The sequence below is a fragment of the Schistocerca gregaria genome, chromosome 7 (genome assembly GCF_023897955.1).
Source record: "Schistocerca gregaria isolate iqSchGreg1 chromosome 7, iqSchGreg1.2, whole genome shotgun sequence".
Taxonomy (NCBI): Eukaryota; Metazoa; Arthropoda; class Insecta; order Orthoptera; family Acrididae; genus Schistocerca; species Schistocerca gregaria.
In genome coordinates, this window is record NC_064926.1 from 531,322,282 (window position 1) to 531,394,370 (window position 72,089).

The following is a 72,089-nucleotide window of genomic DNA, read 5'->3' on the forward strand; positions in this document are numbered from 1 at the left end:
GTATTTTTTGCCAGTACCACCGCTAGGTTTCTCAGTTGAGAATCCACGACGTGAAGAGCCCGGGAGAAGTCGTCTCACAGATTCTCTGTTGGGTTTACATGCGGGGAGTAACGCAACCAAGTAAGTATGATGAACTCATCCTGGTGCTCTTCGAACCACGCACGTACATTTCGAGCTGTGTGGTACTTTGCATTGTCCTGCTGGTAGATGCCGTCGTGTCGAGGAACAACAAATTGCGTGTAGCGGCTTGGGGGGGGGGGGCATGGTCCCCAAAGGATAGAAGGATACTTACGTCGCTCCATTGTGCCTTCCAGAATGACGAGATAACACAGCGAGTGCCCTCCGGACTGGACCCTTCCGACGATTGATGTGGGTTGTTTACATTCAGACGTTTCATGCCACACCCACCTCTGACGTCTGTCCAATGGAGCACAAATCGTGACTTATCAGAGAAGGCCACCTGTCGCCAGTCAGTGGACGTCCCTTTGCGTTGTTGTCATGCAAATTCCAACCTTCGTCACCGATGAGCAGCAGCCACCATAGGTGCATGAACTGGGCGCCTTCTGCGGGGTTCATAATCAGTTGAACGGTCGTTGGGAAGACTCTCTTGGTAGCCCCTTCATTCATCTGGGTGATTAGTGACTGAACACTTGGACGTCTATTCACCTGTACAAATCGGAACCGTCTTTCACCCGTGTCATCTATGGCCAATGGTGCACCACAGTTGCCTCGCTGCCGGTTTTGAATAGCGCCAGTCTGACATGCATGGTATACTTCAAACAAAACGGCACGCGAACAGTTTACAAATTTAGCCGTTTCGGAAATGTTTACCGAAATCCAGTGAGCACACCCTTTTGGACACCTTTGAATGTTTATTGCACGCTGACGTCAGACATAGGCGGCGGTCGCAATAATGCGCCTGGACAGTGTATTTTATGATTCCCAGAAGTGTGCTGTTCCACCACAACAGCAAATGCGTCTGGAAAGTTGGACAGTTGTGGTAAGGTCTTATGGGACCAAACTGCTGAGGTCACCTGTTCCTAAGCCTACACTCTACTTATTCTAACTTTAACTAACTTACGCTAAGGTCAAAACATACACCCATTCCCATGCCCAAGGGAGGACTCTAACCTCCGACGGGGGAAGCCGCACGAACCGTATCAAGGCGTCTAAATCGAGCGGCTATCCCGCACGCCAACTGCGTCTGTTACTAGACAGTACGTCGTTAGCTTCACTTACATGTTCTTTCTACGGTTTCAGTCATTGTCGTGATATTCAATTATCGATGTTCTCGGTGCGGTGCTGTTTAAACAGACACCCAATAAAATCGGCTATTCGTTGGCTTTGACAGAATCAAACTCACTTCAAACTCATATTTTTCTACATTAATATGCCACAGGGTTATTTCCCAGGTAACGGAACTGTGTACTTTCCGTCATTCATATAGTTTTAGCTTTCTCCTCTCCTTTAAACGTCTACACGAAAGCAAACATCTATTACAGGTCATTAAAGATGCTTCATAAATAGCAATAAGCGAAACATTTATGGCACAATACAAACAGCATTTTATTTATTGGCATTAATTACATGAACCACATCTCCAATAACCTAAATATTGTTTTGTAACTTCTCATCTCTCCCTGTGGAGACGGGTAACATACAATATGGTTGGTTCAGATGGCTCTGAGCTCTATGGGACTTAACATCTGAAGTCACCAGTCCCCTAGAACTGAGAACTACTTAAACCTAATTAACCTAAGGACATCACACACATCCATGCCTGAGTCAAGATTCGAAACTTCGACCGTAGCGGTGGAGTCGTGCCACACTGAAGCGCCTAGAGCCCCTCGGCCATAGCGGCCGGCAACACAATATGTACAAGAACCAAGAGGGAATAATAGGAGTCGATGACCAAGGATGAAGTACTCGGATTATAAAGGGTGTAAGACAGAGATGTAATCTTTCACCCATACTGTTCAATCTGCACATCCAAGAAGCGATGTTGGAAATAAAAGGAAGGTTCAGGACTGGAATTAAAATTCAATATGAAAGGATGTCAATGACACTATTGTCTATTGTAATTGCTATCCTGAGTGAAAATGAAGAACAATTACATGATCTGTTGAACGGAACGAACAACCTAATGAGTACAAATTATGGACTGAGAGTAAATCGAAGATAGAGAAACGTAATGAGAAGTGGCAGAAATGAGAACAGCGAGAAACCTAACATCAGGATTGATGGTCACAAATTAGATGAAATAAGAAATTCTGCTACCTAGGCCGTAAACAAACCAAAGACGTACGAATCAAGGAGGACGTCAAAATAAGACTAAAAATGGCAAAAAGGGTATTGCCGTCCAAGAGAAGTCTACTAGTAACAAATATTGGACAACATTTGAGTAAGAAATTTCTGAGAATGCACGTCTGGAGTGAAACATGGACTGTGGGAAAATCGAAACAGAAGAGAATCGAAGCATTTGAGATGTGGTGCTACAGACAAATATTGAAAATTAGATGGACTGATAAGGTAAGTAATGAGGAGGTTCTGCGCAAAATCGGAGGGGAAAGGAATATGTGGAAAACACTGATAAGGAGAAGGGACAGGATGATAGAACATCTGTTAAGACATGAGGGAATGACTTCGATGTTACAAGAGGGAACTGTAAAAGGGAAAAACTTTAGAGGGAGACAGAGACTGCAATACAGCCAACAAATAACTGAGGACCTAAGTTGCAAATGCTACTCTGATATGAAGAGGTTGGCGCAGGAGAGGAATTCGTAGCGGACCGTATCAAACCAGCCAGAAGACTGATGATCGCCCCCCCCCACCCAAAAAAAAGAACTACACTTCGTCGAATTGTTATAAAACAAAAGATATTCTTCTGACTTTCAATGCTTCTGAAAATTAAATAACTTTCTCATACACATACAACCAGTTAATTAAACTCTTCAATATATAAACCTGATATAATAATATTCTTTCGTATGTAAGGTAGTATGTGTCATTTAACAATTACCATTTGACAGAACAAAAAAGTTGACCAAGTAATAAAATATTTCAACTAATTTAATAAAAACGATCTTTACTTGGTAGTTTCTAGCAAGAGACTGACTACATTTGAAAGACATAAAAGACACTGAATATTCATTAATTAATCTAATGAATTTATTATAATATTTTACAATGAAATAAATTATGTGCAACACATCGTGTAGGGGGTAGGATTCCCTTTGGTGCTGGGTAACTTCTGCTTCACTGCTGCGATCAAACACTCCACTACCAACCAACACGAGATTAGGCTGCAAGTACGTGTCTAATGGTTCACCCTAACATAACTATACTGTCAGGCAGGTTGCCTGTTAGGGACTGCACGGATCTCTGTGACACAGTGATCGCTCGTCGTTAATTTGATGAGACCCCGCAGTAGCGACAAGCCAAAATTTGCTTTCAATGCACTTCATTCAAAAAGCACGGTTATTAGTTTTGAATGTACTAAATTCCTCTTCAGAGATTTTACATTAGAAACTTGGTAAGTCGTTCTACAAGCGTCCTGCTCTAGAACGCCCGTCCGGAGTGGCCGTGCGGTTCTAGGCGCTACAGTCTGGAGCCGAGCGACTACTATGGTCGCAGGTTCGAATCCTGCCTCGGGCATGGATGTGTGTGATGTCTTTAGGTTAGTTAGGATTAAGTAGTTCTAAGTTGTAGGGGACTGATGACCATAGATGTTAAGTCCCATAGGCTGAGAGCCATTTGAACCTTTTTTTTTTTTTTTTTTTTTTTTTTTTTTTTGCTCTATAACAGATGTGAATTAAAGTTTGAACTGCGAGCTACCGCCAACTGAAATCATCGGTACGCTTCAAAACTCGTGGCAAAGTTCAACTTCTGTCAGACGGCTTCTTGGAATATTTGTATTAATCGTAATTCGCCAACAAATAGCCTCACGTACTTCTAGAAACAGTGAAGGAATGTTATGATTTAAAGCCAAGTTGGTGACGAGACCATTAGAGACAGAGAGCAAGCTCTGGTTAGGGAAGTATTTGCAGGGTAACTCGGCCGTGCCCTTTCAATGGAATCATCCCGGAAGCCGACTTACACGACGTAGGGAAACCACGGAATATAGATGGTCGGAAGTAAATTTAACCGCTCTGTCACTGAATACGGGTATATGTGTTGTCACTGCACCGTTGTATCCGGTAAACTTTGTTCTTGACATATCCACAGTCACAGCGCTGCTCATTGGTAGATCATTGAGCCCCAATGGTTTCTGCCACACAATCCATCATTTTATTCGTTTTGTTTTTAAGGATCAGTGCCTTCAGTAGGAAAGCACCGATGCTACGAAATCCCTAATTGACAGCTTTCCTAGCATGCTAAAGGCGCTGCAGTCAGTTGTCAACACAGGAGATACGAACGTGGGCGGAAATGGGCGCGCTATTGAAACTTCCGCTATGTAAAGCACAAAATAAAATATATAAATTAACTAACCACAAATTTGAAACTTAAAGATTAGTAGGAAGAACTGATAGCGATTATCACAAAGAAAATTCAAAATTAGCTCTAGTTTTTATTTTAGACTGTTTTATTACGGTGAGATAATTATATACTGACTTTTATGTTGAGTTTAAAATTAAATATTATAATGGTTTGTGAAAGTCATAATAAATAGTAACAAGAGATTATATTATTGTCGCTGGTTTTACTTGTGTGAAATAGTTTGGATATAAACATTTCGACACCAAGTTTAGTAATGTCTTTGACTTTATTAATGCATCTAATAATTTTTGCACATTAGTTTCCAGATTAACTACTAGTTGTTAAAGTTGACTGCTATTGAAGTGAACAAAAATGCCACCAGTTTGTGTTACAGTGCTCACACATTTTATTATGTGTGTGGAGAAGTGACATTTGCCTCACAAATACAGAAAATAACTCCATTGATTAAAAAAAGTTGCCGTTGTTATTTTGGGTACAAATTAAGTGATCATGATAAACCCAGGGCTCCACATGTGATCTGCAACACTTGTACCAGCATGGCTGAATGGGAAAGGACGTTGAAGGGGCTTTGCAGTGCCCACGATCTGACGTTAGTCAAATAACCATGTCAGTGAGTGCTACTTTTGTATGGTTGCTCCTATCAAGAAGGAATATCTAAGAAGAAGAAGATGACGGTGATCTATCCTGACATTCCATCTGCCATAGGTCCAGTTCAACATGAGGAGGGAGTGTCAGTACCGGAACCACCGACAGAGTACGAGATTACTTCTGATGGGGATACTGAATGTCCTGAACCATGTACATCACAATATCCACAGTTTCTTCGAAATATATCATCAACTGATGATCCACAAAAATTGTCTCAAAATGAGTTAAGTGATCTCATTAGAGATTTGGAGCTCTCTGAAGCTAAGGCCGAGATTTTAGCATCAATGTAAATTTTTCATTCTACCACAGAACATAGCAACAATTCACTCATTTTTCTAACATACAAGATATTCTTGTGGCATGTGTAGACATAAATGGTCTAATGAAGGCTTTCAGAATTAATTGCAACCCTAATGAGTGAAGACTATTGATTCGTCAAAGTTGAGCTTAAAAGAAGTAACTTACATATTGGTAACGAGATTCCTTCTATTCCAGTTGGGCATATTGTGCATATGAAAGTGTCATACCAAAACACGAAAATTTTGCTTGAAGCCATGAAGTATAATGACTCTCAATGACAGATTTGTGGTGACGTGTTCTGCTATTAGGTATGCAGTTAGGGTATAGTAAATATCGCTGCTCTCTCTGTGAATGGGATAGCCTAGCTTGTGCATCTCATTACAGTAAACAGGAATGGCCCAACAGAAAAATCTTCTATCAGATATACAGAACATTATGAGTGAACTTCTGGTAGATTCTCCTCCCACCCTTGCACATCAAGTTGGGTCTCATAAAAAGCTTTGTTAAGGGAATGAACAAAGATGGTGATGCGTTTAAGTACTTGAGGCAAAAATTCCCTTACTTAAGTGATGCCATAATAAAGGACGGCATCCTCGTAGGCCCACAGATTCCAGAGCATTTTGGAGACCATACATTTGATGGAATCATACAAGGTGATGAGAAGTGTGCATGGAAATGTTTTAAGACAGTCTTTTTACAGGTCAGAGGGAACAAACGAGCAATAAATTACAAAGAGGTTGTAGATAACATGTTGTCATCTTATGAAAAACTTGGTTGCAACATGTCATTGAAAATGCATTTCTTACATAGTCATCCTCACTTCTTCCCCAAATAGTATGGTGCAGTAAGTGATGAACATGGGGAGCGATTTCATCAAGATGTTGTCACATTTGAGAAGAGTTATGCAGGAAAGTGAAGCCCTATTATTTTAGCAGACTGCTGTTGGACTGTCATAAGGTATGTTCCCGAGTATGCGTATAAACGTCAAGCCAAGCGAAAACGGTCGTCTTCTGCATTTATCTCTCAACAAAACATGTAATTGTATCTACTGTACATATGGACATTTATCATTTGTAATCCTTTATATACATTTGTGATCAGTTAATTTATATATTTTCTTTTGTACTTTACATAGTTATGGTACAAAGTAGAGTTACAAAGTATTTTCATTCACCTAATATTATCTTCACTTTTTCTTAATATTTTGCTTTTGTACTTCCAGAAAGGTACTGAAATTTATCAATGCATAACACATAACATAAATCAAATAATTATTCACTTAAAATTTGTTATGCTGAAGCTTGGAACATGAATGCATATTTAGTTAGTTATTTATACAAAAATGTAGATTACTTTTAAAAAAAACTAGAGCTAACTATTTATCAAGATTTATGATGATTTTGTATCAGTTTATACTGAAATAAACGTAAGTAACTCAAAACAATGCAAGTTATAGAGTTTCACTTTAAATCTGTTGTTCAGTGTTGTCACTAATGGCAACACAAAATACACACCAAAGAACTTGGTCTGTTCAACAGCAAATAATGTGCACACAAACAAATCCACAGCGCTCCAGAGCTGCAATAGCCAACTTAATGCAACTTACAATGCATATCAGATTGACATTGCCTTCAAACAAGATATTTAACGCAGGTGACACAAAGAAAGGGAAAGAAATATGCATAACGAACAAAGATATTAATTTCATAACGATCATACAATTTTTCGGCGAAGATTCTGTATTGGTAGAAACAGTAAAAGAAAATTTCTGATATTCGTATCTAGCATGTAGTCATACATCAAAAGCCATTAAAGACGACATAAGAAAAATTGGCGATATGATAGCCTACAGCAGGGATCATCAAACTATTACCGAACGAGGTAGCGCAGTGGTTAGACACTGGACTCGCATTCGGGAGGACGACGGTTCAATCCCGCGTCTGGCCATCCTGATTTAGGTTTTCCGCGATTTCCCTAAATCGCTCCAGGCAAATGCCAGGATGGTTCCTTTCAAAGGGCACGGCCGACTTCCTTCCCCATCCTTCCCTATCCGATGAGACCGATGACCTCACTGTCTGGTCTCCTTCCCCAAAACAACCAACAAACCCAAACTATTTTGGACAAGTGATCCCTTTTCCAAAATGAAGTGTTACCTAAGACCTCCATGGCCAAATTACCTACTTTTAAGATCAACCCCCTTATTCATAATAGTCCGCTAACTTAAAACAGCTGCTACAGTGTGTTATTTCTCATTCTGACATAGGTCAATAGAAGAAGACATGTTTGTACTTGATCATGAAGTCGATCGTGTTAAATCGCGTAACCGTCAAATAGAGAGCAAGTCAAAACGCGCCTGAAAGACATATGCTCGAACTCATTATCTGGCACAAATTTGTCCACACAGACTTGCCGGGTTTTTCATTTGTACGAACTTGAGACTTTACATTACTACAACAATGCTATTTCCTACAAAAATATTAATTATTCTTAGTACACGTAACACAACATAATCAATACAGTACCTACCTATCTTGAAAGTTGTAAATAAGAACTTGAGTTAATTTAATAGGAATCGATTTTTAGACCTCGTCAAGCCCCAAAATCAGTTTTCGTTTATGTCGACCCCTAGGAAACCGATATCGACCCCAAGGGGTCGATATCGACCACTTTGGGAATTCGTTGATTTAGTAATTGCTATGAACACCACGGCAACATCTAGCTTGTGGCAAGTTACAGTAACAGACTCCAGAGAAAAGGAGATGAAAGAATTTCTGGATTCCATCAATCTGCACCATCTGAACGAGACGAATCATGGACAAACTTCTGAAAACATTTAACGGAGGAGCAGTATTGATTTAACTGTGATCATTTCTCATCTACTGCCGATTCCAAGCCAATGGTCATGTGGTGAAGAAATTTGTTGCTCTAACCATAAGATCATTACTTTCAGCACAGAGGTGTACTCAATAGTATATGGTGGAAGCGTAATTCAAACTAAAAAAGTTACTGTTTGAGACAATAACCTGAGAAGCCTTAACGGGTAATTGTTTCAAGAACTTAAATATAAATATTAACCAAAAACGGACTTAAACAACTTAAAAGAAATACAGTGATAAGTAAAAACATTATGACCACTGCCCACCGCGACGTAGAATACCACCTGGTTGCGCGGCGGGCACGTGGCGTGGTAATAAAAGTATGTAACTGGAGCATACACGGCCAGAGGATCCACCTATCCAAGGCAGAAACGGAGGAATCCATTGAGATAAATGACTTTCACAAAGACAGGATTATTACTATGCAGAACCTGTGAACGAATATCTCGAAAACGGCGAAGCTGGTTTACTATTCATGTGCTACTATTGTGAGGATCTGCGGAGAGAGGTAGAAGCACAGCGAAACTGCCACTAGGAGCTAAATGGTTGGACGTCCACGATTCTTCACAGAACGTGGAGTGCGGATGCTTGCCTGTTTCGATCACGTAAATAACCAAATACTATGAAGGATATTGTTTATGATACATACTAAAATGATGAAAAAGACTACAGGCTGTATGTTAAACAATCCTTTTAGAAGGTCAAACTGGACTGAAGCAGAGAAGTTCGTCGACAGACGGTGCATCCCTTATGACGCAAATAAAAGAGAAATTTAATAAAGAGACTTGTTTAACTTTTAAAGATTAAGTACAAGCATTCGATCGTATAAGAAGGTAAATACTATGGAGTATATTGTTTATCCTACACAAGGTCCTAAGAGATGTATATAGAGATACCAAAGTAATAATTAAATCCGGTGCAAGAATTTCAGTCATGATTCCAGTGAATCATGGTGTCAGACAACGGCGCAGTTTATCACCACCATAACTTAATATATACATTGACGACATCTTAAGGCGATGGAAAAAAGAAATATCTCCTGGCTTACAGATGCCACAAAATGGAAACATGAACACATTCCATATTTTGAGGAGTGACAGTATCTACCAAAATCAGGCAAAAATGTCCAGTAAGGATGGACTCTAAAATGCATGTCGTAAGTTCTATAAACACTTATCTTCGCTACTGTGACACACACATCTTCTACCGCAAGCTCTTTCCTGTTACGAACGACCTGCAAAATGCGGTAAACAAATGAGGACACATTTCTCTGTTATTGAACTGATACATTTCTTCCTTCCTTGTGGCCTCAGTCGCGTGTCAGGGTGTAACCTCCCCCTCACTTATCGGCCTTAATGACAGTGAAAAATTAACCCGCGTAAGCCTAATGGAAATTTGGGAAAAGAAATCGTCACCGAAGTTAATCTGTCGGTAAAGAGGGAGGAAAGGGTACATCTAAATGAAAGGAAAAATGCAAATGAAACTGGTGGAAATTAACTTTGAAAAGGGGTAAAGTTAATAAAAAAGTAAATGTACAGTCGTTACATTAAGAATTAACTGGCATCAATTACATATTTGAGATTTGGGGAAAATTACGGTCGCCAGTCATATGGACAACTAGTATAATAACTGAAAAAGAAAGGATGTTGCACATATAATTAGCACTGAAGCCGTGGCAACTGAAAGTTGACACGTTTTGTGTGAAAACTGACTGTTTGTCAGAAGTAATAAATTTCGCTACACTCTGACTTAGTTTACCAAAGGAATTAATAAAACCGGAAAACTGAAAGTTAATTTAGTGACTGAAATTAATAGTGAACTTTGTTTCTGAAGCACTACGAAATTCAATAAAATAAGGTTAGTCTTGGGCTACCTCAACAATCATTTCAAAAGCTACTTGAATCTACGCAATTTAGGAATATGAGATTTAACTTTGAACTTGAATTAAATGATTCTGAACAATTAACAATAATAAAATTTAGTACGAAGCTGAGCTGCAGTCACAGGTAAGCTAAAATATGGTAACAAAACTCGCACTCTTAATTTGTGCTTGTGTAATCTAAATATTGTAGCGAGCTATGAATACCTTAACTGAACTTTGAAATTAAAGCAGTCAAATGGAATGATATTACTTCAATGATGGCGTTTGAATTTCAACGACACACGGGTTCGTTTTGGAAAAGGAAGGGAGCCTGCTTCGTAATGCAATTGGGACAATGAGCAACAAAGGTTCATGCTAAGTTTCTGTATTTTAGTGATAGTAATGGAATACTTTGAAAAGCTGAGGTCTGCCTTACAGTTCTAAAACTTTACGTGCTTTCAATCTTCATTGTTGGCTGATTCAAGGTTTGAAGTCGTCGATCGTGGAGGTGGCGACAATAACTCATTGTTGGCCGTAGCTGTTGCAGAAGGTGGGTGTTGGCGCATCTTCTTCTCGACAAGCTCACCAGGCGAAACGGGCTCTTGATGTGTGCCTGCTAATGTTTCCTGTCCCTGACACTATGCCAGAAACTATTATAGCAAGTCGAACGCAATTACATGCTCCCAAAGCGCGGAAGCGCGGCAACTCGCGGGAGCGTCACCCAACACACTTTCTCCACCGCCCTACTCCAGCCAGACTCCGCTCTGCCCGCGCTCCAGGCGGCAGAGTTAACACTACCAAAGATCCTAAACACTTTGGTTTCCACACGACCTATCGATGTAATCGTTAGATAGCATAGTTTTCCCTAGGCAAGACCCAGCGTAAAAATACAAATAGTATTTACAAAACAAAGCAATTACACATTGACATATAAATACACCGAAATGTCACATCTTCAGGTAACAAAATAAGAAAACCAATTTATAGTACAATAGATGGAAATAGGAGGATGTGCATTTCCGGCGTTACTAGGGTCGGCCTTATTACTGTTGATTTGGCAGAGTTAGTTGCAGAGGGTGGTCTGATGCCATTCCTGCCACCACCCAGAAACCCCACCCCTCCATGATGGAATGATTGTACCCCAGCTGTCTGCATCTAGTGTAAGCCATGGAATAGTGCAAACGTTTTCAAATGTCGACGAGTCGTGCAACAGAGGCGTAACGTGGGGACCAGTGCAATATTCACCTAGCGGGATGTGGAAAACGGCCTAAAATCCACATCCATTCTGCCCAGCATACCAGCCCTCGTCGTTAATCCACCGGGGGAATTCGATCCAGGGCCGGAGCGCCTACCTGAGTTCAGGTAGCAGCGCATTAGCGCTCCCAGCTACCCTGGCGTTTAGTTGACTGGATATATATAGAATGCAATAAAAATCTGTCGATGTAGTTACTGTAAACAGTATTCACAGACCTGAGCGCATATATTACTTCTAATGAAACCAGTTTGTGATTTCACAATTATGTTAAACGCCTTTACATTGTAGTTTTATCTGTGAAGGACTATCGTTCCCCACAGGAAATGACAGACACGAACGACTGTTATGGTCTGGCAAACGAAAGCAATCTTTGCGACTTTGTCCTGTATACTGAAAAACATCCAGACGCTCTGCTATTTCACAGTAACGGAATAAGTTTTAGTTAGTTTATTACGTGTTCCGTATCATTGTAATGATAGCCTTTCATCGAAATTAATTGGAACGAGTCAGTTTAAATGGTTGGTGGTAAAATAAAGGAATATATTTTTTAGTCCTACTCACGAAACTACACTATAAAAACTGCTCCATGCGCATCAACGACCATCCAGCAATTGTCAACCCCACTGGTGGAGAAAGGAACGCCCTACCGCAAGAACGTATCTAGCTTGTGGCCAGCGTGGGGCTACACTACAGAGCATGCACTACTGTACATGATGATCACATATTCTATTAATAAACGTAACTCGCATTTTGAAATGTCCAGGAGACAATTATAAATCACGGTGACTTCAGTGTAATTACTATGTTTGACTAAAACTGTCATTGCTGTTCTTCTCACTTTTTTTTAGTTACCTTCTGTATTATTCTGTATCAGCTCTTTCCGTGTATGACCCACGTATTATCGCGCTATGATACTTGGCAATGAACCCATTATACGAAAAGTTACTTCGTCCATAAGTTCTGCACACCAGTAGAGTTTTACTCGCATTTTTAATTTTTTTTACACGTCTAGTTCCGTCAGATCAAATTGAGGAACAAATCCCCAAGGTCATGGATCGTATTAGTACATGAAATTACAACATAAAATTAAAAACATATAAAATAAAATTTTTATGAAACCAAAAATTTCAAGCCATAAGTTTAAGTTAACGCAATCAACAATATAACATAGGAATCAGCTTAATTTTTCAACGAACTCATCCACATAATAGAAGGAGTGACACATAAGAAACATCTTGAGTTTCGATTTGAATGCGCTTGGATTACTGTTAAGATATTTGAATTCCTGAGGTAGCTTAATGAAAACGGATGCAGCAGTATACTGCACATCTTATACACAAGAGTTAAAGAAGTGCGATCTAAAAGCGTATTGGATTTCTGCCTAGTGTTACCTGAGTATAAGAAACGACAGTAAAAAATATGTATACTGAGAGGACAATGTCAGGGGTCGACAAGGGGCTTACTAACTTACACCACTTATTGCCCCAACTGTCCATTTCTGAGCCAGAAATATTCTTTGAGAATGGGAAGAGTTACCCCAAAAAAATAATACCATATGACACAAGCGAATGAAAATAAGCAAAGTAGACTAATTGTCATGTCAAACGATCACTTACTTCAAATACTGTCCGAATAGTAAAAATGGTAGCATTAAGCATTTGAACAAGATCCTAAATATGGACTTTCCATGATAATTTACTATCTATCTGAACACCTAGAAATTTGAACTGTTCAGTTTCACTAACAACATTCCCATTGTGGAGAAATTGAAATGCCGGGTTTTGGTGAATTGTGTGTTAGAAATTATATAACCTGAGCTTTACTGTGATTTAGTGTTAGTTTATTTTTTACAAGCCATGAATGTATGTCATGAACTGCATTATCTGATTCCTGGTTGGGTCGGAGATTTTCTTCACTCAGGGACAGGGTATTGTGTTATCATCATCTCATCCCCATCGACCCGCAAGTCACCGAAATGGTGTCAACTCAAAAGACTTTCACCAGGCGACCGGTCTACCCAACCGGAGGCCCTAGCCACACGACAATTCATTTCGCTTGCTGGACGACTTCTAAAGCCGAACTGTACACTTGAAAGCAAATAAATGATATAAAATGATCAATTATCGTTACATGCACAGCATTTTAATAACTTAAGCAAACATTGATGGCATAGAAATAAGCCTAAAATTGTCTACATTATCCCTTCCTCTACTTTTATAAAGCGGCTTCACTACTGAGTACTTTAATCGTTCATGAAACACATCATTATTAAAGGAAAAATGGCTAAGTACAGGGCTAACGTGTGCAGCAGAGTACTTCAATATTGTACTGGGCACTCCATCATATCCATGAGAGTCCCTAGTCTCCAATGATTCAATTATTGACTCAATCTCCCCCTTGTCACTGTCATAGAGGAGTACTTCAGATACCAGTCTCGGGAAGGCATTTTCCAAGAGAGTTGTGATTCCCTGTAGAAATTCACCAGCAATGCTCAGAAAATGATTGGTAAATACTGACTTATCAGTAATAGAAATATTTCTACTATGAACTTACTCTATATCGTCGACCTTGTGCTGCTGACAAGACACTTTCTTCACAACTGACCATTTGGCTTCAAGTATATTCTGTGAATGAGCTATTCTGTTTATGTACCACATACTCTTTGCTTTCCTAATAACATTTAAGCACCTGATAATACTGGTTGTAATGGGCTGCTGTAGCTTGATTATAATTACTTCTAACATTTTTATATAATTCCCACTGTGTTCCACATTATACTCTTACCCCACTAGTCAGCCACCCATGCTGCCTTTTCCTGCTAGTACTCTGTGTAGAACGTTCTGATGGGACGCAACTCACAAAGAGCATGAGTAATGTGTTAAGTAAAGCATTACATTTGCCATCTATGTTATCGACGCTATAAACATCCTGCCCTGTTGTTCTTTAACGAGGTATAAAAAACTTATTGCCATTGGATTAGTTTCCCTACATACTTTAAAATTATGTGACGTTTGTTTGAGTACAAAAGCCTTTTAATGTTAAAATTTGTGCATCGTGGTCTGAAAGGACATTCACCCATTTATTAACAGAATGACCATCTAGTAATGAATAATGAAAATAAATATTATCTATGGCTGTGCTACTGCTCTCCTGCACCCTCGTTGGAAAAAAACACAGACTGCAGCAAATCATATGAGTTTAGGACATCTACCAACATCCTCCTTCTTGCTCAATCATATACAAAATTAACATTGAAGTCACCATGTATAACTAATTGTTTGGTGATTTCTTTAAAGTGAACCAAGAACAGAAATGCTATGAAGTCTGAGATAGGGGACCTATAAACAACAACAGTTATAAGTTTAGTTTCACTAAATTCAACTGACACAGTATATCACTCAAATACCTGCTTAGTGCAGTGCCGTGATACATATACGGACTCAAATGGATCACTGTTTTTCACCTAAAAAGACCACCCCCCACTCCGCAAAGAACACCTTGAAAGACAACCAGCTAATCTGTAACCTGGTAAAGGAGGACTCTGAATAGTCAGATTAAGTGATGCTCCAATATACCAATAACGCCAGAGTCAACATCTATAAACAGTCCACTGTATCTAAAACCTCTTACATTTTGATGAAACATTCTAATTCCTTCTCTACTTGCATATTTAACCTCCTCTGAAGTTGAGGCCTCAGAGGGACTTCCTTTAATCAAGGATACCTATCAGCTGACTTCAGTCTAAAAAAGGTGCAACTCTGACACCAACTACTACATGAATTTTTCCATGAGTGATCCCACCACACTCACTACACTGCTACCTATAAGCTGTGCTAACCTACCCTTCCCATACTTACTGAGGTGTAGGTCATGCCTAGTGAAACCTGATCTATTGATAGACTCAACTGGCACCAATGCAATGTCACTCATGCCATTCGCCACCAGAGTCTTTTCCAGCTACATGTTAACGCGCCTAACAGCCGCATTAAGATGAGGCCGATCATGACGCTGAAACAGTTGCACCAAGCACACATTAGTATCTCCAGTTTGAGTAGCTGTTTTTTCCACGTCACCACCTACATTATATTCCGCGTCCCTATGAAGACTATTCCTTGCTCCACCCACGATCACTACCTGATCCGCTTTAGTAAAATTTAGTAAACGACCTCAACGCACAGAAAACTCTAAAAAACACAGCGAGTTAACGTTTCCAAAAGTTTATTAAATCGTTATTTCACCACAAACAGCACGAAACACCGCTGAAAAGTATTAATTACAGTATAACACTGCACAAATAACTTTGTCAGTATTTATCTTTATAACCGCTACAGCTGCAACCGCACCCCGCAAAATGTAAACAAACTACTGAGGCGTGAGGCTTTGACGAATGACGTAAGCACACTCACGAATGACTGACCACTCGAGTCAATAATACAGGAAGAAAGTCTGAGATGAATGAAAATCCACTAATAAGCTAGTTTTACAGCAAATAGTCTGCCTGCTTAGCTGGGTGGAAACGTGCTCACCTCCCATGCAAACGGGCCCGGGTTCGATTCCCGACCGGTTTGGAGATTTTCTCTGCTCGGGGACTGGATGTTGTGTTGTCCTCATCGTCATTTCATCCTCATTACAAGCGCGCGAGTCGCCCAATGTGACGTCGAATGAAATAAGACTTGCACTTGGTGGCCGAACTTCCCCAAATAGGGGTCTCGCAGCCTACGGTGCCATGTGCTCACCTCTCTACAGTAAATATTAGCACATGTCATAAAATATTGGCGAGCAATTTCAACAGCAGTACAGCACATGTGACGTGCACCAAAGACTCCAAAACTCCTTTTTTTTGGAAACTGTTACATATATTATGACCGTGTTCTGTTCTAAATTCTTTCAATAATTCCTGTGTATAATTTTATTCTAATCTAAAAACTGAGACTCTGTGGCTCCAGTAACCACATGAATGTTTTATGGTGTGTTTATGGTTCACCTCACCCTTTCTGCAAAATGCTCAGCTGATCTGTCATTCTACCTCATATCCAGGTTGAAGCCCACGATATGTGTATCCACGTCTTCCAATTACAGCAATAGATACAGCACAGACACGATATTTCGTTTCAGTCAAAAGCAATCTACTCAGCTCTTTGTTTAAGCAGCTGTGTTAAACCAGGGCCGGTCATGACACTGGAAAACCTCCTGCTGTTGCCGCTTGTGTATTCTCCACGTCACGTTTAATACTATACTGTAAACTGCTAGCCACGGTATTTCCTGCTCCTTGTACTATAAGTACCTGAACCTCTGCATCAAAATCTCTGCTCAAACTACTTTTGTTCTGTGACATCAGGGTAAGGTTGGCGCTAGGTTTCATAGGTTATGATGTGACTCCTAGCAGGCAGCACGACTCTTTCCTTTCTACTTGGTTTTCCTATCGATCTAACACTAAAGTTGTCCCTGCAACTCTGCTGCACTCTACTTTACTGAAAAAATAGTTGAGGCGCCGCTCTAGTATTCTCATGTATTTAGTTCATTCTGCTGGCCGTTCGAAACAGCAGAGAGTGTGCAATAGAAGGGATTAGTTTCAAAGTAGCGAAGATGCATAAGTGGTAATAGGTCTTAAAATAATGATTTCAGACTCTGTGTTCATCGGACACTCTCTCTTGTTTTGGTCCATCCTACCACCTGCGAAAATGTGGAGCATTATTTTCAGCACTCTGTATATGTGGTATTATTAATAGAACCCGGAAGAACAGATTTATAAAGGAAACAAGAAAAATATTATGTAAATCTATGACTGTGTCCTCCCTGCTGTACGGCAGTGAAACCTGGGTTCTCATAATGAGGGGTAAGAGAAAACACATGCAACTGAAGTGAGATTTCTAAGAACGGTAACAGTGAATGGTTGCACTCGCTTAGACCGAATTAAGAATGAACAAATTAAAGAGTAACTGAGTACTGAAGGGATAAACAACATAAGAGAACAATGCAGCAACAGGTGGAAAGAGCAGAATGGCAGAACAGAGACTAAGAAACAACTGCTGAGATACAGTTCAATTGGAAAAAGAAACACCAATATCCAAAAATCATATGGGTTCAACAATAACTTTTGAAGACAGGCAGTTAGTCTAATCCATGGAAATGAAGGCGGTGATGATGATGGTGATGCTGGTTGTGGTGGTGGTGGTGGTGGTGGTGGTGGTGGTGGTGGTGGTGGCGATGGTGAAGATGAATATCAAATAACGTTATCTGACTTTAGCACATCCTTGCAATAATGTGAGCTGCGTAAATTAGTGCTTTGAACTGGTTGGTCTGATTTTGCACCCTAAGTATCACCTAATTCACTTCAGTATATATATACATTCATATACGATTCTCATTCTGCCAACAGCTTTGTGAATGAGGAAGGAGGAGCGGATAGAGGTTCAGAGCACTCTCTTGCCCTTGGAGTATGAAACTGTCTCTAAAGGACACACGAATCAGCAATGATCAACTGCATGAAGAATGCAAAATGCAATGGAAACCACTATATTTACGACACGTATCGTATATCCACAGAACACGTGGTCTGTAACTGAAAAGTGTCATGGTGATCTCTCCCTAGTCTCCCATTCTTATCTCTAGGAGACGACTGCCAAGGAGGTGCCATTGAGAAAGAATCGAATAACGAACGAAAGGATAACGTACGACGAGTAGAGGCATAGAATGTCATAAGTTTGTACATGGTAAGGAAGCTATGATAACTGAAAAGGTAAAAACTAAGGTTCAATCTAGATATAGTTTTTTTTTTTTTTTTATAGAGGTGGAACCCCTCCACGCCCACACAGGCATGATGGCCAACACAAAAGGTCTACCGCCATCTCTGCATAAGGGTTAGTATTCACTAAAGTGAGGTGTCGCAGGATGTGGGTACTGCGATGTTTGCGTACGTCTGGTTAGGATTAACCATTAATACGCGCTCATCTGGAGACAGATTGGTCGAAATCTGACGAAGGGTAGCGGTTTTAAGGGCATAGGAAAAAAAGTGCCAGGGCAAGAGCCAAGGGAAAAAAACCTCTGCGATAGTTAGGTCGGGTGGTAAGAGCAGTAGCGGTTTTCTTGCTGCCTGCGACAGGTTGTGCAAAGATAGGCTTTGTTAGTAGTGGGTATCATGCTTGACGATACCTTGGCGTTGTGAGTTGTGCTGCTCGGCGGCTGGCGCTGGGTGCTGGTACAGAGTCCTCGTTCAGCGTCAGCAACCTGCAACAGTTACGTTTGTTATCGATCTTGTGTCCGATAGGTCATATACCGGGGACACAGTGTGAGGGAATGTTGGCAGTTTGTTTGTGCGCCTGTGGGCGAGCTCGGTCGGTGTCTCTGCGGTGACCTGTTGATCGGCTCTAGTAGCAGCTGGTAGTTGCCAGTCAGTGTTGCTGATGTGCAGGAGCTTACCGACGTTTGTCGCTGTTTGCGTATGTTAGTTTACCACAGGTGGCTATGCCCTAGCTACCAGTGTCTTTGGCCGCTCGTGTTTCCATCTGTGGGTGTGACCCTATATAGTGGGGGTCCGTGAAGTGAAATGGAAAGAAGACATGGATTTCTGGTCACATGAGTATATCAGTAAAGCAGAGAAAATGGTATACCGGGAACAGGATTCTGTATGAATAGGCAGGTAGAAAAGAGGATGAGTTACTGTGAACAGATTAGTAATAAGGTTTTTCTCACCAGAATCGACGGCAAAAAGGCAACAATAGTTCAGATATACAGTTAGTGCTAACATCGCAAGCAGCAGATGATGAGGTAAAGTGTATGAGGATATTGAACGGTTAACTCAGTATGTGAAGGCAGATGAAAATTTAACAGCCATGGGAGACCGAAATGCAGTTAGAGGAGAAGAGCAGAAGAAAAGATTACAGAGAATATGGGCTTTGTACTAAGAATGAGACAGGAGAAAGATCGATTGAGTTCTGAAATACATTGCAGCTAGCGATAGCGAATGCTGTGTTAAGGAATCGGAAAAGGAGGAGGTGTACTTGTAAACAGCCAGGAGCCTCGGCAATATCCCAGTTAGATTACATTATGGTCAGACAGAGATTCCGAAATCAGACATCGGATTATAAGGTGTTCCTAGGAGTAAACAGATTCAGACCACAATATGGTAATGATGAAAAGTAGGCTGAAGTTTAAGAGACTAGTTAGGAAGAATCGATGCAAAGTAAGTGCCAGACGAAATTACTATCGAACGAAGAGATACGATTCAAGTTCTCTGAGGCTGTAAATACCCCGACAATGAATAGCACAGTAGGCAGTTCAGTTGATAAGTAGTGGAATCTCTAAAAAGGGCAGTCATAGAAGTTGGAAAGAAAAACTTAGGTACTAGGAAGGTAACTGCGAAGAAACCATGGGTAACCGAAGAAATACTTCAGCTGACTTGTAGAAGAAGAAATTCAAGAAAACATAAAAATTGTACAAGCCACTTAGGACTGAAATAAATACGAAGTACAGGGACGCTAAGGCGAAACAGCCACATGAAAAATGTGAAGAAATCGAAAATGAAATGATTGTCGGAAGGAGAGACGCAGCATATAGAAAAATCAAAACAAACTTCGGTGAAGTTAAAATCAGAGGTGGTAACATTAAGTGCGCAATGGGAATTCCTCTGCTAAGCGCAGAGGAGACCGCTGATAGGTAGAAAGAGTACATTGGAGGCGTGTAGGAGGGAGAGTGTTGGCCTGATGAGGTGATACAAGAAGAAACAGGAGTCGACACGGAAGAGACAGGGGATATAATATTGTCATCAGAATTTAAAAGAGATTTGGGAGACTCAAGATCAAATAAGGCAGAAGTGATAGATAACATCCCACAGGAATGCCTAAAATCTTTAAAAGAATGCTCGGATAAAAAATGATTTAAGGAATGGAAATAGTCTTTAGACCCTACCGAACAATCTATTCATCGAAGTAGCAATGACGGAAATAAAAGAATGGTTCAAGAGTGGTATTAAATTTCATTGTATTTAGATATCAAGAATAATAATCGCTGGGGACATTGCTATCCCCCTTGAAAATGAAGAATAATTACAGGATTTGTTGAATGGATGAACAGTCTAATCAGTACAGATTCAGAGTAAATCGAAGAAAGACGAATGTAATTGGAAGTAGCAGAAATGAGAATACCGAGGAACTTATTATCGAAACTGGTGATCAGGAAGTTGATGAAGTTAAGGACTTATGCTACCTACACAGTAAAAAGCCCTTGACGGACGGAGCAAAAGGACGTAAACAGTAGGTCAGCACGGCAAACAGGGCATTCCTGGACAACAGAAGACTACTAGTATCAAACACAGGGCTTAATTTGAGGTTTAATTTTCTGAGAATGTACTTTTGGAGAAGAGCATTGGATGGTAGTTAAACACGGACTGTGGGATAACCAGAGCAGAAGAGAATCGAGGAATTTGAGATGTGGTGTTATACAAGAATGTTGAAAATTAGATGGACTGGTAAGGTAAGAAATGAGGAGGTTCTTCGTAGAATCCGCTTGGAATGGAATATGTGGGAAACACTGACAAGAAGATGGAATCGTATAATAGGACATCTGTTAAAACATCAGGGAATAATTTCCATGGTACAAGAGGGAGCTGTCGAGGGTAAAAACTGTAGAGGAAGAATTAGGTTGGGACACACCTAGTGAATATTTAAGAACTTAGGTTGCAGGTGCTACTCTGAAACGAAAATGTTGACACAGGAGAGGAATTCATGGAGGGCTGCACCAAACCAATCGGAACACTGATGACTACAACAAAAAGAACGCAAAAAAAAACTGATCTCAATGCTTAGTAGCTCTACGATTCAATATTAATGCCAGTAGAACTCTTTAAGCTCGAGACTGGCATTATGTAGCTGTACTTAATGAAACCCGAAAAAACTCCCTTCCGAAACTTCTATCAATTAACTTTTATAGGATATCCTCCGGTTAAAAAAAGAGTATAAATACGCGTCGATACTCAACAATGGAAAAGCGCTATTTGCGCTCTTAGAATCACAATTATTATCTTTGTCCCTTTGTATAAGAAGAAAGAGCGTGTCTTTTTGTTTCACTATCTTATCGATTCTGATGTTGTAGCTGACGAACACTAGTTGTTCACGGTCTATTTCTGAAACAATTATCTGTAGTAGTGATAGAATTTTGTTGAATATATATGAAATTAACAATTGCAATATGTGTTTTTGTCAGTAGCGTGTACCTATTCTGCATATGATTAAGTACGTAATAATTAAATGTTGCCTTGGCCATTTTGTGTAGGCTCATTACTGTAGCGAAGCCATTGATGACAAAAATTATATGAGTTCTTTTAATAGTAATTTAATGCTAAAAGTATTAAAAAGAATAATCTCAATAAATTGAAAACGGCGTCTTGTAATATTTTCCAATTTATATTAGGCCAGAGATACAGTTTTTTATTAATAGTAATATCTATAAATGCTTACGTTGCCATTTCCCATAGGTAGCTCTGCAAGAGCATCCAGCCTCACAGAAAAAATTATTAATCTCGTAAAATTAAAGAAATATTTTTAATCCATCGTGAGTGAGAGGGATGTCTTCACGTTGTGATACGTATGATATTTCTGGCGATAGCGCCCCCAGAAAAATTAGCAGTGTCTTTTAACAAACACGAAAGAGTACTTTCAAAACCATTTCATACAACAGCAATAACGGCACAGTTATCATTATATGAAGCACTATTCAATTTAATTCATTCAAAAAAAATTACGCGATACTTAGAAACACTGTAAGTACAAAGTGAAACTCAACATTTAAAAACAAAAAATCACTGATCATTGCAATAAAATGTTGAATATCAACGAACTATGATCGCACGCTGTAGCTAATACGAGTCGGCGTAGAAGCAGTGATTAGGAAGAGAAGATCTGCATTCGCTAACGCCACACCCTCACTGCATTCAGACACAGACGTGAACTATAGCACGCCATTTTAGTAATAACTGCAATCATTCAGACACGATTGTGGCATTAGCAGTGAACAGTAATTTAAATAACGTGGTCAGTGAAACGTAGCTTGAAAAGATAGTTCAAGAAAGTGCTTTTTGTGGAAGATCACTGTTGTTATATATTCAGATATTCAGATGGTGTGTCTCTATGAGTTGTTAAGAGCGATAATGGTTACTTTATTACGCAGTACAGAAAAAAGTACAGTATTTTAAATAAATTTGAACTTTCTTGTCTAGAAACATTCAGCCCAGCAAATATGAGTTCGCGTTTACTGCTGAAACTGGACTCTACAATATCTAACCTTCCACTGCACGACAATGCTTATCTCACCACATGTTTTACAGAAGTACACTTGTTATTGTAAATAGGCATTTCATCCTCTTATTGAACAATTTTGACTGTTCGTATTTTTAATCTACACAATTGTAAATCACAATTTAGCATCCAAATCTTACATATTGAATAAGGTCTTATATCAAGAAAAGTCTCTTCTGACTAACCAAAGAACATGTTTGTATAAGTCGACATTAGTGTTTACAGGCTGTTTCAGAGTATCGTAAACGTCTGAGGATGATATACAGTATCGCGTCATGGATAAAAACTTTTGTTAGAGATAAAATGTTCTCTGAAGCTTACTGGTGATGCCAGACGTTTTTTTTGTAATTGGTTACGCTCCTGAGGGGAGGCAAGGGGGAGGCAGTGTTGCAATGTGTGTTGCCTATAATAAGGCTGTCATTCGCTTCGCGCGAAATAGGGTTGGCTGAGCTTCTAAAATACACATAAAGAAGGGGAAAGAAGGGACGACGCACCACAGAAAATGTGATTTACGTGCACCGACAAACATATGACTACAGTTTGAGAAAATTTCGATGAATTATTCAAGAGAAAGAACTCCACAAATTTAGTAAGTCAACCGAGCATTTGTTTTCCTCTGGCCCTTCTGCAACTCGTAACGGCGTTGCCGCGGTGGATACACCTATTCCTGTTAGATCACCAAAGATAAGTGCTGTTGGGCGTCGCTGGCACTGGGATAGGTGACCGTCCGGGCCGCAGTGCGCTGTTGCAATTTTTTGGGGTGCCCTCAGCCTCGTGATGGCAATTGAGGAGCTACTCGACCAAATAGTAGCTGTTCCGGTTAAAGAAAACCATCATACCGACGGGGAGAGCGGTGTTCTGACCAGATGTCCCTCCTATGTGCATCCTCAGCTGAGGATGATACGGCGGTCGGATGGTCTCGATGGGCTACTCGTGGCCTGAAGACGTAGTGCTTTTTATGCAAGCAGTCATTGTGATTGGCATTGATTTCATAGAGCTGTGTGGTATCCTCCTGAGGAAAATCACACAAAATTCTGTCCTATCTGAACTGGTTGGAGGGCACTGACCATAACGCTCTAAAAGTTCTCCACTGGGGAGACATCCGGCGACCTAGACGGCAATTACAAAGACAAGCAGGAAAAACTCTCGCCGGATGCAGGCGATAATTACCTTGCTGAAACGTAACAGCAGGATGGCTTGCCATAAAGGGCAACAAAGGGCTTAGAATATCGTCGACGTACCGCTTTTTTGTAAGGGTGTCGTGGCTGATAACCAAAGGGGTCCTGCTACGAAAAGAACTGGCACTCCAGGTCATTGGAGCTAGTTGTTGGGCCGTACGGCAAACAGCAGTCAGGTTGGTAATCCACAGCTGCGCGGGGCATCTCCGTACACGTCTTCCGCCTGGAATATTATTGACCGGAGTACAATTGTCTTCAGTGATGAGTCGCGCTTCGGATTTGGCCCTGACGGTTAGAAACTGTACATCATGTCTTAACGATTTTCTCCCCATTAGAATTAATTCCTAAGGAATGCCTGTTTTTTTTGGCTTAAATTGTATCTGTGTGTCTTTGTCCGCTTAGAGATACTCTTTCTTAAGGTTTTCATTTTGAAAATCACTAACAGTTTACCGGGTTGGATACTATGCGGATACGGTTTGTTAGCTCGGTGAAATCTCGTCGTCTCATGGCCGGCGAATCCACTAGAATGGCGCCAACGTCACTGGTAAGCGAACATTCTGTCTGTAACGAAAGCTGTTCCCCTTCACAGCATCCATCACCCTTAGACGTTCGTCGCAAACACTTCTAAAGATCCACTATGTTGATCTATGATATAATATGCAGTCCACACAGAACTAGTTGAAACTGAGTAAAAAGCGGTCACAAAGCTTAAGACTCCCAGGCAAAGTGGTACTTAATGCTTTGCCCTATAATACCGTTTGTTACTTACAAATGTTTCATTCTTTATGTCTACTTCCGAGGTTAGTTCGTTCCTTTGCTAGATTAAAAAAAATGCTTTTCCTCTTTCGTATGTTATTGGTCACAATTTTAGTAACCCTCTAGCCTGTTATAGAGAGGTGGTTGCTATATTTATGAGATTTGCTTTTGTGGAGGAGAATCAGTACAATGTTGTTCCTCTTTTGTTGAATTGTCTTCTGTAAATGTCTTAACGAGTTCCTTTTTCTTCTAGCGCTTTTTCTTCTTTCATTTCTCTAGTGGTTCTTGTGCACCTAGTTTGGAATTACAGAACGACAGATGTACTGGTTCCGATCACAACAATTTTCATTTCTAATTGAGTCCCCCAGCAGTACATTTTAGTACATCTAAATAAATCATCAAATGTTTGCTCCATATTCTCTCTGTGACATTCTATTTTTAAGTAGTGAAATGTATTGTCTATCTAACACAATATTTTCCAAACTCTTACTGATTTTAATCTCTACCGTTATTAAATTTTCGTTGTCTATTTTCTCAACTTCTGGGTCATATTTTTGAATAGTTTTGTTTCATTCAGCATTATCCGCCACGTCGTTATCATAGTTTGCTTGAAGCTGTAATCATTTTTCAGTAGCTGCCCTACCGCTTTGGTTATTTCCTCTTCTTTTTCTTTCTTCGTTCATGTAACGTCCTCTGCTGTTAACGTAAGTACGTTACTTTTTGTTAAATAACCACCACTTTTGCCCATGTCTGTACGTAGTTGTGTTCAGGAAACATACTATGATTTTCTAATTATTCTTTTAAATCTACGTCTACATCTACATACGGAATCCGCAAGCCACCTCACGGTGCGTGGCGGAGGGTACGCTGTACCACTAGCAGTTTCCTTCCCTGTTCCACTCGCAAACAGGGCGAGGGAAAAACGACTCCCTATATACCTTGTATGAGCTCTAGTTTCTCATATCTCATCTTCGTGATTCCTACGCGAATTCCATGGTCGCGGCTGTAGGATCGTTCTTCATTCCGCTTCAAATGCAGGTTCTCTAAACTTTCTCAGTAGTGAACGTAATTTTCCCTCCAGAGCTTCCCACTAGAGTTCCCGAAACGTAACCGTAACACTTGCATGCTGATCGAACCTACCGGTAACAAATCTAGCAGCTCGCCTCTGAAGTGCTTCGATGTCTCCTTTCAATCCGACTTGGTGAGGAAAACATACCCTCGAGCAGACCTATATGCGGTCTCTTTTATAGATGAACCACACTTTCTTAAAATTCTCCCAATAAACCGAAGTCGACGATTCGCCTACCCTACCACAATCTTCACATGCTCGTTCCATTTCATATTGCTTCGCAACGTTGTGCCCAAATATTTAAAAGACGTGACTGTTTCACGCAGGACATTACCAGTTGGCTTACGTTTTTCTACATTTAGATCCAGCTGCCATTCATCATACCAACAAGAAATTTTGTCAGGTCATCTTGTATCTGCCTACAGTCACTTCCCTTCGACACCTTCCTGTACGCCACAGTAACATCAGCGAACAACGGCAGATTGCTGCCTATCCTGTCTGCCAGATCTTTTATGTATATAGAAGATAACAAAGTTTCCTTTCACACTTCCCTGGGACACCCCTGATTTTTTTTTAATTTAATTATTACACGTCTAGTTCCGTAGGTCTAAACTGAGGAGTACATCTCCAAGTTTATGGAACATATCAGTATATGAAATTACAACGTAAAAGTAATAACAGATAAAATAAAATGTTTATGAACCCAAAAAAGACCAGTCATAAGTTTGTGTAAACGCAATCAAGAATATAACACAGGAATCAGCTTAATTTTTCAAGGAACTCCTCGACAGAATAGAAGAAGTAGGCCACGAGGAACCTCTTCAGTTTCAATTTGAAAGCGCGTGGATGACTGCTAAGATTTTTTAATTCTTATGGTAGCTTACTGAAAATAGACGTGGCAGTATACTCCACGTCTATCTGCACAAGAGTCAAGGAAGTAAGATCCAAATACAGATAGAATTTCTGCCTAATATTAACTGATTAAATGCTGTGAATTCTTTGAAATAGGCTGATATTGTCAACAAGGAATGACAGTAAAGAATATATATATTGAGATGCTATTGTCAGAATATCTAGACTAAAGATCAGGGGTCGACAAGGAATATCGCGAACGTACATTACTTATTCCCCGAACCGCTAGTTTCTGAGCCAAAAATATCCTTTTAGAATGGGATGAGTTATTCCAAAATACAATACTATCTTCGATTAACACTCGCCTTCGAGGACAACATACCGGGTTATATTACTTAAGCTAGTCACGTATCTGGGAACCTATTCCGTATGCTCGTACCTTCGTTAATAATCTGTAGTGTAGTGCCGTGTCGAATGCTTTTCAGAAGTCTACAAATATGGAACCCACCTGTCACCCTTCATCCATAGATCGCAGTATATTATGAGAGAAGGGCAAGCTGAGTTTTGCACGAACATTGCTGATTCGTGGACATAAGTTTTTCTGTCTCTAGGAAATTTATTATATTAGAAAGAATATGCTCTGGAATTCTGCGGCAAACCGATCGTAAGAATATTGGTCTGTAATTTTATGGGTCCGTTCTTTTACCCTTCTTATATACAGGAGTCACCTGCGCTTTTTTCCAGTCGCTTAACTTTTTGATAGTAATGTAGAAACTTTATATTTTTTGTTTCACTTCTCAGTGAATTCTCCGTTTAAATACTTCACTAGTGTAGTACTTCTGGGTACTAAAATGCGCTGCTAATTTTTTCCTGTTTGAAGTGTATAAGGGCCAACATGGTAAAAGACTAACAACGATCGCAGATGCACTGTTAGATCTAACAACATAGAGAAATGTTATTTTACGGGATTGGCAGAAAATGTCGACCACGTTAGTGCGTTACATAAACAGACTGGAACAGACTTTGAACGAGTACTTAAATCACATTCCTAACGTAAGCGATTAAACAGTTCTCAGTAATTGATGCGTTTTTAAACTTTTTTTTACTTTCAGTGGTTTTTCATACTGCTAATAAGTTATGAAATATGTTATATATGGAATATGTTATACCATGTTTCAAAAGTTTGACATGTTTTGTGAGCAATATTGTCTAACTATTTTCTTGACACATTTCCAGTCGTTCTGCTTCCGTCGTATTTGACACTTCAGCTTTATGTTTCACAGATTTTTTAACATATCTTGTCCTTTATTTCTGACAGCCACCCCCATCCATTCGAGTCGTTCCACATGTTAGCTCAGCAACAACACGATAGACGCCTCTCTTCCAATGAATCTTCCCGAGATTAAAAGCTACCTATCCTCTCCCCCGAGCACACCGCTCAATCTTTAAGCCCACACGTATTAAATCCCTCAGTACGTACAACACATACCACTTCAGACTGTCTCCAATATTCATTATACAGGGCGCTATCGATATTTTCGAGTGCACCTTTGTGTGACATCGGCTTCAGGAATAGAGACGGTTTACTTGCATTTATTCCAGTTCCCCAATGCTTTTAGCATCATAGAATAATATTATAATTTTATAGTTATTGACTATTCGCCGGCCACTTTCATGCAGTTCTCTAGTTCTTCCTATCTTCAGCTAAACTATTTACATTTTCATTCATACTGAACTCATTCCCGTCGACAGTTCTGTTCGCCTACATGACTTTCACTGCCTTCATCACTTTTTTTCGGACCAATACTAACATTGCTGTTCTGAAAAGCACAGCCGGCCTCGCTCTGACTTGTTATTTCAAATTTAAAATGCTCCAAGCTTCTTCTTCTCTGTTTTTTCCACGTTCCACGTTTCACTTCCAAGAAATTGTGCACTGCAGAAAAAGGAACGAGACTGAATTAATGAAAAACAGAGAAAAGTTAATATGCCTTATGTGTTCTACGGGCTGTAAATATCACTGGCGCCGGCCGGGGTGGGCGAGCGGTTCTCGGCGCTACAGTCTGGAACCGCGCGACTGTTTCGGTCGCAGGTTCGAATCCTGCCTCGGGAATGGGAGTGAGTGATGTCCTTAGGTTAGTTATGTTTAAGTAGTTCTAAGTTCTAGGGGACTGATGACCTTAGAAGTTAAGTCCCCTAGTGCTCACAGCCAATACCACTGCCATCAACCACCTCTGATCTCCCAACCTTACCATTTTGAAGACTGACGATTATTACTTGCGGTGCAACACTTACTAACATAAAGTACGTCGTTACTTTAAATTCGTAGTGTACTACTAAATTGTTTGCATCAGTTCTCTAACGTTTCTGGAGCGCTCCAATCTTTTTGTCCCAGACTAGCATTTACTCAGGGTCATCAATTATTTGTAGCTTCTGTTAGTCTGTGCCTTCTGCTACAGTCCCCATGTTAATTCTTCTGGAAATTTTTAACATATTCCTCTACTGCCTGAGTGGGCGAGAGCGTCATCACTTCATATCGGTGCAGTTAATTTTCAGTATCTTTCAGTAAAACCACACCTGAGACATCTACATCTACATACATGCTCCGCAAACCACCGTACAGTGCGTGGCTGAGGGTACTCTATACCACTACTAATCTTTTCTTTTCCTGTTCTACACGAAAAAACGAGGGAGAAACGACTATCTATATGCTTTCGTGTGAGCCCCAATTTCGCTAACCTTACCTTCGTGTTTCTTCCGCGCAACGTACGCTGGTGTCCAAGATTAAAGCAACAAACAACTATTTCCCTGTCCTGTGTCTACATAGTCAGGATATAATCATTCAAACTGTCAAAATACGTCTATACGGTCGTGTTCTGCACAGAATATAGCATTCCAGTCGTCCAGCAACCACGCCGACGATGACATCAGGGCACCTATCAAGCGGGTGGTGGTGGTGGTGGTTAGTGTTTAACGTCCCGTCGACAACGAGGTCATTAGAGACGGAGCGCAAGCTCGGGTTAGAGAAGGATTGGGAAGGAAATCGGCAGTGCCCTTTCAAAGGAACCATCCCGGCATTTGACTGAAACGATTTAGGGAAATCACGGAACTCTAAATCAGGATGGCCGGAGACGGGATTGAACCGTCGTCCTCCCGAATGCTAGTCCAGTGTGCTAACCACTTATCAAACGGGGTAGTTTTACGCCTATCGGACTCTCTGCGGTGGAGGGACATAGGAAAAATGGAAGTGGGCCAGTCACAAATTGATGTGGCCCAGTGGCTTAACGTGAATCGTTCTGTTGTTTTTCGGATGTGGCGACAGTTCATAGAGACCGGAACTGTGTCTTGAAGACCAGAGCAAGGCCGACCACGCATGACATCAGGAAGAGAGGAGGGTTATTTGGCTGTAAGTGGAAGTTGGTACTCTAGCACCGCGCGCCGCGGAATTTGAATCCCCGCCACACTTCATAGATGTCGAAGACCCCTCGAGGTCTCTTCATCATAGCGCCGTAAGCTGTGGTGGAGCGCGCCTACTGGCCTGCATGTAGTGTGACGGCGCCACAGTGGAACACGTGGTTCCAGCAGCCAATAGCGGCGCCCACGATAGAGTATTTAAGAGCCGGCCTCTCACTTTGCCAGCTCCCCCTCTGTCCTTTTCCCCGGGCTCTATCCCCCCCTTCCATCCTCTTTCCCCCCCCCCCTCCCCTCTCTGTCCCCCTTCTCTCGCCCAAGTCCTTTTGCATTTACTTTCTCTGCCTCCTCTCATTCCCCCTTGCGTCTGCCCTGAGCCTCTCCCACTTTATTAGTCCTCTCCCTCCTTGGTCCCCCCCCTTTTCGTTTTTTTTCCTTCTTCCCCCTCCTCCAGGTCCCCCCCCCCCCTCCATCTGCCTTTGGCTCGGGAGTGTCATCTTTGTGCCGCCATTTTTGTGCAGTGTTTTACAGTGAGTGTTCCGTGTTGTGTTTTTTGGGAAGTGTTGTGAACAGCCATCACACTGTCGCTGGGTGTGCTTTTTATCACTTGCGAACAGAAACCAGACGGTCGCCATGTTTTTTAATTGTGTGTGTACTATGTTACTTGTCTGATTGCTGTGTCTTATTAACATTGCCAACCCCTTTTGCTTTATGTTTTAACTTTCCGCATTTTTCCGCCATTTTACGTCACCATTTTATCGCCGGTTTTTCTTGTTTCTTTTCTGCTTCCGTTTTTTTTTAAAGATCTGTAGGCTGTAGAGCAACGTACTAAGCTGCCAGCCCACCCCCTTTCAGGGGGAATTGAAAATCAATAAAGTAAAAAAAAGCTCTGCCATTGAGCCTAATCGTTGCGTGAGTGTCGAAACATCACCTCGACAAGACAGCATGTTTATCATACTTTGATCTCGTTAATCATGTACGTCTTGGATTCGTTTGGTTGTCTCTGTTACTCCGTTGAGTGTTGTCTTTGTAAGGTCTTTCTCCATCATCCCTCGTTGTTTTGTGTCCATCCTTTCCATTCGTTTGTATGTGCATGGGCCACTCTCTATTTGGTTCCGCCTCGCTCTTTCTCGGCCACCCCGCGACCTTTCTGGTCGCGGTCACAACAGGTTACAACAGGTACTATCTTAGTTCTGCACGACAACTTTCATCTGACTTCGCAGCGTCCACTAGACGTGTTGTATCGAGGCAAACAGTGTACAGAAGACTTTGGCAGTGTGGCCCTTACTGCCGAAGACCTGCTGCGTGAGTACCTCTAAGGCTTCTTCACAGAAGGGAACGTCTAGAGTGGAACTGTCAATATGCCACCTGGGCGGTCGAACAGTGGGCCAATGTTCTTTTCACAGATGCGTCCATATTTGATCTGGAGAGTAGTTCTTGACAGATTCGCATCAGGAAGGAATGGGACCATGGGATCTGAACATTGCAGAAAGAGACATATATACAGGAGGGTGCCTGCTAGTGTGAGCAGGGATTATGTTGACCAGTCAAACATGTCTTCATGAACCTGTAAGGTTTATCAGCAAGGTTTAACTGCTGTCAGGCATCGTGACGAGATCTTGGAAATTCATGTGGGGCTGCAATTTTCTAGAAAAAGCTATGAAACGACGCAGTCTTCTTGATGCACTTTTAATAATTCTGCTTATGCCTTGACCACACTTTATTTTCATCAACATTACCCTTTCAAAGGCATTGCTATTTCTGTCACATAAAAAGATTAGATACATTGTACCACGTCAACATTCTTGAACATGAGACAAGTTTGCACTTTTGTCACGTCGTCTTTTATCTTCCTAAAATCACTCAACTTTGACACATTGCCGTTGTTGTTGTTGATGATGTTGTTGTTGGTGGTGGTGGTGGTGGTGACTTCAGTCCTGAGACTGGTTTGATGCAGCTCTCCATGCTACCCTATCCTGTGCAAGCTTCTTAATCTCCCAGTACCTACTGCAACCTACATCCTTCTGAATCTGTTTAGTGTATTCATCTCTTGCTCTCCCTCTACGATTTTTACCCTCCCCGCATCCCTCCAATACTAAACTGGTCATCCCGTGATGCCTCAGAACATGTCCTACCACCAGATCCCTTTTTTCTACTCAAGTTGTGCCCCATTACTTATATGATCGACCCGTCTAATCTTCAGCATTCTTCTGTAGCACCACATTTCGAAAGCTTCTATTCTCTTCTTGTACAAACTATTTATCGTCCATGTTTCACTTAAATACATGGCTACCCTCCATACAAATACTCTCAGAAACAACTTCCTGACATTTAAATCTACACTAAATGTTAACAAATTTTTCTTCTTCAGAAACGCTTTCCTTGCCATTGCCAGTCTACATTTTATATCCTCTCTACTTCGACCGCCATCAGTTGTTTTGCTCCCCAAACAGCAAAACTCCTTTACTACTTTAAGTTTCTCATTTCCTAATCTAATCGCCTCAGCATCACCCAACTTAATTCTACTACATTCCATTATCCTCGTTTTGCTTTTGTTGATGTTCATCTTACATCCTCCATTCAAGACACTGTCCATTCGGTTCTTTTTTCTTTTGTTTCCTTTACTGCTTGCTCAATGTACAGATTGAATAACATTGGGGAGAGTCTACAACCCTATCTCACTCCCTTCCCAACCATTGCTTCCCTTTCATGCCCTCGACTCAACTGCCATCTGGTTTCTGTACAAATTGTAAACAGCTTTTCGCTCCCTGTATTTTACCACTTCCACCTTCAAAATTTGAGAGAGAGTATTCTAGTCAACATTGTCAAAAGCTTTCTCTAAGTCTGCAAATGCTAGAAACGTAGGTTTGCCCTTCCTTAATCTAGCTACCAAGATACGTCATAGGGTCAGTATTGCCTCACATGTTCCAATATTTCTACGGAATCCAAACTGATCTTCCCCAAGGTCGGGTTCTACCAGTTTTTCCATTCGTCTGTAAGGAATTCGCGTTAGTATTTTGCATCCGTGACTTATTAAACCGATGATTCAGTAATTTTCACATCTGTCAACACCTGCCTTCTTTGGGATTTGGAGTATTATATTCTTCTTGAAGTCTGCGGGCATTTCGCCTGTCTCATACATCTTGCTCACCAGATGGTAGAGTTTTGTCAGGACTGGCTCTCCTAAGGCTGTCAGTAGTTCTAACGGAATGTTGTCTACTCCCGGAGCCTTGTTTCGACTTAGGTCTTTCAGTGCTTTGTCAAACTCTTCATGCAGTATCATATCTCCCATTTCATCTTCATCTACATTCTCATCCATTTCTATAATTTTGTCCTTAAGAACATCGCCCTTGTATAGACCCTGTATATACTCTGTCCACCTTTCTGCTTTCCCTTCTTTGCTTAGAACTGGGTTTCCATCTGAGCTCTTGATATTCATACAAGTGGTTCTATTTTCTCCAAAGGTCTCTTTAATTTTCCTGTAGGCAGTATCTATCTTACCCCTAGTGATATACGCCTCTACATCCTTACATTTGTTCTCTAGCCATCTCTGCTTAGCCATTTTTGAGACGTTTATATTCCGTTTTGATTGCTTCATTTACTGCGTTTTTATGTTTTCTCCTTTCACCAATTAAATTCAATATTTATTCTGTTACCCAAGGATTTCTAATAGCCCTCGTCTTTTTATCTACTTGATCCTCTGCTGCCTTCACTAATTCATCTCTGAAAGCTATCCATTCTGCTTCTACTTTATTTCTTCCCCCTGTTCCTGTCAATTGTTCCCTTGTGCTGTCCCTGAAACTCTGTACAACCTCTGGTTTAGTCATTTTATCCAGGTCCCATCTCCTTAAATTCCCACCTTTTTAAAACCTGGTTCCTAAATCTCTGTCTTACCATTTTATAATCTGTCTTAAACCTGTCAGTATTTCCAGGCTTCTTCCATGTATACAACCTTATTTTATGATTCTTGAACCAAGTGTTAGCTATGATTAAGTTACGCTCTGTGGAAAATTCTTCCAGACGGCTTCCTCTTTCATTTCTTACCACCAATCCATATTCACCTACTACGTTTCCTTCTCTACCTTTTTCTACTGCCTAATTCCAGTCACCCATGACTATAAAATTTTCGTCTTCCTTCGCTATCTGAATAATTTCTTTCATTTCATTATACATTTCTTCAATTTCTTCGTCATCTGCAGAGCTAGTTGGCAAATAAACTTGTACTACTGTAGTAGGTGTGGGCTTCTTGTCTATTGTGGCCACAATAATGCGTTCACTATGCTGTTTGTAGTAGCTTACCCACACACCTATTTTGTTATTCATTATTAAACCGACTCTTGCCGTACACCACAGTATTATCAGCAAACAACTGCAAATTGCTTCCCACCCTGACCGCCAAATCGTCTATGTACATAGTCCACGACCTAATTTTTTACAATGCTGTACACCAGATGTACACTTTCGGGAACTTCTTTCTCAAGCTATGTTCTACGTTTAATACTAACAGACTTCTTCCTTGCGAGAAATGTTGTCTCTGCCCATGCTAAATTGCGTTTTACGTTCTCAAAAAATGTTTCAAATGGCTCTGAGCACTATGGGACTCAACTGCTGTGGTCATTAGTCCCCTAGAACTTAGAACTACTTAAACATAACTAACCTAAGGACATCACACACATCCATGCCCGAGGCAGGATTCGAACCTGCGACCGTAGCAGTCGCACGGTTCCAGACTGCGCGCCTAGAACCGCGAGACCATTGCGGCCGGCCTTTGCGTTCTCGGTGCTTCGTACGTGATACTTTATTTTGCGTATAAGGAAGCAAAGTTTCTTCATTTCGTCAATTACAGGGTCCACGAATCTGATGCTAAGTGTGTAACAAATTCGATTTGTCCCACTCTTCAGTATTTTAATATTTATTTGGTTTATTCTCTATGGATACATTCATTCCATATTCTGTGCACAGCAAGTTAATCTTTTCATTCAACATGTCGTTCAGTTTCTCTTCACTTTCACCGAGTTCGTAGTACTAACGGCGAGTCTAATCATCGATATTCTTTCACCTTGAATTTCAATGTCTCTTGCAAACCTATTTACTTCATTTCTTCTTCGAAAAAATTTTGAACACTACTGGAGAAAGCAGCAGCCCCGAATAGAACATTTTAATTCGAGTACTTCGACCTCTGTCTCCGATCTCCAAAGTTTTTTCACATCTCTAATTTGTGCTGCATATTATCCATCTTCCACTATAATCTGAGTATGCAGATATCTTGCTTCATTTTACACTGTCAAACTTTTTTCAAAGATAAATAAATCCTTTCAAAGCATCTTCATTTTTCTTAAGGCCTTTCTCCATTATCGAGTGTAGCGTCATAACGGCCTCTCTAGTGCTTTTCGCTTTCCTAAAGCCAAATTTGTCATCGTCTGACATATCTTTAGCTTTCATTTCCTTTCTTCTGTATTACATTTTGGTCAAAAAATTGGCTGCGTGAACTGCCAAGAAGATTGTGTGGTAGTTTTCACGTTTATCTGCCCTATCTCTCTTCGGGATTAGGTTGAGGATATTTTTCCGAAAGTTCGATGTTGCAGTCTTTGGTCGGTCACTGATTTCCCACATCGCCTTGATTCATCACAGTGTTGTCACTTCCCACAGTGACTGCCCGCCTTGTTTGTTCATGTCCTCCGAGGCCCTGTCACACTATCAAACCAAAACTGGACCTGCTTCTCCTTCCATCACATTCACTGATAACTACGCTCCGTACAGCCCTAACTCCTATCCCCCCCCACCTATCCTCTACGTACACGTACCACCTAATCGTTCACTCCTCTGCTTATAGGAGAGAACTTACTTTATGTCTGATGACTTTGACGCCTTTGCTTTTGAATTTTCGGGTTATTTTTTTGACTTTTGTGTATGAAAAATTTGTTCTTCAGACAACAAATTCCTTTGATAGTTCATCTATTGTTTTCTGCAGCCATTTCGTTTTAGGTTCCTTTGATTTCACAGAGCTTTCGTTGGTATCTTTCTTATTTTTGCTAAACATTTTAATGTTTCCTACGATAATTGGTTAACTGAAGTATTTCGTTTGATACCAGTTGCTTCTTTGCACTGATTCTTCGCGTATCTGTATTTGTCTGTCTCAATTCTGTGATTACCGTTTTGCTCTTGCCCTTTCCTGTTCTATCTGTTGTGGTATTCACTAGCAGAGTAGTTATAACTTGAGAGAAATTCAGACGGACATTATTATCCATCATTACTCCAGTAGTCCATTTTATTGTTTACTGAAGCTTCGTAACAATTCTTTTAACCATCAGCCTACAAAATTGTGATCTGACATTGAGTCTGTTATCTTCCCCGAAGTACGCTTTACAATCCAACCTCTGAATTAGGAACATTTTTCTTACCATATTGAATGAATGATACTTTAATAACTACCAGAGTCGATGGTAGATGTGTAGAAACATGAATTTCCATTGAAACAGTTGCTATGATACTATGGTTCCAAAAACGACGTTCTCCAGTTAGAAGATTATGTCAGATCCGTTTACGACCAGGCACTCGCCGTGTGTATATGGCCAGAGGGAGCTTTGCTTTCACCATGTAGTTGTCTTTTAACATCCGAAAATTATTCAAATTTTCTGTCACTTTCTTATCACTAACATATTTTTCCATACTTGAACAGCGGTAGGACAGCAGTGGTACGGTAATACAGAGTTTTCTTTACTTTGTTGCTTCTTCTGACAAACGGATTACGCAATACCTACAGTGTTCCAATGTTTCGAATCATGTGCGAGTACAACTATACAGGGGAGGGAGTTAAAACAAGACGCCGCAAATATATTTAGAATGAATAACTATATCGAGGTGCGGCTTTGGCCACGTTATAATGGACAATATGACGAATTTCCTGACGTTCTCAAGTAATTTTTATCGTTTGTAATCATCGAACTATGACGCCGTCTCTATTCCTATCTAATGGAAGTACACACTTTTTCTGTGACACGTGAAAGAAGCTTCCAAGAGAACATCAAGAATATAAAACATATGAGACTTAGTATCAAGATAACAGTGTCGCAAATCCCTGTGCTGCCATCAGGAAAGGATGTTCCACAAACTTCTGCTCTATTATAACAAATATAAGTAAACACGTAACTCGGGTATGGTTCCTCTGTTTATATGTGTGCTTGAAGCCCGTCAGTGGGTGTTCTGCTGTTGTAGCTATCATATAACTTGCTAGTAAAACTGTTGGGACATTCATTATGTATACGAACGTCGAAAAAGTGAATATCGTTTAAGGTGAATATCGTCAAACTATTGGATAAGGGATGCGCTTATATGCTGAAAAGTATCCAGATAGTACCAAGCACTCATGATTTGTCTTTGGAAACATTATAAAAAAGTTCTAGCAGCTGGAAGTGTGGAGAGTAGAATATTCCAAGAAAGAAATAGAGCAGCTGATGAAACTAATACTTCAGCTGCATTAATACACAATGCAAATGTCACTAAGGGGCGTCTTGGAAGTACGAGAGGGATCAACCAAACGAGTGTTCTGCGAACACCACATTCCATCGTCTTTCATCCTCTTCTCGTTTCGCTACTTCTGCGGCTTCAGTGTAAAGACTTCCAGAATTAGTTACAGTCCTCCGAATGTTATCTACGAAAAGTGCAAGTGATGCGGCATATCTGAAACGCCCAGCTGAACCCACAGGACAGTACAAGTATTAGGAATTGCAGAAGGGGGCCAGAATGAGCGGCTGTCAGTTACACTCCAAACATAACGCCGTATTTAGTTGTCCAAACATTCCAGCGCAACTTCTAAGCTTGGCTATCAACAGAAAACGTCTTTAATTCTAAAACGGCTGAAAGCCCATGAATTAAATACAACTGCTATAAATATTTTTTTGAAGGCAGAGGAGGCTCTAGGCCTTAACCTTAAATAGTATTTAAGCCCAAGCGATGTAATACTTGGTAAGTAAGAATGCTAAATTTTAAAGCGGCTGAAGGCCCATCATTTCAAGAACAACTACAATAAATTTTCAACAGGCAAAAGGTCCATAGCTTTATTTTGAAAGAATGTAATACTTGATAAGTAAGAATCTTAAAACTTAAAGCGAGTTAAGTCCCATGCTTTAAAAAAGAACAGTACAATTACAATAAATTTTCAACAGGCAGAAAGCCCGTAGCTTTATCTTCCAACAGGTAATACTCGATAAGTTAGATCCTTAAAACCCAAAGCGGCTGAAGGTCGATGCTTTTAAAAACAATACAACAAATTTTCAACAGGCAGAAGGTCCAAGCTTTATCTTCACAGAATGTAAGACTTGCTCAATTTAGAAAAACTTACGGCTGAAGCCGTTTCATTTTAAAAACACAATTACGAGCACATAAATTCCAACCATCGGCTACGAGCTATTAAAAATACACAATTAAACGCCAATAAAGAAGGCAGTATAAGCAACGGCTCTCAGAAGTTTCCACGGGGCTCGGTCTGCCCTTGAAATCTTAAAGTTCGCTTAGGTGAGACAAGAAGTCGGCCCATCTATACTCGATCCGCCGGCAACACAACCAAGAGACAGTCAGGGACCCACCGACAAGACGACTTGCTAGCCACTGACCAGTATAGGAGAACTCCAAAGCCAAAACGTTACAGACATAGCAGCCCACAACCAAAAATACCTTAAGCTGTCATAAACTACACACCACGTTGGACAGCGACAACAGACGAGGAAAGGTTACTGCCTGAATTTACGTCAGCGACCAGGGCAGGTAACCAGAACACTAACGGCCACAAGGCAGAACATTCTGCTGGTGCACTTGAATTTCAAACCGACAAATATAGTTAATTCCCCCACACGGCGGCTAAATCTTCACCAACTCGAACACTCGCTGTTGCTCCCAGGAATACCGCCAACAGCGAACCACCTACCAAGGGGACATCATGAACAGACGTGGCTTCAGTAATTAAATCACCATGCAATTGTCGTGTCCTGGGTCGGTGAGCCACGAACCCCGTAGCACTCTGAACAGCCCCCACACGCTCCGGCACTTCGTAGAGACCGCATGCGGGCCCGGCCGACTGCGCCGCGCGGAGACTTTGTTTGCTGATCCGCTCCAGACGACCGACTCACTGACAGTACGCCGACAACATTTAGAACAAGTTGTCAGTGGAAATGACACCAACTACACACACACAGTTTGACAAACACTTGCACGAACACTTGAATGACACTCAGCAGTGGCTGTGCAATCACGAAGACAAGTCGGGAATCGATACACACACAGCCAACCCTTAAACGATCGGCGAGCCAATTCACGTCGTCCAGTATGGCGACCGACCGACGATCCACGAAGACGTCCCCAGCTCAAGTGATGCGTGGCGGCAACGGTCGGGCGAACCATGGACATCCACGCTTCACTGCTGCTCCAACCCGCCTGAACTAGAGCCGCGTTCCAGCTCCACGACTGGCAGGCACGAACTGTCCACTTGGCACGTTCCAACTGACTCCAAGACAGACGACAACCGGGAAGTAATAGCAATGCAGCAAAGATAACACGCGAGGGCTATATCGGCAGGAGCTGCTGCCGCCACTGACGGGCAGACAAAGCAGCAACTCAGTGACAACAGAAATTGAAACTAACATAACGAGGTGGCAACACTAAAACACAGGGTGTAAAGTAAGAGATGACACGAGCGCGAACCATGCACGAATTTTGTTTTAGAAAGAAGTACCATTTACATACCATGGGCAAGTGAGTTTCGTAACATGCATTAATCGTCAGTTGAAAATCCACGCTGACACAAAGAAATGTATAAAAACAATACTCTCGGTCTGCATCGTCTGCTCTGAATTCTTCGATACCCTCATAATTTTTCCCTGTTTTGTTAGTGGGAATCTAAACACACTCAAGTGTCTCGAGTTCCTAAGAGATTCTGTTTCCGCATTATTTGAAGACTTCCCACTGGTCATAAAGAGTTGAGTGTGGTACCAAACTTACAGTTGTCGCTTCCATTCCGCACTTAGGACAGATCCTCTTAAGAGAGTATTTGGACAGCGTTGGGGTGGTCTTTCACGAAACGCAGTAAGGCCTGAAGACTCGTCAAACTTAAAACTTCTATACTTTTATCTGTGGCAGAAATTAAAACAAAAGGTCCATTAGCGAACACCGACAACTCCCGAAGGCATGAAATGTCTTATAACACGGACCTGACCTGCCATTAGCTCCACATGGAATTCAACGTGACAATAGACACACGTAACAGACCAGAGTTTCGTATTTGTTACAGGGTAGCTTTTTGTGGAACGTCTTCCCCTGACGGCAGGACAGTAGTTCGAGGCGCTGTTATCTTGATACTATTTGATCAAGTCCACTCCCCGTCATGTCGTTGTAGTTCGCTTACAAGCTGTTTTCAAATACCATACTTAAAAGTGGGTAACGGCCTTGCTGCAATGGATACACCGTTTCCCGTGAGACCACCGACGTTAAGCGCTGTCGGGCGTGGTCTGCACATGGATGGGTGACCATCCAGGCCGCCATGCGCTGTTGCCATTTTTCGGGCTGCACTCAGCCTTGTGATGCCAATTGAGGAGCTACTCGACCGAATAGTAGCTGCTTCGGTCAAAAACACCATCTTACGACTGGGAGAGCGGTGTGCTGACCCCACGCCCCTCCTATCCACATCCTCCTCTGAGGATGACACGGCGGTCGGATGGTCCCGGTAGGTCATTTTTAGCCTGAAGACGGAGTGCTTATACTTAAAAGTACATAGTTTCATTAGAAAAACAACGCCAGTATCTTGATTCGGCTACTATAAACGATAAAAATTATTTTAGAAACTAAAGAAATTCGCCATATTGTCCTCTACAAGATGGCAGAAACCCGCACCTCGAAATATTTGTTCATTTTGCATACATTTCTGGTGACCCGTCTTATCTGCCTCACCCAGTGTACTTCCAAAGCACATTTACAGTCTTGTACAACAAAGTTAATAGCGTGTGTTAGAGTGTAGCCTCGCCAGTAAATTAATAACTCTGAAATAATTATTCTCTACCTCTTCAGTACCTACGGCAGCCATTTTTTGGATCCCCGGGTTTGGCATCAGGGGCTACGTGAACCTGCAACCCGCACTACATAAGCAGGCAAGATGCAACCTGATGCTCCATTAGCGGTCACTCAAACTCCTTTGAAATTCATTTTCTCAGTTTTCCTTCGGACCACTTTCCATCCAAATGTTCTAGGTTTGTACCCTGATGATATTATCTCTTCTAATTTTATCCAATTTATGTACTTTCCAATGATTGGAGATATAATGATGGGAAAAAGGCAACGGAAGAATGGGAATAATCTTAGATGAAATGGTGTACAGACCAATCACACGGTGATTTTCGCATGGGAGTTCTGATATCAAGTGCCCCTGACGGACGTTTTGGTAAATTTTTTTATTGCATTTACATACTGGTATTGAGTCACAGGTAACGGATTGGGCTGCAAGGGTCGCCGTGAAAGGATTTTTGTCACAAGTTTTATGATTTTTATTTTTTATAGCTTTTCATACTTCTACCTACAAGTATTGTATACTAGGCATCGGGTTTGGCCCACAGGTGATAATTTTCCTCAAATTTAATACTTTCGTCTGTTACTGACAATTCAACGCATACGTAAGTGTCCCATTACTACAACCTACTGATATTGCGCATAAGGTGCAAACACGAATGTAGGTACACTTGCGGGCACTCGACCTCCTTAGAAAGCCATTCTCTCTGCTTTCCCTCTCGCTCTCTGACATCAAATGGGTCAAATGGCTCTGAGCACTATGCGACCGTAGCGGTCGCTCGGTTCCACACTGTAGCGCCCAGAACCGCACGGCCACTCCGGCCGGCTCTCAGACATCTACCCTTCTGTCTGCTTTCCCTCTCGCTCGCTGTCACCCGTACCGCTCACTTCTCTAGTGGTCCTGTAGTTCGGCTGCGGGCTGCATAATTTGTGTCCCTGCCCTCTCCAACACTCAGTTAGGCCGGATTCGTTAACGTAACATTTACTCTTCCCGAAGTATTACGCAAACGCCCCAAGCATTGAGATTCCAGAGGCGACAGATTCACTCCCAATCATTTGAGCAGTTGTTTCTCATCATGCTCGCATCTTATCACGCACGGCATCATCTTGACGTATCCCTCATACGTCTCATGTTTGATCCTCCATGGCTGTATTTATGCTTTCCTAAACTCCTGACGTTATCAAGGTCAATTTTACATTTTTTGGACGCCTCTGCACATTTGTTACTGTGGATATAAGCAACTACTTCCCACCCGCCTAAACCTTAACCGACTTTTCGCAAGTGTCTCATTATACTCAAGACCCGATGTTGGACTGCTATCACCACGAATACTAGCTTACTCAGCATCCCTCTAGTGTTCAGAAATTTTGGAAACTATGATATTCTGTTTGCTGAGAAGGTGATTAACTCATTGTAGGGTATTATTATTTTATTTTTGCACAATCACTTCCTTTTATCATGCAGTCGTAACCGATTTCGGTCTTCAAAGGCCACCTTCAGATGCTACAATAGAGAATAGAAAATCTCAAATGAAGACCTGAAACAAGTACAATTATTTTCACTCCGTCTACTTGTGAGTTTAGTAAAGTGCTATCAACCCTTTTGCAAGACACGTGGTTTTCTTGTGTATGGTGAAACGCTGGTCCTTCTTGGCCCATCTGCATCTACATCTACAGCTACATCCCTACTCCGCAAGCCACCTGACGGTGTGTGGCGGAGGGTACCCTGAGTACCTCTATCGGTTCTCCCTTCTATTCCAGTCTCGTATTGTTCGTGGAAAGAAGGATTGTCGGTGTGCTTCTGTATGAGCTCTAATCTCGCTGATTTTATCCTCATGGTCTCTTCGCGAGATATACGTAGGAGGGAGCAATATACTGCTTGACTCTTCGGTGAAGTTATGTTCTCGAAACTTTAACAAAAGCCCGTACCGAGCTACTAAGCGTCTCTCCTGCAGAGTCTTCCACTGGAGTTTATCTATCATCTCCGTAACGCTTTCGCGATTACTAAATGATCCTGTAACTAAGCGCGCTGCTCTCCGTTGGATCTTCTCTCTCTCTTCTGTCAACCCTATCTGGTACGGATCCCACACTGCTGAGCAGTATTCAAGCAGTGGGCGAACAAGCGTACTGTAACGTACTTCCTTTGTTTTCGGATTGCGTTTCCTTAGAATTCTTCCAATGAATCTCAGTCTGGCATCTGCTTTACCGACGATCGACTTAATATGATCATTACATTTTAAATCACTCCGAATGCGTACTCCCAGATAATTTATGGAATTAACTGCTTCCAGTTGCTGACCTGCTATTTTGTAACTAAATGATAAGGGATCTATCTTTCTATGTATTCGCAGCACATTACACTTGTCTACAATCAGATTCAATTGCCATTCCCTGCACCATGCGTCAATTCGCTGCAGATCCTCCTGCATTTCAGTACAATTTTTCATTGTTGCAACCTCTCGATACACCCCAGCATCATCTGCAAAAAGCCTCAGTGAACTTCCGATGTCATCCACCAGGTCATTTATGTATATTGTGAATAGCAACGGTCCTATGACACTCCCCTGCGGCACACCTGAAATCACTCTTACTTCGGAAGACTTCTCTCCATTGAGAATGACATGCTGCGTTCTGTTATCGAGGAACTCCTCAATCCAATCACACAATTGGTCTGATAGTCCATATGCTCTTACTTTGTTCATTAAACGACTGTGGGGAACTGTGTCAAACGCCTTGCGGAAGTCAAGAAACACGGCATCTACCTGTGAACCCGTGTCTATGACCCTCTGAGTCTCGTGGACGAATAGCGCGAGCTGGGTTTCACACGACGGTCTCTTTCGAAACCCATGCTGATTCCTACAGAGTAGATTTCTAGTCTCCAGAAAAGTCATTATACTCGAACATAATACGTGTTCCAAATTCTACAACTGATCGACGTTAGAGATATAGGTCTATAGTTCTCCACATCTGTTCGACGTCCCTTCTTGAAAACGAGGATGACCTGTGCCCTTTTCCAATCCTTTGGAACGCTTCGCTCTTCTAGAGACCTACGGTACATCGCTGCAAGAAGGGGGGCAAGTTCCTTCGCGTACTCTGTGTAAAATCGAACTGGTAGCCCATCAGGTCCAGCGTCCTTTCCTCTTTTGAGTGATTTTAATTGTTTCTCTATCCCTCTGTCGTCTATTTCGATATCTACCATTTTGTCATCTGTGCGACAATCTAGAGAAGGAACTACAGTGCAGTCTTCCTCTGTGAAACAGCTTTGAAAGAAGACATTTAGTAATTCGGCCTTTAGTCTGTCATCCTCAGTTTCAATACCATTTTGGTTACAGAGTGTCTGGACATTTTGTTTTGATCCACCTACCGCTTTGACATAGGACCAAAATTTCTTAGGATTTTCTGCCAAGTCAGTACATAGAACTTTACTTTCGAATTCATTGAACGCCTCTCGCATAGCTCTCCTCACACTACATTTCGCTTCGCGTAATTTTTGTTTGTCTGCAAGGCTTTGGCTATGTTTATGTTTGCTGTGAAGTACCCTTTGCTTCCGCAGCAGTTTTCTAACTCGGTTGTTGTACCACGGTGGCTCTTTTCCATCTCTTACGATCTTGCTTGGCACATACTCATCTAACGCATATTGTACGATGGTTCTGAACTTTGTCCACTGATCCTCAACGCTATCTGTACTTGAGACAAAACTTTTGTGTTGAGCCATAAAGGACTCTGAAAACTCGCTGCCACCTGTTATGAACGTTTGAGTCTCCCAGTCTATATTCGGCAAATTAAAATCTCCACCCAGAACTATAACACGGTGGGGAAATCTACTCGAAATATTTTCCAAATTATTCTTCAGGTGCTCAGTCATAACAGCTGCTGAGCCCGGGGGCCTATACAGACATCCAATTACCATGTCTGAGCCTGCTTTAACCGTGACCTTCACCCAAATCATTTCACAATTCGGATCTCTGTCAATTTCCTTCGATACTATTGCACTTCTTATCGCTATGAACACGCCTCCCCCTTCACTGTCCAGCCTATCTCTGCGGTATACATTCCAATCCAAGTTTAGGATTTCATTACTGTTTACGTCTGGTTTCAGCCAACTTTCTGTCCCTAGTACTATATGGGCATTGTGACCGTTTATTAATGAGAGCAGTTCTGGGATCTTTCAATAGACGGTCCTGCTGTTTACTATTAGCGCATTAACATTGTCATTCCCTGTTGCATTTTCCCTACTCCTGCCTTGCCGCGTCTCAGGAGGCGTCTTGTCGGGCCTAGGGAGGGAATTCTCTAACCTAAAAAAGCCCCATGTGCACTCCACACGTACTCCGCTACCCTTGTAGCCACTTCCGGCGTGTAGTGCGTGCATGACCTATTCAGGGGGACCCTACATTTCTCCACCCGATAGCGGAGGTCGAGAAATTTGCACCCCAGCTCTCCGCAGAATCGTCTGATTCTCTGGTTTAAGCCTTCCACTCGGCTCCAAACCAGAGGACCGCGATCGGTTCTGGGAACGATACTACAAATAGTTAGCTCTGATTCCACCACGCGAGCGAGGCTTTCCGCCTTCACCAATTCCGCCAACCACCTGTACGAACTGAGGATGACCTCTGAACCCAGACGGCAGGAGTCATTGGTGCCGACATGAGCAACAATTTGCAGTCGGGTGCATCCAGTGCTCTCTATCGCCGCCGATGAGATCCCCCGGCAAGCAGACAGAGTGAACACTGGCCTTCTTCCCCGACCTTCCCGCTATTTCCCTAAGGGGCTCCATTACCCGCCTAACGTTGGAGCTCCCAATAACTAATAAACCCCTCCCCCCGTGTGCCTGCTCGGACCTTGTTGAAGGAGCAGCAACATGTCCACTCACAGGCAGAGCGGGCGATGCCACACGGCCAGCCTCCACATTTACCCTCCGCCTCGTGCGCCGCGAACGCCGCTGAACCCGCCACTCCCCTTAGGGAGAGGGTGGCCCAACCGCGCCCTGTACCCACGAAGATGTCTTGACAGCAGGGACAGTGGGTGAAGCATGTAACACCTGGGGTGTACCTTGCGACGCACCAGACTCCCCACTGCCGCTACACTCCGAGGCAGCAGCCTGAAGACGGCTGACCGCAGCCATCAACACGCTCAGCTGTTCGCGAAGAGTGGCCAGCTCCTCCTGCGTCCGTACACAGCAGTCACACATCCTATCCACCCTATGGAATCAATTTACTGAAGAGACTTAATCAACTTTTAACTAGACTGCTAATTCATTAAAGGCGGCTGATTATTGACTAAACTGTGATTGTTAAGCACTTCTTGTAGAAAACAATGAAAATAGCACTACCTGTCTCTGGACTGTATTGAAAACAAACACTAGCACTACTGGCACTATGGTTGACTAAAGGGACTCTCTCTGACTGTATTCAAAACAAACACGAAATCTATGGAACACTATTACTAGCACTCGACAATTAAAGCCTCCTAAAAGCAAAAACACACGGAAGAAGAAGTGTCAAGTAAGAAAAATACAGTTAATACTTAAATTAAGGTAGCTCACTGCACAGCAGACGTGAAGCAGACGGCGGTTAGGGCGACACTGACACTGACACTTCTTTGGTGCAAATTCCCAATTCATGCGAATTCTGTTGTTATGACTCTCCAAAATAGGATATTCTTAACTTTTAAATTTATAACTTAAGCTTTAGGTACTAAAAGAACATTTTCACGGGTGTTTCTTCCAACATTTTTATTAAGAATTCGTTTGAACAAAATTATGTGAAAACAGTTCTAAAATTTCGTAACTTTTCTTGAATAATAATGAAAGTAAAGAAAACGTTCTTACCTCTGAACAATCAGGGAAAAACGAGCATCATTTCTTTTAATATAATATCCTTATTTCTATAATGACTATAGCACATGACAAAAAATGCTAGGTACGTGAGCATAAAAGACTCCAAAATGAAAGTAGTTGTACTTTCTACATTAAAGTGTTTTTTCTGCTAAGTCTTCCACAATCAGAAAATCAAACTAGGAAATTAGAAGACATTTAGGCACAATAGACGTAACTAGAAGGCAATTGTTGATTACTATCTGTCACCTAGCGGTTGTAGTTGACTAGAACTTTTCATCACAAAACTTAATACGTCCCAATATATAATCTTACTAATCCAAAGTAGAAAATACAACGAAAATAGAAAATAATTCTGCGTACATTTGACTGGACGTCATACATCATTCTCTACCTCAGTCGCGTAACTACTTTTTTAAAGCAAAAAGAGCACATTTTTTGCTTGAACATTGCGTACAAACATGCACTCGGCAATCGATAGATTTACTAGCTGTCTTTCTGCGCTGGGGGCAAAGGTGACAATGTTTTCTTTTCACCAGGTTATCATCCTCCAGAATGGTTGAGGCAGGAATCTCAGTTCTTAGTATTTTACGTATCCAAGTTCTGACATCATCATTCACTGAATGGTTTGCAAGCCTTGTTGTCATGGGTGGTTCCACAATCTGCACCCTAATGTCTAACTAAAGCTGCGTTTTTGTTCCACTGAGTTAGCGACAAAGCTTTCATGAACAATATAACTTTTTACCGTGTGTCGATGTATAGTACTCCACTAAATGCACAAAGAGGCCATCCCTTACCCTTTCGCACATTTGTGTCCCAACGCGTCGAGGCCTCCTTTGGTAGCACTGTAAAAAGCTTCATTTCAGTTTCATCATTCTCATAAATTCGTTTAGAGTGGTGTATAGAGGATATAATGCTCAAAACCTTGTTGCTTTTAACTTTTGAAGACAACGAGGTACTTTTACCATCTGGGGAGAATACATAGAGTAAATCATTGAGGCGTTATTTTTAGGAAGTGGTGAACTCAGGGAGTAGATCCCTTTTACTTTTCCGCATGGTGCCTACATAGGTGAGCCCTGTATTACAAAACTCATTTACAACCTCTTTCGAGATAAATCAGTTGTCAGCTGTCACATTTAGATTTCTGCCCCGAAATGGGGCTGTCACCGTGAGTAAAGCTTGAGTTGGGACATGTATTTCTTTCTCAGTATGTAAAAAAGTTTTGCCGTCCGATCCTTCTCTAGTGTACATATTGGGGACTGAACGTGTAGCTGGTAAGAGCATAAACCAATTTCAACAATTTCGTGCCGTACTTTCCTGGCTTGTTTGGCATATATGCACGGAATCTATTTAACCCCTGAAAGGAAGCAGAATTTCATCCACAGTGGTTCGATCACTGACTACACACATCTTCTAACAATGTGCTACGAACGCAGAATAAATTTCAGAAACTGGAGCATCAGTGTCACTCCTATGTGTGTCTTCTCTCTTGCAGCAAGGTCAGCAAACAAAAGTGCTTCATTTGCAGCTACGGAGCGTCGAATAGGCATGGCAGCTCCAAAAACAGGACGCCGTTTACAGCCGGCGAACGATGACTGACAGTTTTCATGATTAGATTTGTGTGTTGATGTTAGTACCAACAGCCCGATAAACATGTCCAGTTCATCCTTTGTTATATCGTAGCTCCTCGTGTTGAAATTAACTGACGCGTGACTTGGTTTGATTCATATGTGTAGTGTAGTGAATCGCCAGATCTGTTCCGTAACCTCTTCACGCGTCCGACGCAGGAGGTTCATTGTCCCAAGCAGTGCAGTGCAGAGCTGGTACCTTACATCTAAAAATATTATGAGCAAGAGCTCTCCCTTTCCTTTCGGTTTTGCGGTTTTCCATTCCTTACCACGTTTAGCTATACAGATTTTGTCGTGAACCGCATTACAACCAAAAGTTGGTTCGTCGTCCAGTTTCTCTACGTTTTCGTCATAAGATGTGTCTGTTTCAACATAACTATAATTTGGGGAATAATCTGAGCCCTTATCTGTACCATCTATGTCTGAATCTAACTATCAGGTTACCTTCGATTCAGAAAGTGGGTGCACTCATCGACTGTTACGTGGCTTGCAAATTATAGAGTGCAGCAATCAGACGTCCTTTTTTTAGTTTTTATTATGCAAATCCAGTCTTCGACTAGTGGCTAGCCATTCTCAATGCACTATTTTCTATTGTCAATGCATGTTACTCCCTGTTGTTTGGGCGTCAGTCACAGTTCTTTGAATACTATTCTTTATATGAATCTAACTATTCCATTGCAACAGGAGGACTTAATGCTACATGTTGATTTTCATCGTCGTCTTCATGAAGCATACTTCTATTATTGTCACTGTCTGCCAAGGGTACAGTGAGTATTGCCAAAATGCATTCGTCAAAATGTGATTCATCAACTCGAAATATTTTCCTCGCTGGATCGTTTTAGATGTACTTGGATGATCCATCTGCACAAAATACCATAACAATCCGTCTGAACACGTGTAAATTTATTTGGTGGAACGTCGGTCCAAGTAGCTGCGGTAACATGTGGAACCAAATGGCACGTAGTGTTATAGGAAAACCAAGTTCTACCTTACCTTGAAACAGCTGTGGCTGCAAACACTAAACAACTAACTGAAACGTATAATAATGGCGCCCCAGACTCTGAGAATCTCCAGTTTTGACAACACAACCCCTTCAACTTTCCGCATGGGTCACAAACGCCTACGTGTCATGGATAGGCTTAATATTCATAAGGTTCATGTATTTGGGCGCCATTTCATGAATACGTGTTCATGCATTGTCATCTAAATATGTTATTGTTGTTGTGGTCTTCCGTCCTGAGACTGGCTTGATGCAGCTCTCCATGCTACCCTATCCTGTGCAAGCTTCTTCATCTCCCAGTACCTACTGCAACCTACATCCTTCTGAATCTGCTTAGTGTATTCATCTCTTGGTCTCCATCAACGATTTTTACCCTCCACGCCGCCCTCCAATGCTAAATTCGTGATCCCTTGGTGCCTCAGAACATATCCTACCAACCGGTCCCTTCTTCTTGTCAAGTTGTGCCACAAACTCCTCTTCTCCCCAATTCTATTCAATACCTCCTCATTCATTATGTGATCTACCCATCTAATCTTCAGCAATCTTCCGTAGCACCACTTTTGGAAAGCTTCTATTCTCTTCTTGGCTAAAATATTTATCGTCCATACATAGCTATACTCCATGCAAATACTTTGAGAAACGACTTCCTGACACTTAAATCTATACTCGATGTTAACAAATTTCTCTTCTTCAGAAACGCTTTCCTTGCCATTGCCAGACTACATTATATATCCTCTCTACTTCGACCATCATCATTTATTTTGCTCCCCAAATAGCAAAACTCCTTTATTACTTTAAGTGTTTCATTTCCTAATCTAATTCCCTCACCATCACGCGACTTAATTCAACTACATTCCATGATCCTCGTTTTGATTTTGATGATGTTCGTCTTATATCCTCCTTTCAAGACACTCTCCATTTCGTTCAACTGCTGTTCCAAGTCCTTTGCTGTCTCTGACAGAATTACAGTGTCATCGGCGAACCTCAAAGTTTTTATTTCTTCTCCATGGATTTTAATACCTACTACGAATTTTTGATTTGTTTCCTTTACTGCTTGCTCAATATACAGATTGAATACCATCGGGGAGAGGCTACAACCCTGTCTCACTCCCTTCCCAACCACTGCTTCCCTTTCATGCCCCTCGACTCTTATAACTGCCATCTGGTTTCTGTAAAAATTGTAAATAGCCTTCCGCTCCCTGTATTTTACCCTTGCCACCTTTAGAATTTGAAAGAGAGTATTCCAGTCAAAATTGTCAAAAGCTTTATCTAAGTCTACAGATGCTAGGAACGTAGGTTTGCGTTTCCTTAATCTTTCTTCTAAGATAAGTCGTAAGGTCACTATTGCCTCACGTGTTCCAATATTTCTACGGAATCCAAACTGATCTTCCCCGAGGTCACCTTCTACCAGTTTTTCCATTCGTCTCTAAAGAATTCGTGGTAGTAATTTTCAGCTGTGACTTATTAAACTGATAGTGCGGTAATTTTCACATCTGTCAACACCTGATTTCTTTGGGATTAGAATTATTATATTCCTCTTGAAGTCTGAGGGAATTTCGCCTGTCTCATACATCTTGCTCGCCAGATGGTAGAGTTTTGTCAGGACTGTCTCTCCCAAGGCTGTCAGTAGTTCTAATGGAATGTTGTCTACTCCCGGGGTCCCTTGTTACGATTCAGGTCCTAAACATACAATCAGAAATTAGAGAATTACATACAACGAAGTGTACTTTTCCATTCGTCTTCTATAAGGCGATCTTCAGCTATAAAAACCACAAAATATTACAATTATTGCAATAATATTTCAATCAGTTGTCCATCGAATATGAAAGGAAAGCAGTAAAATATATTCAGAACAAACTGAAGTCGTTACAATAAAAGAGACAGAGTAGCAATCCTTATGGTACATTTCCCACGGCGTTGCACTTCAGGCTGCTGGACCCGGCGGGGGTTCGAATCCTCCCTCGGCTATGGGTGTGTGTGTTTGTCCTTAGGATAATTTAAGCTAAGTAGTGTGTAAGATTAGGGACTGATGACCGTAACAGTTAAGTCCCCATAATATTTTACACACATTTGAACATTTTTTTTTTTTCACTTCAGGCTGCTAGATGTTTACGCCATTGCACATAAGCTTAGTGAGACTACGCGGAAGGAACGACTAGGAAAGTTTGCTGTTGCACCTCGCTGCCACTCCCCTTCCTGCTGCGAGGTGTTTATTATGCTGGGTGGATGTCAGGAAGCACAGTGCGGCACTCGTTCACAAGGAGGACCGTGATCGGCTGCAGCAAATGTGCGGGAAGCAGCGAGTACCACAGCTAAGTAAACCGTCGTAAATATTAAAATATTCATTAGTTGCAAACTCATTTTCTTCATTGAGAAGTTTATCCGGTTCTTTTCGCTTTTGTGGGGTAAATCTCCAGTTCTTCTAAAATATCTAGCGTCTACTTTTTCCAACAATTTCACATGTATAACTAACAATGTAGGTCGACGTGACGGTACTTTTAGGTGCTTTTGCGCACAAAAGAACGTCCCGTGCTCCATTGATGACGGAATTTTGTCACCATCTTCATGCTTTTTTAATTCCTCATAGACGTTGAAATTGAGTGCTACATGCTTTTAATGGCTTAATCCTTCAACGACAGTGATGGTGTTTATACTGCCGACAGATTTAAGTTAAATATGTGGTAGATATAGCCCAGTAGGTGAGGTAATTGCAAAAGAATAGTTCGTGTGAATGAGCGAGACACAAGGTAGTGTAAGAATAGGAGAAATGTTGTCCAATCCATTGAGAGTATTAAAAATGGAGTGCGACAAGGGGATGCATTGGTATGCCTTCTCTTTAATGCCGCCCTGGAGAAGCTAATCAGAAACACAAACCTTCTGAGTAGGGGAACAATCTTCTGTGAATCAGTGCAGATAGTGGCCTAAGCAGATGACATAGATATAATAGCAATAACCCAAGAAGCAATGGAAGAGACATTTATAGCTCTTGTACATGCCAGTAGGAACATGGTATTAATTAGTAATGAACAAAAAACAAAATATATGGCAGCTGGAAAAGAGCATAGAGAAAATATGCCAAATGCAATAACAATGGGCAATTATACATTTGAGAGAGTTGAACATTTCAAGTACGTGGGCTCGACAGTTACACATCTAAATAATACCTCCTATGAAATTAAGCAGAGATTAATACTGGTCCACAGAGCCTATTTTGCCCTGACAAGACTTCTATCCTCAAGGCTCCTGACTCGTACCATGAAATTGACTATGTATAAATCACTTATACGACCAGTGCTTACATATGCCTCTGAAGCCTGGACATTAACAACTAAAGATATTGAAACAATGGATGCATTTGAAAGAAAGGTACTTAGACGAATTATCGGCCCAATCTGTGAAATAGGAAGATGGAGGAGGAGATACAACCATGAGTTGTATATCATATACAAAGACCAACCCATCAGAGGAATAGTGAAATCATCCAGACTGAGGTGAGCGGGACATGTGGCTCGCATGAATGATACAGAAGTGCCAAAAAGAATGTTATAAGGTAAGCCTGGAGGGCAGAGAGGACGTGGTCGACCAAGAGCCAGATGGGAAGATAACGTAATCAAAGATCTTAGGAAGATGGGCTATAGAAACTGGAGAGTATTGACAAAGGACCGAGAGAGTTGGGAGGAAATTGTAGAAGAGGCCAAGGCTCATCGTGAGCTGTAGAGCCAAGAAAGAAGAAGAAGAAGTTCGTGTGAATAGTTTAGTAGACGGTAAGGCTGATAAATGTTTGGACATGCCATTTCGCTTCACCGAAATGACTTGGACTATATAAATATATTGTTAATAGCTTTAATTGACAATCTGCATGAAGCACAAGTGGCAGTGAACTTCTCCATCGGTGTCACCTCACTGTGACTGCTACAATGTGTCTTTCTGATGCAGGAGAGCAGAGGAGAGGATGAAAGTGCTTCAGTTCTTCGGCATGTCTTGACTGCATGTTTAACGAAACTTAATTCTAGTGATTGCAGTCACGTTTTAGTATTATTTATAGTAGTGGTTTCGTCTCAATTACAAGTCGTTTTCAGCTATATGTTTTATGCTCTGGACAGAACGGCTATATAATTGTCTACGTAAGGATGGAAGGACCCATACTCAGCTGGAGTAAAATCATTAAGACACAGTTTTGCAAAGTACTCAGAAAGCGTGAATCAAACATAAACGAGCTTGTTAGATATTTCTTGTCTGTTGATATTTCGTTACTTATATGTCATGGCAAATCAAGTTGCCAATTTTCATAGTAGACTACAATGATCATAACGCTTGTAATGTGGCCATTTTTCTCTGAAACTGTCCTCTAACGTAGTTCAGATGTTGATATCCAAATTTCCTTGATCGAGTAGCCATCCAGTTACACTTCTCTTCAACTGCAGATCTGGGTTCGCATTGCCAGTGACTGTTTCCCCTTATTTGTATACTTTTCCTTCCCTCTCTTGTATGGTCGAGGTTTCGAGGAGTTGGAAGCTTACAGGCTGGCTGTACGAGATACCAACCCCTTGAAAACTAGTTGGCTATCTTAAAAATGTTGAACCCTACGCAGAGTTCCAGCTTCAGGTAGTCAGACTAGCATGCGCGTCTGTTCTAGCCCCTCAGCTTACTGTCAAGGTGCAGCAAGGAATGTCCTTTCAGTCAAAAAAAACAATGAATGCTTCACAGGAGGCTGTTAGCAAGCTAAGAGACATCTTGCCATGTTCCCCAGAGGCTGTGTGAATTTTCGTTAAGTGACCTCGGAATAACGTTTGGTTTAAGCTTTTGGAATCCAGCTTTCTGATTTCGTCATGCTGTTACCCTTCTTGGGGAGACTGCACATTTTCGCCGTGACTACGTGCGAGGCATTGGTTAGGCCCCTTTCAGAGTTGTGCTATGGAGTGGAAGTGTGTTTCTACCTCCTCGTCACCTCAGATCACTATTGTTTCAACATACCAAAACTCCACGGCACTAGGAGATTGTTTCACATCTTTACTTGAGTTTTTCTTGTCGACACTCGGTCTTTTCCACCACTGGCCAGCTAGATCGTGCTCTAAAGAAAACCAGCAGAATTGCAGACCAGCCAGAGGGAGAAGACTTCGCTTTAGAACTGCATATTGACGATTTGATCTCAGTCTTCTGCAGAAATAAAGACAAGAGTGAGACTTCATTAGAGATGCCTGATGTGAGAAGCCTTGCTGCCACTAGAAGGTTGTGCGTATTTAAACACTAAGTACAAAGAGAGGGATGAAATCAGATTCACCACCCGCTGCTCGCTGCTGCAGCCGGCTGTCTCATCTTGCTCCACGTCATTGTTAAGGTGGGCCATCGTCACCCCCGCTATTCTCGTTCAGACGCCAAGTTGAGTCTCTCTTCAGCAGATAAATAAGCTGATTTAAAGTCACGTGACCAGATTGTTGCTCTCGATGCGCATTTTGCCAATCTTATCGTGTTTCCTCCTATCTTTCCGTGTGCTTCACAGTCACTGACCGTGTACGTGAATTATTAACGGATTGATGTTTCTTCCTACGCACTCACTGGTGCCATGGTTAGACTTGTAATCCCTAGCCGCTACCCTATAGTTCTTCTTAATGCATCAATGGACATTTTTCAATTCAAAGACAGTGAATCTAATTATTATAGCGACCATTTGTTTCCACTCATACCTAGAAGATTGCTCAATCCATTAACATATCTACACTCCTGGAAATGGAAAAAAGAACACATTGACACCGGTGTGTCAGACCCACCATATTTGCTCCGGACACTGCGAGAGGGTTGTACAGGCAATGATCACATGCACGGCACAGCGGACACACCAGGAACCGCGGTGTTGGCCGTCGAATGGCGCTAGCTGCGCAGCATTTGTGCACCGCCGCCGTCAGTGTCAGCCAGTTTGCCGTGGCATACGGAGCTCCATCGCAGTCTTTAACACTGGTAGCATGCCGCGACAGCGTGGACGTGAACCGTATGTGCAGTTGATGGACTTTGAGACAGGGCGTATAGTGGGCATGCGGGAGGCCGGGTGGACGTACCGCCGAATTGCTCAACACGTGGGGCGTGAGGTCTCCACAGTACATCGATGTTGTCGCCAGTGGTCGGCGGAAGGTGCACGTGCCCGTCGACCTGGGACCGGACCGCAGCGACGCACGGATGCACGCCAAGACCGCAGGATCCTACGCAGTGCCGTAGGGGACCGCACCGCCACTTCCCAGCAAATTAGGGACACTGTTGCTCCTGGGGTATCGGCGAGGACCATTCGCAACCGTCTCCATGAAGCTGGGCTACGGTCCCACACACCGTTAGGCCGTCTTCCGCTCACGCCCCAACATCGTGCCGCCCGCCTCCAGTGGTGTCGCGACAGGCGTGAATGGAGGGACGAATGGAGACGTGTCGTCTTCAGCGATGAAAGTCGCTTCTGCCTTGGTGCCATTGATGGTCGTATGCGTGTTTGGCGCCGTGCAGGTGAGCGCCACAATCAGGACTGCATACGACCGTGGCACACAGGGCCAACACCCGGCATCATGGTGTGGGGAGCGATCTCCTACACTGGCCGTACACCTCTGGTGATCGTCGAGGGGACACTGAATAGTGCACGGTACATCCAAACCGTCATTGAACCCATCGTTCTACCATTCCTAGACCGGCAAGGGAACTTGCTGTTCCAACAGGACAATGCACGTCCGCATGTATCCCGTGCCACCCAACGTGCTCTAGAAGGTGTAAGTCAACTACCCTGGCCAGCAAGATCTCCGGATCTGTCCCCCACTGAGCATGTTTGGGACTGGATGAAGCGTCGTCTCATGCGGTCTGCACGTCCAGCACGAACGCTGGTCCAACTGAGGCGCCAGGTGGAAATGGCATGGCAAGCCGTTCCACAGGACCACATCCAGCATCTCTACGATCGTCTCCATGGGAGAATAGCAGCCTGCATTGCTGCGAAAGGTGGATATACACTGTACTAGTGCCGACATTGTGCATGCTCTGTTGCCTGTGTCTATGTGCCTATGGTTCTGTCAGTGTGATCATGTGATGTATCTGACCCCAGGAATGTGTCAATAAAGTTTCCCCTTCCTGGTACAATGAATTCACGGTGTTCTTATTTCAATTTCCAGGAGTGTATATGGGTATATGAGTAATGTGGCACCCATTTGTTTCATACCTAATTTGGGCACCCGGTTAACATTCGTTTAAATAAGAAGTTTCGGTTGTGCACCAGTATCCTTGTTTTAAATTGGTCTGGATGTATATTTGATGTGGTTCTTCATTCTGTTGCTCACCAGAGTTTGTTACTGTCCATCATAGGAACAATGTTCAATGTCTCGCTGGGATTGCTCAATGTGATATCAGAAGAAAGGTCTCCGCTAACATCTAGAGGCATAAATCAAGTACAGTGACTTCACATCCACTCTTTGGACATCAACCTGCCAAGCCAAGTCCAGGAATAGTTTCCTAACAGCATCACAGCCCTTGTAAGTAGGCTGTTTAGTTTTTTATATTGTTAACGCCACGTAGCGCACTTTGCATTGCTGTCTGCCATTGTAGTGATGGGCAGATGGATGTGAAGAGCGCGTAGCGTTGCGCAGTTGGAGGTGAGCCGCCAGCAGTGGTGGATGTGGGGAGAGAGATGGCGGAGTTTCGAAATTTGTAAGACTGGATATCATGAACTGATATATATAATATGACTTTTGAAGGATTAGGTGCGGCTGCCCGACTCACCAAGTGGAAAGAAAGATGCCAACACCTGTAAAACTGGACGACATCACACGTGCAGAAGTGGGTCATCTGGAAGTCCTTGAACAGACCAAAGTCGCAAAATCGAGGGACAACCTCCTAAAATAGAATTTCCAACTGCAAAATGCCATCACAACACTGTGCGAATGCGGTGGATTGCAGACAACCCGGCATCTCTTCAAATGTAACTTATGCCCAAACAGCTGTAGCATGAAGGGCTTAACATCTGCAGAATCCCAATGCTATCAAAGTTGCCCAATTCTGGGCGAATACAGTATAGTTTTCTTTGTATGTATTGTATATGTGCTCATTTTAGTTTACCTCTGACACGAATAAAGAAAGAAGATAGGGGTATTTACCCAACAACTGACACGCCGCTTAAGATTTAGGTGAATCCTGGCCAGGATTAATTTCTGGCATCCTTCAACCTTGTGAATCACTTAGTCAAATTTTCTTTTAACTGATTTTAACGGAAAAATAGCACGACCAACGAATAATAAGTGGACATCATCAAATCTAACTAGTTTTAAACGCAGTCACTTCTACTAATTTATTTAGGTGAGCAAAAATCTGTCGTTGTCCAAGGTTCACCCCGTTGCACTTTTGTAGGAAATATTTTATGTGTTTATGCGTCTGATTAGGTTCAAATGGCTCTGAGCACTACGGGACTTAACATCTGCGGTCATCAGTCCCCTAGAACTTAGAACTACTTAAACCTAACTAACATAAGGACATCACACAACACCCAGCTATCACGAGGCAGAGAAAATCCCTGACCCCGCCGGGAATCGAACCCAGGAACCCGGGCGTGGGAAGCGAGAACGCTACCGCACGACCACGAGATACGGGCGGCTGATTAGGAACTTTATTGTGTTTGTGACGTTCAGGAGAGATTTTGGTTATTTGGCGAAAATTGTGCGATTTCTATGTCAGTATTTGATAATGCCAAAGTTATCCCGTGCTCATTCATGCAGTTGAGAAAGAATGGGCTCTGTAGTTAGGGGGAAACTAATGATCCGGGAAATGGCGAACTTGACGTGGAGGTCAAACGAGGCAGATCGTGCCCACCAAATATGGTAAACGGTCAGGAAAGTGAGGCTGAACACTCCTTAGGCACATACAGGATAACAGACGTTGTGCAGAACAGTGTAGAACGATCAGGATCTGAGGTTTCGTGTAAGGTTAATATGACGATATGACAGGGAACGGATGATTCTGTAGCCGCTCCCCGTGAAAATAAGAAACAAGATGTTGCAGATCGCACACCACACGCATCTCTATCACCAGAATTGGTAGGAACGCTTCATGGAAACTTCCAAGCCATAGCTGAATGTTTCAAGAAGGTGGACAATAAGGCCGACGAATTTTCAGAAAGACAGTGGAAAAATTTAAGAAGTCAGACGGGAATTTTTCGAAGACAGACGGGAAATATGAGTTGCGTTTTAAAAACATTGCAGATCAGTTTAAGGAGTGCAGTGACCATCTGAAGCGATCAGAACAACAGTTCATCGGTCATATGGAAGGGTGCGAATAACGAATGGCAAACCAAGATGAAAAGATCGAGGAAGACGTCAAAAAATCTGAAGGGTGAACGAAACAAGTCATTGAGATCATATGAGTAATGGCGAAAAAAATCAGACGCAGCAACTCATGAAGTTAATGACGCAACCAGTGAACTGGAATTGCTAGAAAAGAGATCAGATAAAACGGATAAACAGGTAGGTAGTGTTAATGGAAGGAAACAGACTCACGCAGATAAGGCCGCGGTTGTTCAAGAAGTAGTAATCCAGATTAAGAAACGTACTTAAATTCAGGAGTTTACAGATGTAGAGACTGTTTCTGTACCTGATGAATATACACTAAAGGTTACCCACGAAACATAAGAAGTGGAATTAATTGATGATTAATCAGATCGAACTAGTGTTGTTATGTTGAGAGAGGCTCCAGAAAATAACGTCAAAGAAATGTTTAATGAAGCAGACGACGTTCTATCTGCAGTAGATTTCAATCAGCTTATTTTATTAAAAGATGATCGAGAGAATAATAAATGAGAAAAAGTTAACGAAATAGATGAGATCGTGTCTGTCGTAAATTTGGCTCAATTACCAGAACTGGAAGTGGGCCCTGTAATGACTACGCAACGATGAGAACGATCTTTAGAGTTTCATGTAAGTTTTGCAAATGAGGTGATGATTTACTAAGAGAAATTAGTTATAATGTCACACGTTCGTGGAGATGTGATAAAGTCGATTGGTAATGAAAATACGCAGAGCAGCAGCCTTTTAGTATACTGACAAGTGCTTCGACATGCATACGTTTTGTTTCAGTTGTCGAATCGACACCAGATGCTGCGATACAATAGGCTGTAACTGGAAAATGTTAGATTAAAGATTACAATTCTTACAGTGAGAACTTGTGAGTCTCATCATGTAACTGTAGAGCGATGAGGCTAAATAAGCTGACGGCTGAGTGTCCGACTTTGCAGTAGCATGAGATGTCAATGAAGGTACGTTCTTTGAAAAAAAAGTTGTGGTTAGCACATGTTTACCGATGAAGAAGGTAAAAAGAGTTTTGTGCACCGGTAGTGCGATAGGAGAAATCACGAGGTATTTTACGCATTAGAAGTTCAGTAGATGAGTTCTTCAACGCTGAAAAATTAGTATGTGGACATGTTGTATAAGCAGAATATGATTTGCTTGATACTATGACACGCGGTAAAAAAACCAGACGGTATATCGTGCACTGGAAGTGCAATAGCAGAGATCACGAGTCGTTAATCCTGCGTGGTTATCAGCGCACGCACAAAGCCCCATCTTTGCTCAGTCCAATCTCGCCACTTTCATGAATGATTATAAAATGATGAGGACAACACAAGCACCCAGTCATCTCGAGGCAGATGAAAATCCCTGACCCCACCGTCAATCGAACCCGGAAGCCCGTGAACGGGAAACGAAAACGAGACCGCGAGACATCGAGCTACGGATCCTAAGGTGATGAGCAACCATTACGTAACCGCAGAGAGCGATCTTATAATACAGTTTTCGAATGGTAAATTGTTATTGAGAACAAGAAGCGTGTCACGGAAAAGTAAGTTTGTCAGTCATACGTTTCTCTGTGTATTATGTACGATTTCGTACATAACAGTAAGGAGACATGGGCTGTAGAGTTGTGCGGCAACTGTCGTGGTAGCAGAGCTGAACATAGCGAACAAGTTAATTACAGTAAACAGAAGATATACATGGGTTTCTCCAAGCGAACGAAGACTTAGTACAATTAATGCAGCAAGAAACAGAGTCCAACACAGAAGAGTCTACCTGTGCTAAAAGCGGGCTATGGCGTAGGACCAGCATTGCGTCACGTGGCGAAGTGGCTCCAAGCACAAGTTGGCTGAGTGGATGCCACGGGCCGTCCGCACTGATGCCCCAGACAAACTGGAATAGGCAAGAGTATTCAAGCCGGCCGGAGTGGTCGAGGGATTCTAGGCGCATCAGTCTGGAACCGCGAGACCGCTACTGTCGCAGGTTCGAATCCTGCCTCGGTCATGGATGTGTGTGATGTCCTTAGGTTAGTTAGGTTTAAGTAGTTCTAAGTTCTAGGGGACTGATGACCTCAGATGTTAAGTCCCATAGTGCTCAGAGCAATTTGAACCTTTTTTTTTTTTTTTTTTTGAGTATTCAAATATAGAGATTCGTGAACAGGTAGAATAACGGCGCTCCTGTCGGCAATGCCTATATAAGACAACAAGTTTCTCGTGCAGTTGTTAGATCGGTTACTGCTGCTACAATGGCAGGTTATCAAGATTTAAGTGAGTTTGAACGCGGTGTTACAGTCGGCGCACGAGCGATGGGACACAGCATCTCCGAGGTAGCAATTAAGTGGGAATTTCCCCGTGCGGCCATTTTAGGAGTGTACCGTGAATATCAAGAATCCGGTAAAACATGAAAATGCGACATCACTGCTGCCGGAAAAAGACACTGCAAGGACGGCAAATCTGGAAATTTGTGGTAAGTTCCTGTGGGACCAAACTATTGATGTCATCGGTCCATAGGCTTACACACTACTTAATCTAACTTAAACTTACTTACGCTGATAACACACACACCATGCCCGAAGAGGTCTCGAATCTCCAACGGGAGGAGCGGCGCGAACCGTGGCAAGACGCCTGAGACCGCGCGGCTACCCCCCGCGGCCAAGAACGGGACCAGTGAACACTCAAGAGAATCTTTCAACGTGACATAAGTGCAACTCTTCCACAAAGTGCTGCAGATTTCATAGGTGCACCTTGAAGAAGTGTCAGCGTGCGAAACATTTAACGAAACATCTTTGATACGGGCTTTCGGAGCCGAAGGCCCACTCGTGTACTCTTGATGACTGCACGAGCCAAAGCTTTACGCATCGTCTGGGTCCGTCAGGACCGACGTTGGACTGTTGCTGACTGGAGACATGTTGGCTGGTCGGACGAGTCTCGTTTCAAATTGTATCGAGCGAATGGACGTGTACGGGTATGGAGACAACCTCATGGATCTGTGGAAAATGCATGTCAGCAGGAGACTGTTCAAGCTGGTGGAGGCTCTGTAATGGTGTGGGGCGTGTGCAGCTGGAGTGATATGGGACACCTGATACGTCTAGATGCAAATCTGACAGGTAACACATATGTAAGCATACTGTCTGATCACCTGCATCCACTCATGTCCATTGCTCATTCCGACGGTCTCTGGCAATTACAGCAGGACAATGCCACATCGCACACGTCCAGAATTGCTACAGAGTGACTCGAGGAACACTTTTTTCAGTTTAAACACTTCCGCTGGCCACCAAACTCTTCAAACATGAACATTATGCAGCATATCTCGTGTGCCTTGCAACGTGCTTTTCAGAAGAGATCTCCACCGCCTCGTACTCTTACAGATATATGGACAGCCCTTGAGGATTCATGGCGTCAGTTCCCTCCATCACTACTTCAGACATTAGTCGAGTCCATGACACGTCCAGTTGCGGCACTTCTGTGTTCTCGAGGGGGGCCCTACAAGGTATTAGGCAGGTGTAAAAGTTTCTTTGGCTTTTCAGCGTATAATTTGGTGGTACAGAGCGCTAATAATGCAGAGCTGCTTTAGGCAAGTCTCAGTAGACACACAATGTTGGGTCCAGCAAATCGCGCGCGAGCCCTATCGGTGTCAGGCGGAAACTTGCTTTTGCGTTACCAACCTTGATACACTATAGGGTGGTATCGGTACGTGATACCACACTGTGTATGCTGTGCGCCACTCCGAGTCAGTAAAATTATCCATGTTAACGTTGTGAAAACTGTAACTATTAGATGTCACCAACATATGTCTCCCCAGAAGAAGTTTGTTTAGTGGAAGATTACCAGTTTGTAACTATGGGCGTGAGTATGAGAGGATAACAAGATGACTAGGGTGAGGACGGCTTCCCATTGGTTTTAGACCCTTTGAGGCAGTGTTGAAACAACTACTGTAATGAATACATTGGACGACACACTGGATTTATTTGCACGATATGAAGTTATCGTCGTGTGTTATTGCTGATATTTTTGCCATTGGTGAGGTACATTGAGATATTATTACAGGCAGCCAGAGAGCGCCGTAGTTAGGTTGTTTTGCGCGCGCGGACAAGTCTGGGCTTTTGTCGATACACCAGTGGCGAAAGGTATTGTTCGACCGTTTATCGCCACTCCTGTGTGGCTATGGGCTTTTACATGCCTTACTCGACGCGAGCTGACTCCTCTACAAAAGGCTACAGCACACCAGAGCTACCTGCTGTCATTGCCAGCCAGACTGCCCCGCAGACTACAATGCGACGCTAAAGAAGTCACCAAACCCACAACGGCAATGTGAGCTGTCAGGAAGTGTCGTATCTGCCGCCTCACAGCAGCCGTCAACTGGGCGCGGCGTGCTACAACACGCGCGGCACACAGCGAGGACCGCTGGCGTCGCACACGATGTCAACAACTGGCGCCAGTGAACGCGTCGTCGCGGGGTAGACACCGCTATCGATACGGAGTACCCTGGCGGCGCTGCCCTCGCCACCAGAGTGAGCAACCGTACAAGGGCGCCATCTACCGACACTCTGATTGGCCGGACCTGCGGATTTAAGCGAGCTCCCTGAGCCCGTTTAACCAGTTCAATCTTCTCCGATTACTGTGTTACTTCCCGGCTGCTGGATTCACGACGGCCGAACCGTACTGTGGCCTCCTTGGCTGGAAACTTGCGACGCGTCGGTATCGACTGGTTGGCAGTGGTTTGGACTTCTCTACTACTAGTGACTCTGATTTCTCGTTGGCGCTACAGGCAGCGAAGTGTTGTGTAGTCGAACCTAAGTTTTGTTTTGAGTGACACAAGATCAAACAAATTTGGTTATCACGGAATATTTGTTGTGTTATAGTGCGGACATAACAGGAAGTCTCTTAAGCGACTTTATCCATCAGCAGGCTGATATGGAAGATCCTTACAAAGAACTTTCCGTGAACACTTGAATAATATTCGGTCATGCTAATATGTTGAAGTTACACATTTGTCAACAAACATGAACTCTTACGTTGTACATTGAACCTCAATTATGATATTCAAAGGTTTGTTGAACATGACTATTGAAATAGACAACTTTTCACTACGTGATGTAGGTGACTGAACATTCTTATATGACACTCACTACACCACTTGTGAGTCACGAATAACTCTGTGATTTCTCAAATAATCTACTGAGGACTCGTCAGGTTTTAGAACTACAACTCTTAAATCTATGTTGATGCATGTTGTGAGTCAGATGAAAAACTCTATTTACTATTAGGAGCTGATTTTAAACATGAACTTTATGCTGGTCAGCACATCAACTTTAGTCAAGGTGTTTTGACCAACTGATAAATTTCAGCTCTTAAATCATCCCGCGCTTCCGCAAGAGGACCCACAGAGACTGTGAACAGCATACATATCAAAATATCCACGGGTGTACTGCCGGCCTACAGTGTCCAACGGAACAATATTTCGGCGATCATGCATGTCGCCATCATCAGGTGAACTGACGGATTGAGCTCTTGTGAACGTGCCGGTACGGAGATCCGTACGCTATGGCTGCTCAGGGGGAACTGGGTTCGGTCGCGGCGACGGCCGATTTAAATACCCTAGGCCCGCAGCGTACTCCCTTCGCCGTCCGCGCCACGGTCACGCGGTGGAACAGATTGCGACGGCGTCTGAGATGGCGTCGGTGAGATGGCTCTGTCCGCCGTGGTCGTCACAACTATACGTTTGCTCGATTTACTCTTGATTAACCCAATCGCTGGTTCCCTAGCCTTGCTAAGATTATAGCCACAGTTACGGTTTATGAGGTCGTCATTGGTGCGAATTTCGATGGCCTCTCTAACAACGCTGTCCCAGTATCTCGACATCTGTACCCGAATCCTCTCAGTCCGCCTGTTCACCTGATGATGGCGACATGTATGATCGCCGAAATATTGTGCCCGTTGGACACTGTAGACCGGCAGTACACCCGTGGATATTCTGATTATCAAATACGCCGAGAGAAACTCAAGGACCACAGCAGACATAACGTTTTCGCATCTCTCTCTCTCTCTCTCTCTCTCTCTCTCTCTGGTGTGCGTCAAACTTCCGGGAGAAGCGAGACGCGTAACAAACAATGTTGTGCCCGAGAACAGCGAAGTAATTGCTATGCCTCGTGTTTTGTGTTAATTTTTCTGTAAGTTTCAGGGTCATTGTTATAAAGAATGACTATTAAGCTCGGCCATCAGCGAGCTGTAGTGCGAATGTGGTTACAGTTAAAGATGTTTCCTCGCTGATGGGCCATCTTGGCACACGCCGTTGTCGTTCAGACGGGAAGTTAATTCGCTGCCTTCAGCGTCCAGTGACGCAGATTTAAAGTCACGTATCCGTCTTGTTGCTCTCAATGCGTATTTTGACACTCGTATGATGTTTACTCCTTTCTTTCGCCTTGCTTCTTTAACTAATAACTTACGCCGTCACTAGCGGTGTCTGCGATTTGTTAATTTAACCGAGTTTCATCCTCCGCGCCCGCCTATGTCAAGTTTATACTTTAGAGTTATAACCACTTGCTCTTTGGTCTACGGTTCTTCTTAATGTATCAGTGCTTATTTGTCACGTGTAAGGAGTGATACCACGGTAGAACATTAGGAAAAAAATCATGTTTACTGGCTTAAAACATGCTTTGAACTTTGTAAAATATGAGACAAAAAGTCTAATCTCAGAAAAAATTTGTTCTGTGGAATTTGAGCTCCTCCACTTATACCTCGGACGACCCTAAATAACCTACCTGCGCAAATTCGATACCACTTGTGGTGTCAGGGTATAGTATAGTTGCAATACGTTAGCTTCACTTCAACAAGCGACAGTATGTGTACGACAAAGGCAAATCTTTCTCTTCGAACCGAGCGGTTCTAGGCGCTTCACTCCGGAACCGCACTGCTGCGGTCGTAGGTTAGAATCCTGCCTCGGGCATGGATGTCTGTGATGTCATTAGGTTAGTTAGGTTTAAGTAGTTCTAAGTCTAGGGGACTGATGACCTCAGATGTTAAGTCCCATAGTGCTTAGTCATTTTGAATCGTTTTTCGCTTCGAATCTTGTTTTTTGTGTGCAGTATTGACGTTTCATAGGTGTTTTGTGATCTTATAGTATACGTTTCGTTTTGTTTTTCAGGCAAGAACAAGTAGCAAAAATTTGTTCTAGAGCAAAGAAGGTACGAAAACATTGTATCCAACACGGCGTCGAAGCTGTATGCCATCAAAGCGTCCAAATAATAGATACGAGGTTGAGAGCAAGGCTAAAGGACACAGTGCCTCCGCTAAAACTTGAAAGGCAGTGACCAGGACTTTGATGTGAATTACGGATTCAGCTACAAGATTATAATTTTTCTTGCCGTTTTCTCTTTTTTTTCTCAATACGTGAAATCTAAAATGTGCAATACAAACATCACGTTGCAAGAACGATGTCATGAAGTCTTCGACTTCTCAATTATAATAGATTTTCCACCCTGCGAAGAAGTTGTTATACCAAATAGTAAGTTTGTACGGAGCGCATATGAAATCAACCATCGAATCATCCTAACAATGTCTCTGCTTGGAGTAGGGCTAAACGGAATTGTACTGTTTTGTGCGTTCATGGAATTGCCACGACCGATATTTCAATCATACTAGGATAAACTAATGGATATTATTTCGATCGCAACCCCAACAGTACGACAGGCTAGTACTGGGATAGCAGATTAATGGTAAGAGTTTTCTAAATGTAGAGTGTTTTCATTTATTCACGTCGTTAACACATTTCGAAATTTCTAACGAGTTTTTCTCGGAATATGATTTTCCAAAACGCCACGCAGCATGGCCCCAACAATTTTCAGTCTTTTTATTTGAAAATTTATTCGCATCTTGTGAAATAACATTTCAAAGTAAACCACGTAGGGGATTTTCCATTAGTTCATTTCAGCAATATTTATTAACAAATGACTGTCCTATTTTGGTGAAAACTGAACGACTTTATTCACACACTGGCCAATTACACAAAAATCAGTATTTATGAGAACCCCTACGTGATTCACTAGCTACAATCATGAAGATTACATAGATTTTTTTTTCCAGATTCAAATTGGAACCGGTTGCAGTGCATGCCGCAGATCGCCACAAATTTAACATGTCTCTGGGGTATTGCTGCGGTGTCGTCACTTAGTAATACTTTACGACAACGATTTTTGTGATATACTTTAATACATGGTCAACAACTACCCAAAGTATTATTTCTCTACCACCTTTTGTCCCCCCAAAAAACTGTCTAGGTAACGTTTTTCTTTAGTCCGTAAAAGTGATTTTATCCTTTAAGGACAATAAATCTAATAGCTATACTGGTCATTTGTTTCCTGTCACAGGTAGATCCCTCCTCCCACTATCATATCTATGTGAGTGGTGTGGTACCCTTGTGTTTCATGCTATATGGGCCACACCTATTAATATTCCTTTTAATATGATGTTGGCATTGTGCGAGATAAACATGATTTTAAATAAATTTTCATGGCCATTTTGTGTCTCTACAGTTAGGTGCTGAGCATCGTAGGGGTATGCACCAACCACAACCGACATCCTACTTCCTAACATGGACAATAACATAGCAATGCAAGATGGATGTACCTGCGCACATGGACGCAGAAATTGTTAATAATTCTTGATCAGTTATTAAGACATTTCTCCTCTGACCAGAAAATCACCACGAAAATATAAACTTACACCATTTCTTAAAAGCTATTGTTCTCTACAACTCTCCATGAGTGCTGTCACAAAATCTTAAGAAAATATTCTAATATATATTCTTTTTCGAGGTTTAATATTCACCTAATTTATACACGAAACTACAATAACGACTGCGCACAAATTTTCTGTACCGTACAAAGCAGATGAAGCCATCGTCAAAACTGCATACTTCTCTTCTACAAATTTTTTATACTTTTTTACTCACTTTTCAATAATGAACCATTGACCTTGCCGTTGGTGGGGAGGCTTGCGTGCCTCAGCGATACAGATAGCCGTACCGTAGGTGCAACCACAACGGAGGGATATCTGTTGAGAGGCCAGACAAACGTGTGGTTCCTGAAGAGGGGCAGCAGCCTTTTCAGGAATTTCAGGGACAACAGTCTGGATGATTGACTGATTTCGCTTTGTAGCACTAACCAAAACAGCCTTGCTGCGCTGGTACTGGGAACGGCTGAAAGCAAGGGGAAACTACAGCCGTAATTTTTCCCGAGGGCATGAAGCTTTACTGTACGGTTAATTGATGATGGCGTCCTCTTGGGTAAAATATTCCGGAGGTAAAATAGTCTACCATTCGGATCTCCGGGCTGGGATTACTCAAGACGATGACGTTACCAGGATAAAGAAAACTGGCGTTGTACGGATCGTAACGTGGAATGTTAGATCCCTTATACGGCAGGTAGGTTAGAAAATTTAAAAACGGAACTGGATAGGTTGAAGTTAGATATAGTGGGAATTAGTGAAGTTCGGTGGCAGGAGGAACAAGACTGTTGGTCAGGTGGATATAGGGTTATAAACACAAAACCAAATAGGGGTAATGGAGGAGTAGGTTTAATAATTAATAAACAAATTAGGAGTGCGGGTAAGCTACTACAAACAGCATAGTGAACGCATTCGTGTGGCCAAGAGAAACGTGAAGCCCATGCCTACTAAAGTAGTACAAGTTTATATGCCAACTAGCACTGTAGATGATGAAGAAATTGATGAAATGTATGATGAGATAAAAGATATTATTCAGATAGTGAAGGGAGGCGAAAATTTAATAGTAATGGGTGACTGGAATTCGATAGTAGGAAAAGGGAGAGAAGGAAATGTAGTAGATAAATATGGATTGGGCGTAAGAAATGAAAGAGTAAGCTGTCTGGTAGAATTTAGCACAGAGCATAACTTAATCATGCTAGCACTTGCTTCAAGAATCATAAAAGAAGGTTGTATACCTGGAAGTATCCGGGTGATACTAGAAGGTATCAGACAGATTACCAGGTTTTAAATTGTAAAACATTTCCAGGGGCAGATATGGAATCTGAGCACAATCTGTTGGATATGAACTGTAGATTAAAACTGAAGAAACTGCAAAAACGTGGGAATATACAGAAAGAGAGGGGATCTGTATAAACTGACTAAACCAGAGGTTGTACAGAGTTTCAGGGCGAGCGTAAGGGAACAACTGGCAGGAATGGGGGAAAGAAATACAGTAGAAGAAGAATGGGTAGCTCTGAGGGATGAAGTAGTAAAGGCAGCAGAGGATCAAGTAGGTAAAACGACGAGGGGTAGTAGAAGTCCTTGAGTAAGAGAAGAAATATTGAATTTTATTGATGAAAGGAGAAAATATAAAAATGCAGAAACTGAAGCAGGCAAAAAGGAATAGAAACTTCTCAAAAATGAGATTGACAGGAAGTACAAAATGGCTAAGGGGAAGGGGGGGTGGCTAGAGGACAAATATAAGTATGTAGAGGCTTATCTCACTAGGAGTAAGATAGATACTGCCTACAGGAAAATTAAAGAGACCTTTGGATAAAAGACAGCCACTTACATGAATATCATGACCTCAGATGGAAATCCAGTTCTAAGCAAAGAAGGGAAAGTTCAAAAATGTTCAAATGTGTGTGAAATATTATGGGACTTAACTGCTAAGGTCATCAGTCCCTGAGCTTACACACTAATTAACCTAAATTATCCTAAGGACAAACACACACACCCATGCCCGAGGGAGGACTCGAACCTCCTCTGGGATCAGCCGCTCAACCATGGCTGCAGCGTCTTAGATCGCTCGGCTAATCCCGCGCGGAAAGTAGGGAAATCAGAAAGGTGGAAGGAGTATATAGAGGGTCTATACAAGGGCGATGTACTTGAGGACAATATTATGGAAATGGAAGATGATTTAGATGAAGATGAAATGGGAGATACGACACTGTGTAAAGAGTTTGACAGCGCACTGAAAGACCTGAGTCGAAACGAGGCCCTGGTAGTAGACAACATTCCATTAGAACTACTGACGGCCTTGGGCGAGCCAGTCCTGACAAAACTCTTCCATCTGGTGAGCAAGATGTATGAGACAAGTGAAATACCCTCAGACTTCAAGAAGAATATAATAATAGCAATCCGAAATAAAGCAGGTGTTGACAAGTGTGAAAATTACAAGTCTTCCAAGTCCTTTGCTGTCTCTGACAGAATTACAATGTCATCGGCAAACCTCAAAGCTTTTATTTCTTCTCCATATATTTTAATACCTACTCCAAATATTTCTTTTGTTTCCTTCACTGCTTGCTCAATATACAGATTGAGTAACATCGGGGAGAGGCTATAACACTGTCTCACTCCCTTCCCAACCACTGCTTCCCTTTCGTGCCCCTCGACTCTTATAACTGCCATCTGGTTTCTGTACAAACTGTAAATAGCCTTTCGCTCCCTGTATTTTACCCTTGCCACCTTTAGATTTTGAAAGAGATTATTTCAGCCAACATTATCAAAATCTTTCTCTTGGTCTACAAATCCTAGAAACGTAGTTTTGCCTTTCCATAATCTTTCTTCTAGGTTAAGTTGTAAGGTCAGTATTGCATCACGTACTGCAATATTTCTACGGAATCCAAACTGATCTTCTCCGAGGTCGACTTCTACCAGTTTTTCCATTCGTGTATAAAGAATTCGCGTTAGTATTTTACAGCTGTGACTTATTAAACTGATAGTTCGGTAATTTTCTCATCTGTCAACACGTGCTTTCTTTGAGATTGGAATTATTATATTCTTCTTGAAGTCTGAGGGTATTTCGCCTGTCTCGTACATCTTGCTCACCAGATGGTAGAGTTTTGTCAGTACTGGCTCTCCCAAGGCTATCCATTCTTCTTCTACTGTATTTCTTTCCCCCATTCCTGCCAGTTGTTCTCTTATGCTCACCCTGAAACTCTGTACAACCTCTGGTTTAGTCAGTTTATACAGATCCCATCTCCGTATATTCCCACCTTTTTGCAGTTTCTTCAGTTTTAATCTACAGTTCACAACCAACAGATTGTGGTCAGATTCCATATCTGCCCCTGGAAATGTTTTACAATTTAAAACCTGGTTCCTTCATCCTTGTCTTACCATTATGTAATCTATCTGATACCTTCTAGTATCCCCTGCATTCTTCCATGTATACAACCTTCTTTTATGATTCTTGAAGCAAGTGCTAGCTATGATTAAGTTATGCTCTGTGCAGAATTCTACCAGACGGCTTCCTCTTTCATTTCTTACGCCCAATCCATATTTATCTACTACATTTCCTTCTCTCCCTTTTCCTGCTACCTAATTCCAGTCACCCATGACTGTTAAATTTTCGTCTCCCTTCACTATCTGAATAATTTCTTTTATTTCATCATATATTTCTTCAATTCCAAAGCCCTTTTAAATTCTGGTTCTAATACTGGGTAACCTGTCTCTTCTAAATAGACTCATTTTTTTCTTCTTCTATCACATCAGACAATCAATGTACTCCTTCCACCTATCCGCTCACTCCTCTGCATTTAACAGTGGAATCCCCTTTGCACTCTTAATGGTACCACCTATGTTTTTAATTTCACCGATGGCTATTTTGACTCTTCTGTATGCTCAGTCAGCCCTCCCGACAGCCGTTTCTTTTTCGATTGCTTCACATTTTTCATGCAGCCAATTCGTCTTGCTTCCCTTCACTTCCTAATTCTTTCATTCCTCAGCGACGTATATTTCTTAATTTCCCCGAACATTTTGGTACTTCCTTCTTTCATCGATCATCTGAAGTATTTCTTCTGTTATCCATGGTCTCTTCGCTGTTACCTTCTTTGTACTTAAGGTTTCTTTTCTCAGCTTCTGTGATTGCCCTAATTAGAGATGTCCATTCCTCTTCAACTATTCCTTATTGCAGTGCCTACAGCCTTAGAGAACTTAAGCGTATCTCGTTATTCCTTAGTACTTCCGCATTCCACTTCTCTGCGTGTTGATTCTTCCTGTCCAGTCTCTTAAACTTCAGTCTGTTCTTCTCACTACTAAATTTTTATCTGTCTACATCTGCTCCTGGGTACGCCTTACAACCCATATCTAATTTCGGGATCTGTGCTTGACCAAGATGTGATCTAAATGAAATCTTCCCGCAGTACCTGACGATTCCCAAGCATACCTCCTCCTCATGCGTTTCTTGAACAGAGTATTCTCTATTCCTATCGAAAGTAGTTTATTACATAAATCAATTACCGTTTCTTCTCTTCACTTCCTAGTACCAGGGAAACATACTCTCGTAAGACTTTCTTCTGCTGCTTCCCCAAC